At 44.7% G+C, this 71,596-nt stretch overlaps 1 protein-coding gene across 1 annotated transcript; it reads left to right on the top strand.

Moving 5' to 3' along the window:
- The first annotated feature begins 15,930 nt into the window (after positions 1–15,930).
- MED14 (mediator complex subunit 14) lies at positions 15,931–65,669 on the top strand. The gene is made up of 31 exons (XM_068155094.1): positions 15,931–16,340; positions 18,824–18,850; positions 26,269–26,374; positions 27,016–27,189; positions 28,168–28,297; positions 29,889–30,017; positions 30,709–30,816; positions 32,804–32,936; positions 33,474–33,624; positions 37,173–37,284; positions 38,086–38,211; positions 39,569–39,647; positions 41,150–41,309; positions 41,702–41,896; positions 42,488–42,622; positions 43,032–43,108; positions 46,234–46,394; positions 47,434–47,580; positions 47,672–47,763; positions 50,060–50,212; positions 51,043–51,312; positions 53,072–53,227; positions 53,801–53,912; positions 54,538–54,669; positions 55,363–55,545; positions 56,187–56,422; positions 57,077–57,256; positions 57,879–57,986; positions 60,199–60,324; positions 60,938–61,127; positions 65,001–65,669. The coding sequence occupies exons 1-31, from the start codon at positions 16,159–16,161 to the stop codon at positions 65,072–65,074; spliced, it is 4,344 nt and encodes a 1,447-aa protein (XP_068011195.1). The 5' UTR covers positions 15,931–16,158; the 3' UTR covers positions 65,075–65,669.
- Positions 65,670–71,596: the final 5,927 nt, after the last annotated feature.

The following is a 71,596-nucleotide window of genomic DNA, read 5'->3' as shown; positions in this document are numbered from 1 at the left end:
GTAGCACATATTCTGTTCTAGAGGACCACGTGGTCTCTTCACTTTTATGGAATGGAATGGAATGGAATGGAATGGACCAGACCAGGTTGGAAGAGACCTTCAAGATCATTGTGTCCAACCTATCATCCAACACCACCTAATCAACTAAACCATGCAACCAAGCACCCTGTCAAGTCTCCTCCTGAGCACCTCCAGTGATGGTGACCCCACCACCTCCTCAGGCAGCCCATTCCAATGGGCAATCACTCTCTCTGTGCAAAACTTCCTCCTAACCTCCAGTCTAAACCTCCCCTGGCACAGCCTGAGAGTGTGTCCTCTTGTTCTGGTGATGGTTGCCTGGGAGAAGAGACCAACCTCTGCCTGTCTACAACCCCCCTTCAGGCAGTTGTAGAGAGCAATAAGGTCACCCCTGAGCCTCCTGAGTCATTAAGATAACTGCAAAGGGACACTGTATGAAATTAAAGGATCTATGGAGGGGGAGATGCAGAATAATCATGTTTTAAGTATGTGTATTTCATTGCATATATTCACAAGTATCTGTATGAAGCAAATGTATTTTACATTCACTGATTTCCTAGAAGTTTTTCCATCTATACAAACCCATTCCTAGAAAATGTTTTCTTTTTAATCTACCTTCTAGCAAGACGAAGGAAGAGGAATTTGTTTTGATTTGCACTCCTTGTTCTCCTTCAGAAAATGTTCAGTAGGGCATTACTGTTCCATGTTCCAAATTCTTACATCCTGCTGTACTGTATTTTATGTCCTGCACTTCTGACTAGTGCTCTACCAGACACTAAAGAGCTTTTGAGTATGTTTCTGTAAGTAAGGCCATCATAGATTTAGGAATAAAAATAATCAGAAAGACCTCTGTAAGATTTTCCCTGCTGCAGAGCAGCCTTAACATAAACTACCTGATAACTCCAGTTTGTATGCTCGTGAAGAGAGCAGGTTTCCAAAGACCTGTCCCTGACAGCCCTGATTAGCTGATACATAACAGAGAGAAACCATGGTTTAGACGACTTTGTTTTCATTTGCAGCTCATTAGAGGCAGCCCAAAGCTAGCTTTAGCCTCCTGGCTGGGTGATACTGGATCAAGATAAAACCAGTCACAGACGAAATAGGACTGTTTATGCTTGATGCAGCTGTACTCTGAGTTCCCACATGACCACTAAATAATAAGCCACCGGAAGGAAGATGAGCTATCTTCAAAAGCCTCAAAGCCCATCCCTTTCAGTTGCTGCAACCCAGTACTTGCACAGGCACTTGCAATACAAAACTGCTCAAGGGACACTGTCCTTTGGCAAAAAGGCCTAAATCCAGGAAGGTGACCTTAACCTCCCAAAGTGTCAGACTGTGAGAGATTCAACTAGAGCAGGTCCAGAGAGGTGATTCTACCACTCTGCTTTGGTGAGACCTCACCTGGAGTACTGTGTACAGGTCTGGAGCCCTCAGTATAGGAAGGACATGGACCTGATGGTGAGGGTCCAGAGGAGGGCCAAAAAAATGGTCAGGGGGTTGGAGCACCTCTGCCACGAGGACAGGCTGAGGGAGCTTGGGTTGTTCAGCCTGGAGAAGAGAAGGCTCCAGGGAGACCTAATAATGACCTTCCAGTACATGAAGGGGACCTACAAGAAGGATGGAGAGAGACTGTTTACAAGGGCTTGTGATGACAGGACAAAGGTTTCAAATCAGAAAAGGGCAGATTTAGATGGCATATCAAGAAGAAGTTCTTCACTATGAGGGTGGTGGAACACTGGAACAGGTTGCCCAGGGAGGTGGTTGAGGCCCCTTCCCTGGAGATATTCAAGGTGATGCTCAACGAGGCCTTGAGCAGCCTGAGATAGTTGGGGATGTCCCTGCTGACTGTGGGGAGGTCAGACAGGATGACCTTTGGAGGTCCCTTCTGACCTTGACTATTCTATAATTCTAAACTCTCCTCCCACTGCAGAGGGTCAGACCCGTGGGGTGAATGCAGACCTTTACCAGTTTTACCCATACTATAACTCTTCAGCCAAATCAAGGCCTCAGCAGGAGGGGGAGAGGGAAGAGGGTGGATGTTTCAATAATTCCATTTCTAAATTAATTTAGTTATATCAGTATAACATTTGTGTGAGAGCAAGGCTTATTGTTGGAAAGCTAATCTAAATTAAAATGAGAAACAGAGTGGTGTCAACCATTACAAAGGAGACATGGTCTCAAAGTCCTGCTGAATTGCAAGATAGCTTCTAAAAATACCAGAATGCAAGGATTAAGTACAAGTGACTTAATAAGGTGCTACACTGCATTCTGAGGGCTGCTTAAAATTATCTGTCAATGCACTTTTGCTTGCCCTAAATACTGCAGAAAGACACTTTTGGAGGGCTTTTTTTGCATCTTTCAGTCTGTCTCTGTCGTACTGCTGAAAGTCTGGCCCTGTAGGCGCTAGAGGGAGAGAGATAGCTTCACTATTGCTCTTCTTTCCAATCATGCTCTCAAGCCTGAAGGAATCAATTCTAGTAAGTGACGTATGGAGGTGAAACTCACTCATTTCCCCCTATGATTTATTCCCCGTGTGCTACAGGGCCATCCTAGAGTGCAGTTTTCTGGTCAGAAGGCATTTCCACAAGAAATGCCCATCTTCAGGATCAGATCATTTTCTAAACAATAAACATGCAAGAGACAGAAGGGGCTACAGCTGCACCCAGGCTGCACCTCAGTTTAAAGCATTGCTTGGATTTACCGAGTTTCTACTGCATTTTGCAGATTCATTTTGCAGACTCACAGAGCACTGTAGCATGCCACAGGCTGTCAATCGCTTTCACAATCAGTGGGGCAGGGGACCCTTTCTTCCAAGCTAAAATGGAAGTTGCATGAATTGCGAACCACATGCAGACGTCAGGACATGGTCTGGGCCCCACAACAATCTCTAAACAAGTGCTCAGCCAGGGGCTGCCTAACCCCACACAAAGCACTGCAATATGCCTCCAGTACAATAGGCTGTATTTAGTCAGGTGTGAGAAGTTTGTGTTTCCAGAACTAGGATCCTTGCATGGAGGTGATTCTACCATCAACCTACATTGTCTGATCGCTGTCAGCTCGTGGCTTGGACCACTACACTCTATGCTGGGTTAGGAATTGGCTGGAGGGCCAGGCCCAGAGAGTGGTGGTGAACGGTGCCACATCCAGGTGGCAGCCGGTCACCAGTGGCATCCCCCAGGGATTGGTGCTGGGCCCTGTCCTCTTCAACATCTTCACTGATGATCTGGATGAGGGGGTCGAGTCAGTCATCAGCAAGTTTGCAGATGACACCAAGTTAGGAGCAGATGTTAGTCAGTTGGAGGGTAGAAAGGCTCTGCAGAGGGACCTCGAACGACTGGACAGATGGGCAGAGTCCAATGGGATGGCATTCAACAAGTCCAAGTGCTGAGTGCTGCACTTTGGCTACGGCAATCCCATGCAGAGCTACAGGCTGGGGTCAGAGTGGCTGGAGAGCTCCCAAACAGAGAGGGACCTGGGGGTGCTGATCGACAGCCACCTGCACATGAGCCAGCAGTGCGCCCAGGTGACCAAGAGGGCCAATGGCATCCTGGCCTGCATTAGGAATAGTGTGGCCAGCAGGAGCAGGGAAGTCATTGTGCCCCTGTACTCTGCATTGGTTAGGCCACACCTTGAGTCCTGTGTCCTGTTCTGGGCCCCTCAGTTTAAGAAGGACATCGAAACACTTGAAGGTGTCCAGAGAAGGGCAACAAGGCTGGGGAGAGGCCTTGAACACAGCCCTATGAGGAGAGGCTGAGGGAGCTGGGATTGTTTAGCCTGGAGAAGAGGAGGCTCAGGGGTGACCTCATTGCCCTCTACAACTACCTGAAAGGTGGTTGTGGCCGGGAAGGGGTTGGTGTCTTCTTCCAGGCAACCAGCACCAGAACAAGGGGACACAGTCTCAGGCTGCACCAGGGGAGGTTTAGACTCGAGGTGAGGAGGAAGTTCTTCACCGAGTGAGTCGTTCCTCATTGGAATGTGCTGCCCAGGGAGGTGGTGGAGTCACCATCCCTGGAGGCATTCAAGAGGAGATTGGACGTGGCACTTGGTGCCATGGTCTAGTCTTGGGGTCTGTGTTGATAGGTTGGACTCGATGATCCTCGAGGTCCTTTCCAACCTAAGTTACACTGTGATCTGTGATCTTCCAAATCTGGCACTGGCTGAAATTGCTGCCTGCATGCATGACCCTGTGGCATCTGAGAGCAAGCTGCTCCTGTTACCCATAAGTAAAATATCCTATAACTCACCAGAGGACCAGTATTCCTGCACTGCAACAGATGTAACATTCTGCCTTTTCACTGTACTTCCCCCTCACCCCCCCAAGTTTTAATGGACAGTGAGTAGTTGCTGGAGTTCACTTAATTCAACCAAGTTTGCAGTCACAGAGCTAAACAAGCAATGAGCTCTTCAGTCCCCAAACCCATTCTGGCTTCCCCTTTTGTCAAAGCTGACCTCTTGGAGTTTTGTGACAAAGGCAGCTGAGATGAGTTTCTTGTAACTGCCACACAAAGTGCTGGAGAAAAAAAATAATAATAAGTTTCCATTCCAGAAACTGTGTAAGAAGGAAACTTCTTGGAGAACACATTCACCCAGAAACTTCCTTCATATCTGAAGTCTGGGTGGAGAATGGCACCTCAGGCATAATTCTGTGTGTCCTTCTGCAAGTGAGGGTCAGCATTTAAACATTGTGACCACAGCTGCAGATCCACAAAGCATTTGCAGTTAAGCATGTTCTGGTACCCACACTTGGCTGTGGAAGAGCATGAGAGTTTGCACTGTCTGAACATATTAGCCAGCAGGAGTTAAACACAATCGAGCTGTCTACGTCTAAGTTTAGGACAGAACACTTCACAGCTGCAGTTCTTCTCCCACTGGGTATGACTAATCAGATCTACTTCCCTGATATTCTCTCCATCTCTTTAGATGTTTGCAGAGACAAATCCTCTGGGCCAAAAGTACATTCATGTTGAAGTAAGTGTTCACTTTGTCTTTTTCCAGCACATGTGTATCACAGTATCACAAGGTTGGAAGAGACCTCAAAGATCATCGAGTCCAACCTGTCACCACAGACCTCATGACTAGACCATGGCACCAAGTGCCACGTCCAATCTCCTCTTCAACACCTCCAGGGATGGTGACTCCACCACCTCCCTGGGAAGCACATTCCAATGCCGAATGACTCGCTCAGTGACGAACTTTCTCCTCGAGTCCAAACCTCCCCTGGCGCAGCTTGAGACTGTGTCCTCTTGTTCTGGTGCTGGTTGCCTGGGAGAAGAGACCAACCCCTTCCTGGCTACAACCACCTTTCAGGGAGTTGTAGAGGGCAATGAGGTCACCCCTGAGCCTCCTCTTCTCCAGGCTAAACAATCCCAGCTCCCTCAGCCTCTCCTCATAGGGCTTGTGCTCAAGGCCTCTCCCCAGCCTTGTTGCCCTTCTCTGGACATGTTCAAGTGTTTCAATGTCCTTCCTAAACTGAGGGGCCCAGAACTGGACACAGGACTCAAAGTGTGGCCTAACCAGTGCAGAGTATAGAGGCACAATGACTTCCCTGCTCCTGCTGGCCACACTATTCCTAATGCAGGCCAGGATGCCGTTGGCCTTCTTGGCCACCTGGGCACACTGCTGGCTCATGTTTAGGCAGCTGTCGATCAGCACCCCCAGGTCCCTCTCTGTTTGGGAGCTCTCCAGCCACTCTGACCCCAGCCTGTAGCTCTGCATGGGATTGCCGTAGCCAAAGTGCAGCACTCGGCACTTGGACTTGTTGAATGCCATCCCATTGGACTCTGCCCATCTGTCCAGTCGTTCGAGGTCCCTCTGCAGAGCCTTTCTACCCTCTAACTGACCAACATCTGCTCCTAACTTGGTGTCATCTGCAAACTTGCTGATGACTGACTCAATCCCCTCATCCAGATCATCAATGAAGATGTTAAAGAGGACGGGGCCCAGTACTGATCCCTGGGGGACGCCACTTCTAAAAGTCTGTGAGTAACATTTGTCAGGCAGGGAGAAACCACAGGTTATGGATGGCATTGTCAAGTTGTTCAAGTCAATGACTGAACAGTGCCATTCATCACTTCACTGCCATGCAGTAGATCAGGGGTTCTTTCTCCTTTGTTAGCTTTGCAAAGATGTGGGGTTCAGAAAGGATGTTACTGGTTTGCTCCTATTTCGCAATTACTTGTGAACAAAGGTGGGGAGGTCTTTTTTAAACCCATAGAAAAAAAAAATGCAGCTGGTATAGCTGAAATAGCAAATTAAGTTGTAATTAACTTAAATTACAATAATAATGAAAATGCTCTCTTTTGAGGATAAGCAAGGCTTTTAGCTAGCTTTAGTTCCACTCTGACAAGAGACAAGCCAATTTAAAACTTACAGTCGGCATCAACATGTTGGCAGAGAAGGCCAAAAAGAAGCTCAGACTAATAGGACTATGTTCAGCATTTGAAAAAAAATGCTCCATTTCACATCATTTTAAGAAAGGGGACTTCTGTAAATTCAAATATAATCAAAGACTCTATTTGATGACTTGGAGAATGTTTCTTTTCTTAGGTTGTGTTCACGGCGTATAATTAGAGCTGCAGCGTGCTTTACTACAGGCTGCTGCACAAGAGAGTCTCTGCCTCACAGTGGCACACTGTCTCACAAACCACCAGTGACTGACAGAAAACTTCCAGTCTGATGCTGTAAGTTTGATAGTATTAAAAGAAAAAACAGTTGCCAAGCTTAGTTCTATTAAAGGAGTAGATTGGGGGGGTGGGGGTGGGGGTGGAAAGAGAGATGTAAGCGACAAGTCTAAAGCTTAGAGGTTGTCTGGGGGCTGTTTCCCTTTGTAGCCCTTTCCACAGACAGGAAAATCACAGAGCACTTGTGGAGCTACAACCTCCCTTAGAATCAATAAGGTTGGAAAAGACCTCAGAGATCATGAAGTCCAACCTATCACCCAACACCTACTGACTAAATAAATCATGGTTTCAAGTGCCACATCCAATCCCTTTTTGAAGACCTCCAGGGATGGTGACTCCACCACCTCCCTGGGCAGCACATCCCAATGGCCAATCTCTCTTTCTGGGAAGAACTTTCTCCTCACCTCCAGCCTAAACTTCCCTTGGCACAGCTTGAGACTGTGTCCTCTTGCTCTGGTGCTGGTTGTCTGGGAAAGGAGACCAACTCCCACCTAACTACAACCTCCCTTCAGGTAGTTGTAGAGAGCAATAAGGTCACCCCTGAGCCTCCTCCTCTCCAGGCTAAGCAACCCCAGCTCCCTCAGCCTCTCCTCATAGGGCTGTGCTCCAGACCCCTCCCCAGCTTTGTTGCCCTTCTCTGGACACGTTCAAGAGTCTCAATGTCCTTCTTAAATTGAGGGGCCCAGAACTGGACACAGGACTCAAGGTGTGGCCTAACCAGTGCTGACTCTGGGGGCAGAATGATCTCCCAGCTCCTGCCAGCCACACCATGATTATCATTATTATCATCCTGCATCTCAGATCCACAAGTCAAGGACACAACTCTCAGTGATGCATTACAAGCTGCCACAACTCAAAAAGCTACTGGGCTATAAGACTATGGAGATGCAAAAATCACTCACCTCTTCCTGCAGATTGAATGAAATGTCTTTGGCCTTGCAATTTAAACATGTAACTATGTTCTACCTACCCACAGCAGTTAGTACAGCCAGCCAGCTCTGGAAAGGACAACTTAGAATGAAAAAATCCTACTTTCAATACACATACGTACACTGTGGTGGGTTGAAGTTTCCCCCCAACATTAACTTTGCCAGACTACCTCAGCTGGAAGCAAATGGAAGCTGAGCAGAGAATCCTCTACTGTGGGTACTATAGCCCTGCACAATGCGCAAGCCAGCGACTTCTGTCATGAGGTACTGCACTGTGAACAAATAAGGTTATCACTAACAAAAGATACAGCCCATAAAATAGTTTCATAGGCCACAAACCAGTTGGTGATGAAAAGGCCATACATATTTGTTCAACTGGACTTTCACCGTAACATCATAGAAGTGTTATGCTCATAGAAGTGCTACAATGGCAAAGTCTGAGTACCTGTTGGCTGTTGGTGTGTGTTTGATGTGTAGTGATGTATGAGATCTCATTAGAACATGCCTGAACATGAGCCAGCAGTGTGCCCAGGTGGCCAAGAAGGCCAATGGCATCCTGGTCTGCATTAGGAATAGTGTAGCCAGCAGGAGCAGGGAGGTCATTGTGCCCCTGCACTCTGCATTGGTTAGGCCACACCTTGAGTACTGTGTCCAGTTCTGGGGCCCTCAGTTTAAGAAGGACATCGAAACACCTGAACATGTCCAGAGAAGGGCAACAAGGCTGGGGAGAGGCCTTGAACACAAGCCCTATGAGGAGAGGCTGAGGGAGCTGGGATTGTTTAGCCTGGAGAAGAGGAGGCTCAGGGGAGACCGCATTGCCCTCCACAACTACTTGAAAGGTGGTTGTAGCTGGGAAGGGGTTGGTCTCTTCTCCCAGGCAACCAGCACCAGAACAAGGGGACACAGTCTCAAGCTGCGCCAGGGGAGGTTTAGACTCGAGGTGAGGAGAAAGTTCTTCACCAAGCGAGTCGTTCGTCATTGGAATGGGCTGCCCAGGGAGGTGGTGGAGTCACCATCCCTGGAGGTGTTGAAGAGGAGATTGGACATGGCACTTGGTGCCATGGTCTAGTCATGAGGTCTGTGTTGATAGGTTGGACTCGATGATCCTCGAGGTCTCTTCCAACCTTTATGATACTGTGAACTTAAACACATATCTTAACTTTCATTGTCGAGCTTTTTTTGTTCATAACATCAGTTACTGCGATGCTGCACATTACGTGTGGGAGCGCTCCCACACCAGATCTGATTCTCTGATTATCTTCTGAAAAGGATGAAAGAGACCAAGCTGCTATTAGTCACAATTTATCTAGGCATGTGGACAGAACACTGCTGAATGTCTCGACCCTTTGTAACTCAAGTAATTCGACAAGAAATCTTTGCACTACATACAATAACAACAACAACAATAATCTGCTTAAATGTGAAGCTCAGGAGATGCCTAAGTGATTAAACAGTTCTCTGATTAAAAAGCTGATGAAGAAATGGAATGATCAAGCTCTAAAACAGCCAGGAGGCTGTCTCATATGTCTCATGATATGGTCTACCTCCCCTCCCACTTAACATTTGTCCCATGGCCCCAAAGAACAGTAAATGTTCAACTTCTCTGGAAATATAAAGTGATCTGCTGTGTTTCCCATTAGCTCTATAATGTTGTTAGCTCCCCAGCTAAATATCAACAGGTTTAATCAACCAACAAACCCCTATTTGAAGTTAAGCTTCTAGGCCCAACATTATGGTAACAAACAACCATAGAATTGTCAGGGTTGGAAGGGATCTCAAGGATCATCTAGTTCCAACTCCCCCACCATGGGCAGGGACACCTCACACTAGATCAGTTTGCTCAGAGCCACATCCAGCCTGGCCTTAAAAACCTCCACCACCTCCCTGGGCAACCTGTTCCAGTGTCTCACCACCCTCATGGGGAAGAACTTCTTCCTAACATCCAATCTGTATCTACCCGTTTCTAGTTTTGTTCCATTCCCCCTAGTCCTATCACTCCCTGACACTCTAAAAAGTCTCTCCCCAGCTTTCTTAGTGGCTCCCTTCAGATACTGGAAGGCCACAATAAGGTCTCCTTGGAGACTTCTCTTGTCCAGACTCAACAATCCCAATTCTCTCAGTCTGTCCTCATAGGAGAGGTGCTCCAGCCCTCTGATTGTTCTCATGGCCCTTCTCTGGACACGTTCCAGCACCTCCAGATCCTTCATGTTATAGGGGCTCCAGAACTGGATGCAGTACTCCAGGTGGGGTCTCACCAGAGAGGAGTACAGGGGGAGAATCACCTCCCTCGACCTGCTGGCTACACTTCTCTGGATGCAGCCCAGGATACAACTGACTTTCTGGGCTGCAAGTGCACACTGGTGGCTCATGTTGAGTTTACCCACCAGCAGCCCCAAGCCCTTTTCTTTGGGGCTGCTCTCAAGCCAGTCACTGCTCAGCCTACATCAGTGCTTGGGATTTCCCCAACCCAGACGCAGGACCTTCCACTTGGTCTTGTTGAACTTCATGATGTTGGCTTGGGCCCTCTCAGGGCCCCTCTGGATGGCAGCCCTTCCCTCCAGCATTTCTGCTGCACCACACAGCTTGGTATATTCATGTACAGAGGGGTGCAATGACAACTGTAGCTCTTTCACAACTGGGGAAGCTGAAACATGGAGAAGAAATGGCTTCCCTTGGAGTCACAAAGTACATTAACAATGATGTTGGAAGGGGCAGTCAATGTTCTGATCCCTCAGCACAGGGGAGCTCTGGCAGTAGCCTTTGGCTGGGAATGCCCAAGCCTTTCTTGAGTACAAATATGACAGAATCACCCAACATTAGAGGTTGGAAGCGACCTCAAAAGAACATCGAGTCCAACCCCCCTTCCAGAGCAGGATCACCCAGAGTACGTCACACAAGAACACATTCAGGCAGGTTTTGAGTGCCTACAGAGAAAGAGGAAGACTAAGCAGTGCATCATGACAGCAGCACAATCCTGATGTAGTAGACTACCATGCTGCCCACGCAACGTGACAGACATCTATCACACTGCAGAGCATGTGATGCACACAGCAGGAGCTGGCCAGGGTGATGTCCGGAGAAAGGCTGCAAGGCTGGGTAGTTCCTCGGAGGGCCATCGCCCCAATTTCCCAGTGTGCCTACAAGATCCTCCTGCCAGACACTTCCCCAGTTCCTCTGTGGCTCTAGGGCCTTGTTCCATGATGAGATGAGTCAGGTAGAGATGATCACCAAGATAAATCTATGGGATCAGGCACTCCTGGCATATAAGGTGGTTCAGCTGGATAGAGGTCCCCATGCTGTGCTACACGTGTGTGTGATGTGTTACCTGTCTACAAGACAGCCTGAGGAGAGAGCCAACTGTGTGCAAGAGACTCACCAGGCCTGTTACTGGCTTTACATGGCATAAGACTGAAACCTGCTGAATTAAGAGAATGAACACAAATGAAAGCACAGCAGAAACCTGTATGGAAATAGCCCCCACATGAACATAGCTATCCCTCTCTGCCTCACAAACAGGCACTGCCTACCTCTTAGCAATGAGCCAGAAGAAAGCAGAACACAAATCTCAAGGTTGTTAAAATATCACTGCTTTTAAAAAGTGCTCCACAATGGCTTCAGAAGTTTTGATAAAATAGCAGTCCCAGTAATTAGGCAGTACAGAAACAGATCAGCTGTAGCTGATCAACTAGAAGCAGCAAAATAAAACACACCTACCAAACAAAATCAGATTATATGCTATGATGAATTATCCTTTTCCCCTTGCAAGTTGCAAAGATTTGTAGCTCAAAATGAATCTCCCAGGGCATACAATTTAGTGACACACACTACTGTAGGAAAGAAGACAATTTGGCTTAAGCTGCAGCATGATTCATTGCTTCTGTTTGACTACTCTCCTGAAATGCACCTGTATTGTACCTGCAGTCTGTTTTGCTCTTTGGAGAATTGCATCTAGAGAGTGCTATTTATTCTGAAGTATTAATTTCAGACATTTTGGTATCTATCAAGGCATTTAGTTATCTAACAAGTTTTCCTATACAACAACAGGCCTGACCTGGAGTCCACAATCAAATAACACAGAGTCACAGAACATTAGGGGCTGGAAGGGGCCTTGAAAGATCATCTAGTCCAACCCTGCTGCCAGAGCAGGATCACCTAGAGTAGTCACACAGCAATGTGTCCAGGTGGGTTTGGAATGTCCCCTGAGAAGGAGACTCCACAACCTCTCTGGGCAGCCCCTTCCAGTGTTTTGTCACCCTCACAGTGACAAAGTTTTTCTGTATGTTCACGTGGAACCTCCCATGTTCCAGCTTGCACCCACTGCCCCTACCACTGGGCATCACTGAGAATAGCCTGGCTCCATCCTCCAACACTTGCCCTTGACACATTTATGAACATTAAGGAGATCACCTTTCAGTCTCCTCCAAGCTAAAGAGACCCAGCTTCATCAGCCTTTCCTCATAAGGGAGATGCTCCGCTCCCTCAGTCAAATACCTAACTTTTCATCAGTGTACTTAAACAGTAAGAAGTCAAGGATCTGTATGATTGCAGGACTCAACAGCCCCAACTGGAACTGAAGCTTCATCATTCTTTTTAATATCCTGAAAGATCCAACTCTGTTAATCACCCTCAGGTAGAAGGATACATCACACAGGGGTTATCATCTACCTTACAACAGTGCAATTCATCAGGTCCATGTGAAAGCACCATGCAGCAAGCCCTCTCTCCCCTACACGTCCTGTTACTCTTTTCAGTAAACCCACTGCCCCAGCTTTTTCCCTCCCAGACTTTTGCCTTTGCAATCCCTGCCTTCTGGAACCTTACTTCCAGTTCCCACAAGCTGGAGTTTTGAGTTCAGACAACACTCATTCTTCTTAAAAGCAACTGTATCAACACAGAGTGGTACCACTGCCAACCTCAGAAGGGCACCAAGAAGCATTAAACATATCGACACTTGATTTTACACAAGTATTACGTAGGCCAGTCACCTGATTTCTGAACAGCTTATTAACTGATCTTGCCAAGTCTCCCAGCAGCATGACTGTTGTGTGCACACAAGGGTAAGCCTTGAGCTTCTGAAATTCCTCTGCAGCTGCTCCGCCTTTGAAAACAGCATCAAGAGCTTCTTCCCTATGCAGCCTCGTGAGAGAGAAGTTCAGCACGATCCCTGCTGCAGATCTAATAAAGCCCTCCTCTCCAGAGCTGGAAAAAGGCATCCAAGCTGAAGAAATATTACCCCTTTCCAGTAAGGCTGAAAAACTCACCAGGACCAGAGATTCTCCAAGCAAGAAGGGCTCTAACAAGGACAAACTTAAGCTGCATCCCAACAAGTTCCCACCTGCCTTTTTATCAAAAAAGTCTGAGCCTGAGCTGCTGAAATCAATGGGAATTTCATTGTGGACTAAATGAGAAGAGATGGGGAAAAAGGGAAAAGAACAATAAAGAAAGCCTGTATGTCTAAGTCATGGGATGGGATGGAATGGAATGGAAGAGACCTTCAAGATCATCGTGTCCAACCTATCATCCAACACCACCTAATCAACTAACCCATGCAACCAAGCACCCTGTCAAGTCTCCTCCTGAACACCTCCAGTGATGGTGACTCCACCACCTCCTCAGGCAGCCCATTCCAATGGGCAATCACTCTCTCTGTGTACAACTTCCTAACCTCCAGCCTAAAACTCTTCTGGTGCAGCCTGAGACTGTGTCCTCTTGTTCTGGTACTGGTTGCCTGGGAGAAGAGACCAACCCCTGCCTGTCTACAACCCCCATTAAGGTAGTTGTAGAGAGCAATAAGGTCACCCTCAAGTCTCCTCTTTTCCAGGCTAAGCAGCCCCAGCTCCCTCAGCCTCTCCTCATAGGGCTTGTGTTCCAAGCCCCTCACCAACTTCGTTGCCCTTCTCTGGACACACTCCAACAAGTCAACCTCCTTCCTAAACTGAGGGGCCCAGAACTGGACACAGTAGTCAAGGTGTGGCCTAACCAGTGCAGTGTACAGGGGCAGAATGACCTCCCTGCTCCTGCTGGCCACACTGTTCCTGATGCAGGCCAGGAGGCCATTGGCCCTCTTGGCTGCCTGGGCACACTGCAGGCTCATCTTCAGCCTACCATCAACCAGCACCCCCAGGTCCCTCTCTGCCTGGCTGCTCTCCAGCCACTCTGACCCCAGCCTGTAGCTCTGCATGGGGTTGCTGTGGCCAATGTGCAGAACCCGGCACTTGGATGTGTTCAATCTCATGCCGTTGGACACTGCCCATCTCATAGTTCTCATAGATAGTTCTCATAGATAGCCTAATCACATCCCAGTGCACATAAGTCAGTGCTTTCTTCAACTGTGCAACTAGCTGGCCATTAAATAGGCACAATGCATTTATTCAGGCATATAAAGGAGGGAAAAAATTAAATACACTTGGAAAAATGCATCTTTGCAGTAAGGAGGCAAGAATTTAACATACCCTTGGCAAATAACTCTTTTGTAGCAAAATATGCTCCAGATCCTAGTTGTCATTCCAGCCTTTTCAGACTTTTATCAATAGCATAAGGTGGGTATCTCTTTCACCCCTACTGAAAAAAACCCAACCCAACAACAAACAAAACCAACCGAGAAATCCCCAAACACCACACCTCCTTTAACCTAAGCAAGAAAGAAATGCAAACCTTATGTTTAAACACATTTTAGTGTGTTTCAGGACTACAAAACTCCCAACCATCAGCAGTCACCTCCCACCCTAGGACACCCGGGTTCATCTCCCTACCACTGAAGCAGCCCACAAAATTACAGGCCAGCAAAGCTCTCCAGCAGCTCTTCCAACCCAGGTGAATTAGGTACTGCACTCCTCTACAGGTGATATGTCTTTGCTGCTCAGAGATGTGGCCCCAGCTACCAGCTTGCACAGCAACACAGGAGCTGATTTGCCAGCCTGGAGTTAACCTTCTTCAACACACCATTTTATGCTCCACTATGGGACAGTTTGGCTGCCAGTTCTTAGCTGGTATCTGGCACATAACCTGGAGCAAGAACCACACTCCCTGTAGGCATGGAACTGACCATTCTTGTCACAAACGTTTTTAATTATCATTGTCAATTACACACTTCACAGTTTGAGAAATGCTTCCTTCTAGTTCTCACTTTCCCATTCCAAAGAGATGAGAGAGGCTTTTGAAGTCTGGATTTAGCAGCACCCAAGCAGGACCTTTTCTTCTTGCTATTACTTTGAGAAGTTTGGGTAGTTCTAGTCTACGATGTGCCTATTTCAGGCACTTCTTTGTAATCCTAAACCATGAATTTAACACTTGAGTGACTTGTGCTACAGAACACATAGGATTTATGTTGTTCCTTTCCTTACACAGCCTACTTTGGTAACCAGTGCATTAAAAGATGAATCCATTTTCGGCTGTTCACAGGCTTTCCCTCTGCCTTCAGAAGGGTCAGCTAAGCTGGCAGACAGAAACACGCGTTAGTGCCCATAGTTTTGTGTTTATCACCAGATCCCGGCCACCGCTCCGCTGCTCACTGCTCCTTTTCCTAGCTTTCACGGCGACTTTAAAGGGAGAATGTATAGCTCACTACCTCCGGTCCCCATAACCCCGCAACGCTTTGCGCCCTTTACAAATGCTTCACATTTCCCAAGTCATTAGAAAGGGATTAGCCAGCCCTGCGCCTAACACGGACCGTTGTTTCCTTGACAGCCTAAAGAACCGCATCAAAGGCTCTTTGAAGCGCTTAGTCTGTAATCTGGTCCTCCTTCACCCCCTATTTCATTAACACGACCAAATACAATGGCAGAGCCATCCCTAGTTTTGCCCCCATTATCTTTTACAATGTTTCAATCGGGCGCTGCCGGGAAGCACTTCAAGGCAGGCAGCCGGCTCCAGCCTTCGTTCCGAGCGCACCCCTCCCAGGACGGCGCCATTTCCCCACGCTCCCGCGCCGCCACCACGCTGTGCCCCACGACGAGGCAGCCAGGCTCGGCTCCCCAGCTTCCCCGCCCACCACACCGGCGACCGACGCGCACACCCGCCTCCCAGGCACGGGCCACCATCTCACTTCACCCCGCCCGGGCCTCAGGAGAGGTGTGCCGGGAGGGGAGGGGCGACGCGCCAGCCCGCCGCCCGGCCCCGCGTTCTGACCCTCAGGCAGCAGCCACACCGCCCCGCCCCAACGGCTCCGCGGATGGGGAGGGCCCCGGCGCCGCCGCCGCCTGCTGGCGCCTCCCGCCCCCCCCCCCCCGCCAAGTTAGGCTTGCCCGGAAAGGTTCTCTTTCCGGTCCGGCACAGCTGTTCGCTTCCGGTTCCGTGCCCCCAACATGGCGGCGGCCCCTGCACCAAGCGGGCTCTGATCGCTGCGGAGCCCCCTCGGTGGTGCCGCCGCCGCCCGCCCCAGCGCCGGGGCCCACGCCTGTCTACGCCGCTGGCCTCCACGCTTCCTCCGTGCGGGGCGAGTCGGGCTGGGTGCTGGTGCCGCTGTGAGCGCGGCCACCCCGGGCTGCCAAGCGGTTCCTGCCCGGGGTTGAGGCGCTGCTGCCGCCGCCGCCATGGCGCCGGTGCAGCTGGAGAGCAACCAGCTGGTGCCGGCCGGCGGGGGCCTCGCGTCAGCCCCGGCCCCGCCGGCCCCCGGAGCAGTGACAGCTGCCGCCAGCCCCGGCTACCGGCTCAGCACCCTTATCGACTTTCTCCTGCACCGGACCTACGCCGAGCTCACCGTACTGGCTGACCTGTGAGTGCCCCACACTCCCCCCGGCTCGCTCCCGCGCCTCTCCCAGCCCTGCTGCTAGGGCTATCAGTGCCACCTTCTAGCATCCCGAGAGGATGAGGAGGCCTCGCTGGGGATCTGTCCTGAGCCCTCGCCAGGGGTGGAGCCGGGGGGGAACGTGGTTTCTTCTTCCCCTTCTCCCACTCTGGGAACATGCGGGCTTGTCTTAACATCGGGCTCTATTCAGGGGCCGAGCAAAAGCTGCTGAGTGATCTGTCATACACAGAGAAAATGACGTGATGAATGCCGAGCAGCTGGATGCAGATCAGACAATCTTAAATATTAATTTCCCCCCCCAAGTTACTGTGAAAAAAACTTAACTAGCGTTTGTACTGATATCAAAACACACAGAAATAAAACGTGTGAAACTGGTGTGTGCTACTTCAAACGCTGCAACTCCTGGAGTTACTAACGTGTCTCTTAAAATACCATTTTATTATCTGGGGAACATAAAAGTAGTTATTTACATTCACTTCATGAACTGCTGTGTGCTGATGTTGTTGTGTTTGAAGTGGCAGAACAAAGGGATGCTTTGGGGCCAAGAAAAACTTCCCTGAAAGCGTTTGGACTCTGAATAAGCCTGTTCCCCTTTAACTTGAGAGGTTCTTGTGGGGAACCAGGGTGCTGTAAGACATGACATACAGGACAAATGAGGATGGGGGGGCAATGACCTAGTTCTTGTAAAATAGAAGGTAAAAAATAAATAAGCTGGTAAGTATGCAAGCGGTTTTGCTTGAGTTTGGGTCAGGAGCATTCAAGCTCTAGACAGGATGAGGAGTTTGAAAATTTGAGTTTGCTTTGGAAGAGTTTCTAAAATGTCAGTTGAGAAGTTTCTCCTGTATGTCTGTGGTGTGTGTAAACAATAGTTGGTGCTGTATGCATTTTTGTAGCAGCATCTGCCTGTGATGTCTTCTAGTCTTGTTTTAAGGTGTAGAACAGGTCCCTTAGACTTAAATGTGTAATTAAGGTACAAAATAAAATGGGTGGTGTGAATGCTTTGGGAACCTTGACTCACCAAGTAGTTTATAAGCTATGGCTTTTTCCACTGTGATTCTCCATAAAGTATGGTTTTGGCTAGCAGAAAGACCAGCTAGGAAGTATCTTTATCTTTCCCTCAAAGAAAATATATTTTCTCCTTTCACAAGCACCGGTTTAGTCCTAGAAGACCAAAAACCCCACTTTTTTAGTGAGATGCCTATGATTCTTGCAGAACATAACAAAAATACATTCCCCTCTCTGCAGCAGTATCTATCTGGTCTAGTTGAGGATGTCTCTGCTTACTGCAGAGGGGGTTGGACTAGATGACCTTTAGAGGTCCCTTCCAACCTAAACCATGCTGTGATTCTATGACCTGTCACACAAGGCGTTGATGAAATTTGTGTGTATTGTATTTCTCCACTTTTAGATTGATTTTAAAAGGAAGAGAAACTTATTTAAGGCATGTCAGGGAAGAGCCAATTTTAACACCTGCTGCAGATTTTCTAGGATAGCTACTATTAATTCATTACCTCTAGTGATGGATGCTTAGTGAGCATTGCCAATGACAAAGCACAGCAGTGATACTGTGTGGCTCACTAGCAGAAGTCTTGAGATGTCAGCACCCTTGAGATGTCACCACCTTTTAAATTAATTTCACAGTATCACTAAGGTTGGAAGAGACCTCGAGGATCATTGAGTCCAACCTGTCACCACAGACCTCATGACTAGGTGATGGCACCAAGTGCCACGTCCAATCTCCTCTTGAACATCTCCAGGGATGGGGACTCCACCACCTCCCTGGGCAGCCCATTCCAATGACCAATGACTCTCTCAGTGAAGAACTTTCTCCTCACCTTGAGCCTAAACTTCCCCTGGCGCAGCTTGAGACTGTGTCCTCTTGTTCTGGTGCTGGTTGCCTGGGAGAAGAGACCAACCCCTTCCTGGCTACAACCACCTTTCAGGTAGTTGTAGAGGGCAATGAGGTCTCCCCTGAGCCTCCTCTTCTCCAGGCTAAACAACCCCAGCTCCCTCAGCCTCTCCTCATAGGGCTGTGCTCAAGGCCTCTCCCCAGCCTTGTTGCCCTTCTCTGGACACGTTCAGGTGTCTCCATGTCCTTCTTAAATTGAGGGGCCCAGAACTGGACACAGAATTTGACCAGTTCCATCTTACCTGGCAGAGAGTAGTGCTATTATACACCTGGTTTTATTCCCCCCCATCCCCCCTTTAAGTCTGCTTTACAGACCTGTCAAACCACTTCCTTTAGCAAGCATATAATTTCATTGTATTGAAGAAACATTTATAACTGTAGATACCTCAAAGTGCTTTTTATAGGTATGTAGAAGTTGTTCTTGCAGTTAGTAACCTTTAACTAAATACATTTCTAGCTATCTGAAATGTAATAGAACATTAAGTAATATGCATTTGTTTTTCTCCCCCCCCCCCCCCCCCTTCTTTTTTTTTTGATACAGATTACCAAGAAAGACTGATATGGAAAGGTGAGTTACAGTAAGACAAACTATAATGCATGTTAAAATCGAAGACTTTATTTAAGATGTTAAGATTCATATAGCACTGTTTCAACAAATATTTTTCTCCTGATTTTCGATGTGCTTTGGTTGTTGCAAGAAAATTAGCAGTTTCTGTCTTGCTGTCACTCCACAGTTTCAAGATTTTTCTCAGCATCATTGGTGTTATTAGTTTCTGGTGTTTGGGGTTGGGGGTTTTTGTTTGTTTGCTTTGTATATATGTGTGTAGTTTCTTTGGGTTGTGTTGTTGTTTGTGCAAGGGAGCCAGAAAGCCCTGTTCAGTGGTAGAGTGTTGCTGTTGTAGTAGGTAAACTCTTAAGGGCATTTTTTCTCTTCATGAATCTTGAAGCAATGAAGTGACAGTAAAGCTGCTGTGAGAGGAAGCTGGAAAACCTAAATAGATACTAGTTAGTGTGATAAAGAAACTTTTTGTTCAGAAGCAGCAGCTCAGCAGTGAAAACGAGGTGAAAACCCCTGTTTCCCATGTTACTTGATCTTTCTTATCATGAGCATTGTTATCTGCTGCTGTTCTGTGTGGTTTGAAGTGTTCTTTTCTTGCTGCTACCACACCCCTCAAGATGAGAGAAGCTGATTTACTTTTTTTGCTTCTTTGAAGAAATGTTACGGAACTTGTCAGAAACTAATTTCCTGTATTTGTGCTAACATGCTACTCAACCTGATTTTCTTTAGAGATTTACAGCAGCTATGGTACTCCTAAGAATGTTAATGAACAATTCTGTGTGCTGAATGATCATTAATTCAGTTATCTCAAATATTTCAAAGCTGTCAGAAGATGTGGTGAAACTAATCCCATTTCCAGGGACTCGTAACCTGGGATCATTCCTTGTTCCCCTTTTCCTTATACGTATTTTATGAAGAGAAATGCTCTTGGGTAGTGATAAGACTAGGGGGAATGGAACAAAACTACATGTGGGTAGATTCAAATTGGATGTTAGGAAGAAGGTCTTCCCTGTGAGGATGGTGAGACTCTGGAAGAGGTTGCTCAGGGAGGTGGTGGAAGCCTCATCCCTGGAGGTTTTTAAGGCCAGGCTGGATGTGGCTCTGAGCAGCCTGATCTAGTGTGAAGGGTACCTGCCCGTGGCAGGGGGCTTGAAGCTGGATGATCTCTGAAGTGTCCTCCAACCCTAACAATTCTGTAATATGGGGGGTTTGTTTGGTTGGTTTGGTGGGCACTTTTTTGTGTTTGCTCATGTATGTGTTGTTGGGGTTTTGTTGCTGCTGTTGCTTTTTGGTTTGGTTGGGGGGGTGTGGTGGTTTTTTTTTCCTTCGTTGTTGGTTTTAAATTATCCCTCTCTTTGCCAAGGAAACTGCATTCATCTTAGGTTGAGAGCTCACTCACACTGGTTCAGGGGCACTCTTTCATTTAGCTGGATAGCATTTCTTGGTAAAGCTGGAATCTACTTTGTGGGGCACACAAGTCTGGAGTAACAACTTAAATCTTAATGGATTACAGATAAAAGAAAAGAAAATAGCCATCAGTGGTTACAAAGAATGTCCTGCAGTTGAAGTTGCCTTGAAATTAAATGTTCCCATTGTTGTTACTTTTGACTTGAAACTCTTCCTGGTGAAGGGACTTTCCAGCTCTTGGCTGATCATAGCTTGGATGCTTGTCTGGATAAAAAGGTTACTGGATGACCAGGCCTGAAGTGTGGTGGTGAATGGAGTTAAACCATTTGGTATCTGGTCACAAGTGGAGTTCCCCCAAGGCTCAGTACTGGGGCTTGTTCTCTTTAATATCTGTATCAGTGGTTTGGACAAAGGGATTGTGTGCACCTTCAGATTGCATATGGCACCAAATTGGGCAGTAATGTTGATCTGTTTGTGGGTAGCAAGACTTTACAAAGGGACCTGGGCAGGCCAGATCAATGGGCCGAGGCCAACTGTATAAGGTTCAATAAAGCCAAGTGCCTGGAACTGCACTTCAGTCACAACAACCCCATACAACATTAGAGACCTGGGGAAAAGTGGCTGGAAAGCTGCCTGGCAGAAAAGCACTTGGGAGTATTGGTTGACAGTTGGCTAGGAGCCAGCAGTGTGCTCAGGTGACGAGAAGGCCAACAGCATCCTGGCTTCTGTCAGGAATAGCGTGGCCTGCAGGAGTGATTGTCTGCCTGTATTCAGCACTGACAAGGCATCTTGAATACTGTGTTCAGTTTCAAACGCATCACTACAAGGAGGACATTGAGGTGCTGCAACATGTCCAAAGAAGGGCAACAAAGGTGGCTGAGGAGTCTGGAACACAAGTCTTCTGGGAAGCAGCTGAGAGAACCAGGGTTGTTGAGCTTGAAGAAAACAAGGCTGAGGGGAGACCTTATGCTCTCTGTAACTACCTGAAAGGAGGTTGTGGTGAGATGGGGATCAGTCTCTTCTCCCCAAGTTACAAGCAGTAGGACAAAAGGGAGCAGCCTCAAATTGTGCCAGAGGAGGTTTAGGTTAGACATCAGGGAAAAGTTTTTCACCAAAAGCATTGTCAAGCACTGGAACAGGCTGCCTGGGGAAATGGTGAAGTCATCATCCCTGGAGGTTTTTAAGAGACATGTAGATGTGGTGCACAACGACATGGTTTAGTGGTGACTTGGAAATGCTAGGTTAACAGTTTGACTCTTTTGCAATCAAACAATCCTATAATCCTATGAATTCTCTAAGGAATGTAGTTTTAATTATCCAGATTATTCTAATCTTCCTGACTTTGAGAGCTGTAAAGGCAGCAGTAGGTAGGCTTCAAGCTGCGTTTCTTGAAGTTAGCCTGGTGACACTGCATGCGTACGTTGGTGAAAACATGGTCCTCTAATAAAGTTCACATCAAATCTACATTCATTACTACAGTGCCTAGCTAAAAGATGCTGTCATAAGAAAAACCAATAGGAAATTCCTTATTGTAGCATAATATGGCTTTTCTTTGTAAAGGGTCTTTTATTTAGTTATCAATGATGGGAAGGAATAGGTTTTGCTACAAGAAAGAAGTGATTGGATTGAAAAAAGCCTTTAGTATTGTGGTGTAAAATTAGCAGTGTTGAGTTCTGGGGGAAATCCAGGGGTTTGCTGCTTGATAATGGAGACCCTTTTTTGCTCTGTATTCTTAATCTTCTCCTTTTTATCCCTCCAGTAAAGTGCAGTATGTGGGAAACTTTTATCTAAATGCAGTAATGGATGTATAAGATCTAACTGGAACTTGGATTATAGTAATTTTGCCAGGCCCTGTCTTCTGTTGTGGGGAAATGGAAGGTAAAATCTTACACCTGTATTCCTGCCTGAGCAGTTCCTGCTGAGAAGTTATTTTTAAAAGAATTATTGTTAAATTGCTATGTAAGTACTATATAAAAACTACCCATGCTGTTTGCCTAAAAACAGGCAGTTCTCCCACTAGTTTTGCAATAGTGAACAGACTTAAAGCAGACTCTGCATCTCTATAAAATGGGGAAAAAACCCAACAACGTCAAAAACCCCACAAACAACAAACCCAAAACATTCATAACTCTTACAAAAACATGTTATTTGTGGCTTCAACAGCAGTGCAATTACACACCTAATTTTTGTCAAATGCTGTGTTCCATTATCTTCAAATGACAAAATTACTCACTTCACTCTTTTCTTAGAGAGGGATAGTAATTTTGTTTCAAGTGGTGCTTTGGAGATACTTAGTCCAATCCTCTGCTTGAAGTAAAAGACAAAGTTAGCTCAGGTTGCTGAGGGTCATACCCAGTTGTGTTCTAAATAACTTCAAGGATAGAAATACGGCAACCTGCTACAGCGTATGACTGTCTCACTCTGTGTCTCTGTTTTCCTAATGTTTAACTTTTCACTGTTTGTGGCTATTGTCCCTCAGCCTTTTGCCTTTTTGAGAGTAGTCTGGTTGCTGCTTCTTGTTAACACCCCTTTAGATGTTTGAAGATGGCAGTAGGATCTCACCATAGCCTTCTCATGCAGGAGCAAACATAGCTTCCGCAGCCTCTCGTTGTATGTTGTGTGTCCCTGCACCTAACCCACCTCTGTACAGCAGTCTCTTTCTTGGCTAAGGAGTGTAAAATTGGATGTAGTGCTTCAGATGTAGCCTCACAAATGCTGACTCAAGGTGAAGAATTGTCTGCCTTGACCTGGCTTGCACTGGTGCTAATGCAGCCTGTCGTTGTTGCAACGGTGTGTTGCTGATGCCTGTCCACCAAGACCCCCCTGAGGGTACATTTCTGCAGAGCTGCTTTCCAGCAGCTGCTTAGTACCCAGCCTGTGTTATGTAAAACTGGTTCCAGGTGCATATGGCTTTCCTGAACTTCATGAGGTTCCTGACAGCCAGTTCCTCTTGCCCATTGAAGTCACTCTGCTCACACCAGTTTGGCATCACCTACAAACTTCTAAAGAGTGCATTCTTGCATACCATGCAGGTTGTTAAATTGTATTTGGCCCAGTACTGACCCTTAAGGAACAGTATTAGTAACCATCATTAAAGAAACCCAGCTGGTAGCCAGTCACAGCCTTTTGTTCCTGGCAGTTCAACCAATTTTTCACCCACCTTGAGTTCCACTTACCCATGCTATGTCTCACCAGTTTGGCTACAAGGGTACCATGAGAGCTCTTGTGAAAAGCTGTTCAGAAGTCAATATAAGTGCCTCTTCTGTTGTCCTCCTGATCACAGAGCTGTTCATCCTTTAGGAGGCAATTGTGCTAATCAAGGATGGCCCACATCTTGGCAAATCTTTGCTGCCCATTCCCAGGCTACTTTAATGGTTTTTATCTGTACTTAGCTTCTGCAGATAACTTGTTTTGTGAATTTTCATCTTAACTGAGCTTAGGTCAACTGACCTATAGATCCATAGATCCTTCCTGGCCTTCTTGAAGAGCGTGATGTTTGCCACTTCCCAGTCAGCAAGAACTTTGATTGCTGTGGCCTTTTGAAAATGCTTGAGAGCAGCTTTACAGTGGTACATATCAGCTCCCCCAGTACCCTTGGATGCATCCTTTCCACTCCAATGGACTTTGTATCCCAGGCTTGCTTTAGTGGCTCTTAACTTGATATTCTTCTTCTGTAGCTAACACATCACTCCTTCAGACTCGGGTACTGATCTGAAACCTCTCAACTAGAACTTGCCAGTAAAGGACACACTGAGAGCCATGCCCATTAGAAAGATTTTTAATGTGTTTTGCTTTGCTTTTGTAGGCCTTGTAAATGTCCTCTTTCCTTAAGTTTCATCTTCCTTGAATAAATTGTTTTGTGCAACCAAGCATAAGGTATCTATAATGAGGGGCAAAAGAATGCCACAAAATTGGATGACTTTGGCTTCTCAGTAGAGAACTAGGTAGATGTGAGTTCCCAATGCAGTTGTCATTCAGGGTTGATTACGGTGGTTCTGCAAGCAGACTTCATACTTGTGTTACTAATGGACAAGGGGCAATGGCTTCCAACTAGAGAAGGGCAAATTCAGTTTGGATGTAGGAACAGATTCTTTACTATGAGGGTGATGGAACCCTGGAACAGGTTGCCCAAGGGAGGTGATTGGGGCCTCATCCCTGGGGATACTCAGTGGGGCTCGACAAGGCTCTGGGCCAACCTGATTGAGTTGAGGAAGCCCCTGCTGACTGCAGAGGGGCTTGGACTAGATAACCTTGGGAGATGCCTTCCAACCCAGACCGTTGTATGATTCTATGTCTTATCTACTGCATCTAGAGTGCAGATCTGTAATGAATGGGCAAAATCTGGGTGTGCCCCTATTATGTTTTCTTTTAGGAAAAATTACTCTTAAGACAGGCAAAAATACACTGTCTCATTTTGACTATCTCACAAAATGTGTAGAAGGAGAAATACTGACTATTAGTAATTTCTCCTTACCCCAATTTCTTTACAAGACAGAAAGGAATGGAGAGGAAAGTCAGAGTATGGGAATTTTTTGGTGGTCTTCTCCACCACTACCCTTTTTCTTGGCAAAATTGTAGGATATTGTAACACACTGTGTAAATACACCTTAAAATTACTAGAGTGATATTTTAGTTTATTTTCTTTTAATTACTTTTTTTTTTTTTGGTGACTGTCATTGTAATGTTACTGCCAGCCTGTGTAACCCTTAGGTGAATTGTCTAGCTATAAACCCTGGGGAAATCTTGTGAAAACATCAAAATAATTCAGCTGAGTTCTCCATGCAATTGGTTCTTTTAAAATTAATTCTCCTGAGTATTGTTTCTGTTTGCCCAGATAATCTTGGCTGGTTAGAATCCATTTAGGTACTTATATCTGCATAAAGGATGACTGATGCTGTTATAGAATAATAATAGAATAATAGACCAGGTTGGAAGAGACCTTCAAGATCATCGCGTCCAACCTATCAACCAATCCAACACCATCTAAACAACTAAACCATGGCACCAAGCACCCCAGCAAGTCTCCTCCTGAACACCTCCAATGATGGTGATTCAACCACCTCCCCAGGCAGCCCATTCCAATGGGCAATCACTCTCTCTGTATAGAACTTCTTCCTAACATCCAGCCTAAACCTCCCCTGGCACAGCTTGAGACTGTGTCCTCTTGTTCTGGTGCTGGCTGCCTGGGAGAAGAGACCAACCTCTGCCTGTCTACAACCTCCCTTCAGGTAGTTGTAGAGAGCAATAAGGTCACCCCTGAGTCTCCTCTTCTCCAGGCTAAGCAACCCCAGCTCCCTCAGCCTCTCCTCCTAGGGCTTGTGTTCCAAACCCCTCACCAACTTTGTTGCCCTTCTCTGGACTTGTTCCAGCAAGTCAACCTCCTTCCTAACAGTGAGCTTTTTATTTATTTTTTCTCCCCCCTGTATTCTAATCAAATAAATGGCAACAAAGCTAGTGTGGGGTCTGGAGCACAAACCCTGTGAGGAGAGGCTGAGGGAGCTGGGGTTGCTTAGCCTGGAGAAGAGGAGACTCAGGGGAGACCTTATTGCTCTCTACAACTACCTGAAGGGGGGTTGTAGACAGGCGGGGGCTGGTGTCTTCTCCCAGCACCAGAACAAGAGGACACAGTCTCCAGCTCTGACAGGGGAGGTTTAGGCTGGATGTTAAGAAGAAATTCTTCATAGAGAGAGTGATTTGCCATTGGAATGGGCTGCCTGGGAAGGTGGTGGAGTCGCCATCGTTGGAGGTGTTTAGGAGGAGACTTGATGGGGTGCTTGGTTGCATGGGTTAGTTGATTAGGTGGTGTTGGATGATGGGTTGAACGCGATGATCTTGAAGGTCTCTTTCAGTCTGGTCTGGTTATTCTATTCTATTCTATTCTATTCTATTCTTGCCTGCATTAACAGAATGAGATGTTATCGTTACAGCTTTTATTATTTGCAGAAATTTCAACTGGAGCTTTTTGTTATACATCTGAGCCTTGGCTTAATGTACTTCTGTGGGTTTGTTTTTTTTTCCAGAAAAATAGAAATCGTGCAGTTTGCAAGTCGCACTCGGCAGCTGTTTGTTCGTTTGTTAGCCTTGGTCAAGTGGGCCAATAATGCTGGAAAGGTGGAGAAATGTGCGGTAAGTTAGCAGCACTTTGGTCTGAAATAATCTCTTAAGCGATGCAGGATTTGGTACACCTTCTTACAGCAGAGGTTTTGGGGGTTTTTAAGCCTATTTCGTAGGCAAATCAATATTCAGTTTGTTCCCATTTGGAAATTATCTAATCTTTTAACAATTCATGTTCCCAAAAGCTCAGCAGTGGCAAAAAAATGCAAGGATTAGTCTGCACATGGCTTCAGAAGTGCTTTGGGGGGAAGGGAGAATGGTGAGCTTGGTGTGTCAGTTCTTATTATCACTTTCATCCTGCACTAGGTTAAATAAGAATAAAGTCCAGAGTGTTGCAGAAAACAAGCCCTGAGTGATTACAAACAAGCACAGTTTCATTCCATTAGTAGCTATCACATAAAGAGCTGTGAGGCTTCACAGATCCTCCACAGCATCAGAAGTAGCATGCAGATTTATAGATGTCCTTGCACACAGATGTAACAAATAGGCAGAATATTTGTGCTTTCCTTGTTCTATAGATGTGATTACTTGAATTGGAAGTGGCAGATTAAGTCCATCTCAGTCATATGCACTGGATGAACTGAATGCAAAGGGGTATTGATTCGTGCATTTCATGTTGCTTTCTTCCCCTCCTCTCTTCTTGCCCTTTGCAGATGATATCGAGTTTTTTAGACCAGCAAGCCATTCTCTTTGTGGACACTGCTGACCGTCTCGCGTCGCTAGCTAGAGATGCTTTGGTTCACGCTCGCCTACCTAGTTTTGCTATCCCATATGCCATTGATGTCCTGACAACTGGATCATATCCACGTCTGCCCACCTGCATTAGGGTAAGTAACGCTGCCATATATCGAGGTAGGGGGGAAATCCCCTGGGCAATGTCAAATGCACATTCATAGGACTAAGTATCTGTGTGCAAGTGGAACTGTAGTTTAATACAGGTGCAGTCTCTGTAGTGTCAGTTCCTCATGCAGAGGACTTCCTGCTTGAACAAGCTATGCTTTCCCAGTAAAACATTCTCTCCATTTAAACCAGTTTTGCTCTAGGATGCACATAGTAGCAACTCCTCTTCCTTATTTCTTTAAGTCTTTGCACAGGCTAAGCCACCGTCATAGAAGGATGAAGGAGATACTGACATCTATTCCTAGAGGTCTTGCATGTCTGTGGAAATATACTGAAATATTCAACAACTTCTGCCTTTTCTTACTGTTAAAATGCAGAGTAACAGAGTTTTGTGAATTAACTTAAAAGTAGTACCTGTGACTTTGACTTGAACAGAATAGAATAGAATAGACCAGGTTGGAAGAGACCTTCAAGATCATCGTGTCCAACCTATTATCCAACCCACCTAATCAACTAAACCATGACACCAAGCACCCCATCAAGTCTCCTCCTGAACACCTCCAATGATGGTGACTCCACCACCTCCCCGGGCAGCCCATTCTAATAGGCAATCACTCTCTCTGTATAGAACTTCTTCGTAACCTCCAGCTTAAACCTCCCCTGGTGCAGCTTGAGACTGTGTCTGCTACGGATAAGGATTGGCTTTTGAATCTTAGTATTTAAAACCAAGTTTAGAATGATGTAAGGCCCTGAATTTATTTAACTGATCCAAGCTGAGTAGTTTTATTCAGTGGTCAGTCTTAGGTAAAATGTAACCAACTAGAAAACAAATTGTAGAGTAAGTTGTAAAACTTAACTGATGTAGGAGCCCATAGTATTTAGATTTTCTAGTCTGGTGAGTTTTCACCACTGCTACTGACTTAGAGCTTTGAGATAGGTAGATTTGTTTGTGTTGATTTTAACAGGATAAAATAATCCCTCCTGACCCAATAACAAAGAGCGAGAAGCAAACTACACTTCATCAGCTCAACCAGATTCTTCGACATCGACTAGTGACTACAGATCTCCCTCCACAGCTGGCAAATCTTACAGTTGGTAAGTACTGGAATTATGCTTTGAAGAATACATTATTGTTGCTTTAGGTGTGATTTCATCTATTAAGACTGTGATCCTGTCTCTGTATATACATCAAAATCACAGTATCACAGTATAACTAAGGTTGGAAGAGACCTCGAGGATCATCGAGTCCAACCTATAAACACAGACCCCATGACTAGACCATGGCACCAAGTGCCACGTCCAGTCTCCTCTTGAACGCCTCCAGGGACGATGACTCCACCACCTCCCTGGGCAGCCCATTCCAATGACCAATGACTCGCTCGGTGAAGAACTTCCTCCTCACCTCGAGTCTAAACCTCCCCTGGCGCAGCTTGAGACTGTGTCCCCTTGTTCTGGTGCTGGTTGCCTGGGAGAAGAGGCCAACCCCTTCCCGGCTACAACCACCCTTCAGTAGTTGTAGAGGGCAATGAGGTCTCCCCTGAGCCTCCTCTTCTCCAGGCTAAACAATCCCAGCTCCCTCAGGCTCTCCTCATAGGGCTTGTGCTCAAGGCCTCTCCCCAGCCTTGTTGCCCTTCTCTGGACACGTTCAAGTGTTTCAATGTCCTTCTTAGGGTATGTATTTTCTCATTCCTGACAAATGAGGGCACTGGTAATACTAATGAAATATTACTTGCCTTCAAGAAGAAATCCCATGCAGGTAAGATGAAAAAGTTGTAGACATGGTGGTGCTCTTTCAGCAGAGGTGTTATGAAGGAGTCTTAGGCCTTAGTTATATTAGCAATGTAATGGCTTTGCAAGTGCCATTTGATTAAACTGTTATGTCTTTCTGTCAAAACTCTTTGAACTTTAGCTTAAATAAGTCACTCTAATGTTGCCTTTTTAATCTGTTTTGATAGTCATCTTCATGCACAGAATATCTTTATACTTATCCCTGTTTTTTGTTCCCTGGCTCTACAGCTGTGACAGATCTGTTAATCTTTTTTCAGTTCTCTGTTTTCATCTAGCCTAAGTAGTGGTGGAAATTAAGGTGATGGTTTCTTGCAGGAAGGGTGGCTCTGTACCACAAGGTTATTGCAGGATCACAGAGAATAGGGCTGGACTGGACCTAGTCAATGTTTTTAATGAAGACAAGGTTAGCCATGTGTAAACCATACTCCACAGATCTAAGAGATTCTCTTTCTCCCATGAGAATGGAGTTAAAATATGTTAAATTAAATCAATAGTCTGTAGTGAGATGTGTTTCCATGGCTAGATTTCTGGCTAGATTTCAGTCTGGGGCTGAAATCATGCTCTGAACCTCTTTTGAATATGACTTAAAGTAGACATTGTTGATGTAGCACAGAATAGGAGAAGTTACCTTTTGTCAGTGTAACCTGTCAGCCTGATAGTCAGCTCAGTGTGAATCTATAGCACAGAACAAATTATTGTGGCCCAAGTACTGCTCTTCAGGACAGCTTGGTATGGATGTTGTGAAGTCTTACGAGTTGCACAGAAACGTGCAGCAGAGCAGAAACCATAGTGAAGTAATCCATTGTGAATGCCAGGAGCTACCACACTAATATTTTGAGGCATCTTATAAATAAATAAACTTCATTTATTTCTTTGTTTGTTTTCTGTAATTCCTTAGCCAATGGCCGTGTGAAGTTCCGAGTTGAGGGTGAGTTTGAGGCCACATTGACAGTGATGGGCGATGACCCTGACATCCCCTGGCGCCTTCTCAAGCTGGAAATCTTGGTTGAAGACAAGGAAACTGGTGGTAAGAAAAATCATAAAATCAAACCTTTACACTTCCTTTTTAACATGTTGTTCATGGCCTTCCAGTATCTGAAGGGGGCCTACAGGAAGGCTGGGGAGGGACTGCTCAGGATCTCAGGTAGTGATAGGACCAGGGGGAATGGAATGAAGCTGGAGGTGGGGAGATTCAGGCTGGAGGTGAGGAGGAAGTTCTTCACCATGGGAGTGGTGAAGCCCTGGAATGGGTTGTCCAGGGAGGTGGTTGGAGCCCTGTCCCTGGAGGTGTTTAAGCCCAGGCTGGATGAGGCTCTGTCCAGGCTGATCTAGTGTGGGGTGTCCCTGCCTATGGCAGGGGGGTTGGAACTAGATGATCCTTGTGGTCCCTTCCAACCCTGACTGATGCTACTATGATACCAGTGCTACATAAGTCCTGTTTATACTGGGTCTTTTGCAGATCACATGTTAAGATAATGAAGCTGTAGATACTTTTTGTCACCTTGCTCTGTATGCTTTTAACACCTTAACAATGGCAGACTGAGCAGTGTTGTAGACTGAAATTTCCAGAATGAACCAAAGGTTTTGTTATTTTATTACAAAATTATTGTAGGGAAATTGTTCAGTGCAGTTGTATTTGGTTTTATTTTAAGTTATTAACCATTTAAAAAAAAAATAATCCAGTTTCCTGATGTCTAATTATTTTTAATTCCTGAAAGATGGTCGAGCCCTGGTTCACAGCATGCAGATCAACTTCATCCATCAGCTGGTCCAGTCACGGCTGTTTGCTGATGAAAAGCCACTTCAGGATATGTACAGCTGTCTGCGTATCCTTCTGAAAGTTGCTTCCAAATAAGCTGTGTAATGTAGCCTTGCTCATCCTGGTAGCTGGAGGTCAAGAAAGATGGATCCACTGTTAAACTAGAGGGATGTGTCTGCACATGGAGTAAAACTGATTGCCTTGGGAAAGATTATTCTCGGGTGCTAGCATGTACATTTTGATTTTACACTTAATCAGCAGAAGTAAAGGTGGGGTACTCAGGACAGCAAGTTGTGTTTTAAGCCAGTGCAACAGCAGCTGACTACCCGTGCTAATTTCAGAGACAGATGCAGTGCTGACTTGGGATGTAAGGGAGCTGATAGCCGTTGCTACCAAGAACTGCACTAAGGTGATGATGGTGTGTTAACTGTATTGCACCTGTGTGAATAATAGAATGAGATACAGCACATGCAGGAAGTAGTGCAGTGATCTTTCCTGTGTGCAAAGGGGGAAATGCCTGACAATGTGAAACAGTTTTGAGTGAAACAGTTTCCACAGAAACAAAGAAAGTTATTTTAGGGTGATCATGGGAGATAGGCTTAGTGGTCACTGTAGGATGAATATAGTTTTAATCAATGGACTGAGGTCAGTGGAATAAAGATTAACAAGACCAAGTGCTGGATCCTTGCACTTTGGTCACAACAACCCTAAGCAATACTACAGGCTTGGGGAGGAGTGGCTGGAAAGAAGCCCAGTGGAAAAGGATCTGAGGTTGCTGGTGGACAGCTGGCTGAACATGAGCCAGCAGAGTGCCCAGGTGGCAAAGAAGGCCAACAGCATCCTGGCCAGGATCAAGAACAGTATGTCCAGTAGGAGTAGGAAAGTGATAGTGCCCCTGTACTTGGTCCTGGTGAGGCTAAAGCTTGAGTGAAGTGCTCAGTTCTGGGTACCACAGTATAGGAAAGACACTGAGCTCCTGGACCATGTCCAAAGAGCAACAAAGCTGGTGAGGGTTTTGGAGGTCATGTCATATGAGGAATGACTGAGGGACCTGGGATTGTTTAGTCTGGAGAAGAGAAGGCTAAGGGAAGATCTTGCTGCTGTCTACAACTATTTGAAAGGAGGTTGTAGTGAGGCTGGTATTGATTTCCTCACAGAATCAAAAAACATTAGGGGTTGGAAGTGACCTTGAAAGATACCTAGCCCAACCATGCTGCCAGGGCAGAGTCATCTAGAGTAGGTCACACAGGAATGTGTCCAGGCAGGTGTTGAATGTCTCCAGAGGAGAAGACTGCACAACCTCTCTGGGCAGCCTGTTCCAGTGTTTCCTCACGGTGTAAAAGTTTTTCCTTATATTCACATTGAACCCATTGTCCCTTGTCTTATCACTGTCCTGTCAAAACCCAACAGTCAAAATAATTACACTCCCCATTCATTCAATCTCTTCCTGGAGCTACTGCAACTATTAATGTGCTTTCACTCTTGAATCAGGATTGCCTTATTTGTCAGCTAGGCTTGTCTTTGCCCAAGTAACTAGCAATAGGATGAGAGGAAATGGGTTTAAGTTGTTGCCAGGGGAGGTTTAGACTGGACACAGGAAAAACTTCTTTACTGTGAGAGTGGTGAGGCATTGAAACAGCCTGCCAGGGAGGTGGTGAAGTTGCCATCCCTGGAGGTGTTCAAGAACTGTGTAGATGTGGTGCTGCAGAATATACTTTAGTGGTCATGGTAGTTGGGTTACAGTTGGACTTGATGATCTTAAAGGTCTTTTCCAGCCTTAGTGATTCTATGAATTTCTTTGTTGGTAATGGTATTGTGACATTCTTGTCTAACACCATGACCTAGATAAGACTGGAAAAAAACAAAGGTGCAAAAACACTTTGAGAAATCTTTGGTGCTGTTTATAGGTCTTTATGTCTGGATTAGAGCATCGGTGTGCTTTCAGATGGCATTTTGTTCCGACTTTTGTGAGAAATGGATTTATACAGTGGTCAGAAACACCTATTGTACAGACTTTTTGAAGGCCTTGTGTTTTCTTAACTCTGTTCATTAAGACTCCTTCTGCCTAGCACTTCAGTTGGAAGTCCTGCATTCACAAACACTAATGCTGATTCGAGAGCGCTGGGGTGATCTCGTGCAAGTGGAGCGGTATCATGCAGGGAAATGTCTCTCGCTCTCTGTTTGGAAGTAAGTTAATTTTTAAAGGACTGTTAACAAATAATGAATGAAATAATAGGAGGGTTCTCATTTACCAAGCCAGAGTTTCCAGAATTGTGCTTTCTTTTTGGTGTGAGACTCCTGAATTCTTGTCATTAAGTACTGAAACATGATGCTTGACTTGCAAAGAAATGAGGGATGTACATTAAGGGACAGGAGAAAATGGATGCAGTTATCAATCAGCTCATATTTATGCAGACATCTACATTAATTAGTTCATTGTCAGTCTTCTACTGTATTTATTGCATGACTTGTACTAGATAAAATTTTAAAAGCAGTGCATTTCTGATTGTATTGAATTTGCAGCCATCTAAAACTTCTTTACATAGTTATAGTTCACCAGCAGTTCTGAATTAAAATGGAAGCTAAAACAAATAATTTTTTCCAAATTGTTTTTAACCATCACTCTCCAGACTAATCTTTCAGTAGCCAACCAAGAATTAGTTACTGAAAAGCATATTTTCAGCTATTCCAGTTACAGGGCTTAATTATTCTCTTTATTTTAAGTCAACAGGTGCTTGGCAGGAAAACGGGGACTGCATCTGTTCATAAGGTCACTATTAAGATTGATGAGGCTGACGTCTCAAAACCCTTACAAATATCTCATGAGCCACCACTGCCAGCCTGTGATTCCAAACTGATGGAAAGAGCCATGAAGGTAAAGGTTTGCCTTGCAGTAGGCACCTAGTTTTATAAATCAAAAACATAAAAATTATTTGCACTGTCAGCTTGTCTCACTTTGCTTCTGTTTAAGAGCTATTTGTAGGGTTTTTACTCAGTGGTTACTGTAGATTATGTTGTGTTTATGTTGCAACCTAAAATTGTCATTACAAATTGCTGGCCTTGACTGTATCTTAGAAATTGCACCTACTACTTCACAGTGCACTATGTACCACTTATGAGACAGAAGGCTGAGCCTGGGGGTGGAAACAACAGCAAAGTTTCAGTCATGCTTTGTGTTTGGTTTGAAACGCTTCACAGAGAGGCATTTTTTTCCCTTTCCTGTCTTGGAGATACTGTGTGAACTTCCTCTGAAAATCAGGTTCCCCATGTCACTTAAGTTGTCTACCCAACAGTTTGATTTGCTTCAGAAAATCTTACATTGTGATCTGGAAATCCTGTATGAAAGATCTAAGATGGCTTGCTTGTTACAAGTGTTAAGTGCATCTTGAGTTTACATTTTCAGTAAACAGGTTGTCATGTGGCCTGTACACTGCACTGGTTAGGCCACACCTCGAGTACTGTGTCCAGTTCTGGGCCCCTCAGTTTAGGAAGGAGGTTGACTTGCTGGAATGAGTCCAGAGAAGGGCAACAAAGTTGGTGAGGGGTTTGGAACACAAGCCCTATGAGGAGAGGCTGAGGGAGATGGGGTTGCTTAGCCTGGAGAGGAGGAGCCTCAGGGGTGACCTTATTGCTCTCTACAACTACCTGAAGGGAAGTTGTAGACAGGTGGATGTTGGTTTCTTCTCCCAGGCAGCCAGTACCAGAACAAGAGGACACAGTCTCAGGCTGCACCAGAAGAGTTTTAGGCTGGATGTTAGGAAGAAGTTCTATACAGAGAGAGTGATTGCCCATTGGAATGGGCTGCCTGGGGAGGTGGTGGAGTCGCCATCATTGGAGGTGTTCAGGAGGAGACTTGCTGGGGTGCTTGGTGCCATGGGTTAGTTGTTTAGGTGGGTTGGATTGGTTGATGGGTTGGACACGATGATCTTGAAGGTCTCTTCCAACCTGGTCTGTCCTGTTCTATTCTGCTATTCTGTTCTATTCTATTCTAATGTGCCTTTGTGTTATTAAAGGTGAGATTGTTGATCCAAAATTAATAACTGCAGTTAGCTTCCTACTTGGATAAGGCTTCACTGGTGATAATTGTAGATTATGGTTAATGATAGTAAAGAACAGAGAAACTGCCATCTATGTTTTTTAATAAGTCTTCTGTAAGCTCCCCAGCAAGTTTGGCTGTGATAGATCAGGATTTAAGTGTTAATAAACTAGAGTGAATGGTCTAGTTTTCAAACTGTCACTACATTTTTTTTTTCTACAAGGTAAAACTCCCCAGCTCCGATTATTCACCTGTTTTACATAACTTTCTGCTGGTGATAGCCTTCACATACTTTATTTAGCAAGTCTGACAGACAAGTCTCTGTATGGTAAATGTCAAGATTTTCATATAGTATCACAGAAGGGTTTGGGTTGGAAGGGACCTCCAAAGGTCATCTAGTCCAAACCCATGCAGTAAGCAGGGACATCCTCAATTAGATCAGGTTGCTCACAGCCTTTTTCAACCTGACCTCGAATATCTCCAGGGATAGAGCCTCAACTTCCTCACTGGGCAACCTGTTCTTGTGTTCCACCACCCTCATGGTAAAGAACTTGTTCCTAACATCCAATCTAAATCTGTTCTTCCCTGATTTAAAATGATTTGTCCTATCATCCTGTCACTACAGGCCTTTGTAAACAGTCCTACTCCAGCCTTCTTGTAGGCCCCCTTCAGGTACTGGAAGGCTGCTATTAGGTGTCACTGGAGCCTTCTCTTGTCCAGGCTGACCAGCTACCAATGAATGTGGGAAACTTGGTGGAGCATAGTAGTCATCTACTCCTAGAGTAGGAATACTAGAATTATTATACCAATGCTAGAATTATTACATACCAAATATACTCATTTAACAGCCTAAATTCTCATGTTGAGGCTACTAAATATATAGTTAATTTAGTGAAGATAGTGTATTTATGCTTAAATCCAGGAACATGTGCTTTATCTAGAACATCTGCTGAAGTTCCTCTGGAGCTGATGCAACTAAGCTCACTGAATCAGGTCTACAGACTGCAGATTAAGACAGGAGGCCACTGTAAAATTGAGAATTATCAAAGTTAATATGGACTCCCTTTATAACTGCATGCTCTCAGCTTAAAATATCAGTGGTGGTATATGCACTGCTGTTGTTGTTTGATAATAGTCTCAGCTGCAATGACGTAGGTAGCACACTCTGTTTCTGTTTATTCAAGATACTATATAAAACAGTGGTGTGAACAAATATGTTTGAGCAGGTTATTATACATTAACCTACTGAAAACTGGATGCAACTATGGAATCTGTAGTTACTTATTTGTGAGGAAGATTTAATTGGCAGCAGCTGCTAGTTGAAAAGCTTTTGTGGATGGATAAACACTTGATTTGTAAGGCCTCCTCTTGGAAAGCTAGTCTTTAGGGGAAAGACATTTTGGTGTCTATATGAAGGCATGAACTGAAATGCTCTGTAATTTTATTCTGTTATGAGCCTCCTCTTTGTTTATCTCTTATGCTAAAATATAATTTGAGTTTAATTCACCTTGAAGGTTTTCAAAGCAATGTGAGGTTAGTAGTTTGCAGCTTTGCTTATGCAAAATGTGTAAAGAATGTGACTGTAATGTTCATAGATATAAAAGCAAATGCTTCAGTTCAGGTTGCACAAGCAGGTTACACTGAATATAAGTAGTGGCATAAGCTTCAGCACTGGCAGTGCAACAGCCTCCAGCTCTCTAGATCAAGCCTCTAGATGCTCCTAGATTCAGTAGGGTTGCTCCTATTCAGTGTCTGCTACTGCATCTTCACTACATTGTTAACCCATTAGCAAGACTAAAACTGATGTGTTGCATTTCCTGCTACAGCTGCATGTGTGTTTATGTAGAGGCAACCATATTCTAATTGTGTCTTTGGGGGGGATTTTGTGGTTGTGTTTTAGTTTGTTTGTTTTTAAACTATCTTAAGTTAGTTATAAACAGAGACATGCTAAGCTGGAAAATATTCCAGACTTTATCCACATGTAGAGCATGCTTTTCTCAGGAAAGATTGGACCAGATGATCCTCAAGGTACCTTCAAACCTTATATTCTATGATTCCATGATTCACAACAAGTAGGTTTGCACAAGGAGTGGATGCAGCATAGTTTAGAAAATGTCTTTCCTCTATGTTTTCTCCTTGTCTTCTCTCAAAAAACTCTTCCACTGCCTGCTCCACAGACAGAATCTTACATTAGTTTGTTGTATTTATAGTGATCCAGATTAATAGTTTATTATTATTAATAGTTTCTTTGGTTCATCATAGTTCTAAGCGAATTCTTTCTGAAGTGATTGTTAAGTGGCTTTGTTCCAGTGGGCTGTTGCAGAAAGTCTGCACATTAAATTTGAACTTACTCAAGTACATTCATGTTCTTTTTTTTGTCCCCACAGATTGACCACCTGTCAATAGAAAAACTCCTAATAGACAGTGTGCATGCAAGATCTCATCAAAAACTCCAGGAGCTGAAAGCCATTCTTAAGAGCTACAATGTTAATGATAATTGTACGTGTTCTCTACTGACATTTGTTTCAAGTTAATTGCCATTTGTGCCTAGGAATGATTTCCTATTTCCTTGGCCTTTCTTGCTTTCATTAATTCTTCATAGAGAGAGTGATTGCCCATTGGAATGGGCTGCCCGGGGAGGTGGTGGAGTCACCATCACTGGAGGTGTTTAGGAGGAGACTTGATGGGGTGCTTGGTGCCATGGATTAGTTGATTAGATGGTGTTGGATGATGGGTTGGAGGCGATGATCTTGCAGGTCTCTTCCAACCTGGTTTATTCTATTCTATTCTAATTTAAATTTAAAAATATGAAAAAAATAAAGGGAGGTGTGTTCTGCATTAACCAGACTTAGCTTACTCCATGCTGTTAGTTGTAAAATACTGATACCTCTGAAGGCAGTACAATAGATGAAGCTGTTGGTACATTATAGTTAAGAGTTGTCTCCGGTAAAACTTGTGTGCGTTCAGAATTGAAAGTAAATTCTTCTCTGTCTTGAGGTAGTGTGAGGTGAGACTTGGCTTAAACTGTCGTAGAAACTATTGGGATTTGAATTGAGTTTGTAATTGTGAAGCAGTGAGTTAAAAGGTATTCAAGGATTGATAATCTCCACATTTGGTCTGTCTTTTCATGTTGTTACTATCGCTATTTTCACGATTCTCAATTTTTGTTAACGGTCTAATAATGTGCTAGTGAAGATTGCTGCTAGAAAAACAGACAGATTTTGTGGTTGTAATGGGATAAGGTTTTAATATGATGCACTTGAGTTTTGTGTGAAATTATTGACACTAATTTTTGTTCAGCGTTCATCGAGACGGCTCTTCCAACTCTCGTCATTCCAATTTTGGAACCATGTGGTCGATCAGAGTGCCTGCATGTATTTGTTGATCTCCATTCTGGAATGTTTCAACTGATGCTGTATGGTGTTGGTAAGTATCACAGTATCACTAAGGTTGGAAGAGACCTCGAGGATCATCGAGTCCAACCTATCAACACAGACCCCATGACTAGACCATGGCACCAAGTGCCACATCCAATCTCCTCTTGAACACCTCCAGGGATGGTGACTCCACCACCTCCTGGGGCAGCACATTCCAATGACTAATGACTCTGTCAGTGAAGAACTTTCTCCTCACCTTGAGCCTAAACTTCCCTGGCGCAGCCTGAGACTGTGTCCCCTTGTTCTGGTGCTGGTTGCCTGGGAGAAGAGACCAACCGCTTCCCGGCTACAACCACCCTTCAGGTAGCTGTAGAGGGCAATGACGTCACCCCTGAGCCTCCTCTTCTCCAGGCTAAACAATCCCAGCCCCCTCAGCCTCTCCTCATAGGGCTTGTGCTCAAGACCTCTCCCCAGCCTTGTTGCCCTTCTCTGGACACGTTCAAGTGTCTCAATGTCCTTCTTAAACTGAGGGGCCCAGAAGTGGACACAGTACTCAAGGTGTGGCCTAAGCAGTAGGTGCAAAACAAGGCTGTCTTTAATACTTTGCAATAATCCTATATTATGAGGTAATTTTGTGTGAACAGTTCTCTGTCAAATCTGCAAATTTCTGTGAGCAAATAAGGCTAATGCAAATGAACACTGCATTTGTGTCATCATCTAGGTATCTGAGTTTAGGGAATGGAGAAGTGGCTCTCTGTGCCTAAGAATCACAGTTCAGTTAGGTAGATTTTAAGGGGACAATAAATATTGTTAGGCATCATTACAATGCATGGTCTTTATAACTTGTGATTGCTGGCTTGTGGTGTTAATGGATGAGGCCATTTTGTATGGACCTGATTGAGAGCTGTGTTGTATGACCCTATACACTTTGAGTTACTGCTCAAGTCTTCAGGTTTCAGACCTCTTAAGAAAAGAAGGAAAGTGAGTTCTTTCAGGGTATTTTTTTCCTAATTATATACTGCTGTGGCTTTACAAGTGTTACAGATCATTTGTTATGTATCATAATCTCTTCACAATGAGCCATGTGGAGAAGAAAAGGGGCAACAATTACAAGTTGCACCAGGAGAGGTTTCATCTTAATATAAGAAAGAGGTATTTTACAGTGAAAACAATGTCACTGGACAAGCCAAGGGATGCAGTGAAGGTTTTCAAGATGCCATTGGACAGGGTGTTAGATCCCTTTCCCATGAAAGGTTGGGCCAGATGATTGTTTTTTTAAGGTCTCTTCCACCTGGACTGCTCTGATTCACTGTTTGTTAAATAAGATAATACATTTTCATTAGAAGGTCAACATTTTGTTTGAAGGGCATGTCTTGAGAGCATTCACTCACCTAATGTTCTTGCAGATCAACTGACGCTTGATGATGTAGAGAAGTCTGTTAATGACGATATGAAGCGTATCATTCCTTGGCTCCAGCAGCTTAAGTAAGTGACTTGGATGATTCATTTAATTTGCATAGAATAAATCACCCTGTCTGTTTGGATGATCACACTTAGGTGGCTATGTGTTTTACCCCAGTAGGGGATAGACTTTCTCATGATTCTAAGCAATCTTGAATATTTGCTATACCCTCTAAATGGGTGGAGGAAGTTCTGCTTTTGCTTGGAGCTGATTCCATAATCCTCCTTGAGTCTTCCCTTGTGCACATAGCCTCATGCATTTCTGTGCATGCACTCTGCATGAAGTCTTTTTCACTTTAAGTCAGTAGCAGTTCACTTGAGGGTATCATATTGTGATCATCCCTCATTTTCTATCTCCTTTACTCCACTCTGTTTCTACAGCTGAACTCTGCTTGTTTCTCAGCAAGAGCAATCTTCCCCTCTTACAGTACAGAGGAAAAGCAAGGAAGTGGCCTAGGGTGATTTAAATAATAGCTATTTATCTTCTTACACTTCAGACCTCTAATCTTCCTTCCATAAAGCCCTGAGATTTAAGCACAAGATACACTTGGCTCCCATAAGAGGTTGTAGCAAATAATACAAATACCCTTTGCATCTGCATGAAAAAAGTTCCACCTGCTCTGTCATTTTGGAATTTCCCAGTACTCCGAGCTAATTGCAGGGTGAAACCTCTATTTGAGGAATCTTGCTTCTAAAAGGAGCATTATGACGCATGAAGCACTGGCACCCCAGAGAAATAAATCAACCTCCCTTTGTTATTAATAATGCACTCGAGATAATGGCTTGGGTAGTGCTGTGGCTGTTTAGGAAGCCAGGCAGTCCCATGAAAAGTCCTTCAGGACAGCTAGATCTAGCATTTATCTACAAGGATGAACCTGGTGTGTTGTGATGGAGGGATGCTGAGCACCCACACCTGCTACTGCTGAGTTTTGGGGGAATTCTGACTGAGAAACCAAGCCACACATTTCTGACCTCTTTTCAAGCCTAGCTAGTCTCTCTGGCCTTGCCACTACAGCCAAAATCAGTTAGAGGAGGAGAACAAAACTGAATTCCAAACATTAGAATGAATGTGGTGTCTTGTATGTGCTTGAGTTTGTTTATCACATAATCCAGAGTGACAGCCAGCTTTGCCTGCCAGCTCATGGAAGCAAACATTTTCTTTTCTACACCAAAAAAATAATCAAAGATTCCAAATTGTAAAATAACTCTGATGTGGGGAGGGGTTAATTTGTTGCTTCTGGGTGTTTTTATTGTCATTTCACGTGGTGTATAAAAATTCATTTATGTATTCCTTCAGTGAATAATTTCAGGGCTTTTCTTTAACATTTCTTTGTTACTCAAACTGAAGACTATGTAAAGACAGTAATATAAACTCCTGTGATTTTCTGTATGTAACTTGTGCAGCAATGACAGATGTTGACTTAGAATATGACTGACTCTCAATTTGACACTAGTGTTCTAAACAGCAGTAAACTAGAATCATGTCAAACAGTCTCGTGATACTAACACTGCTATTTCAATGCAAGGTTCTGGCTTGGACAGCAGCGTTGCAAACAGTCTATAAAACATCTGCCTACAGTGAGCAGTGAAACTCTTCAACTAGCTAATTATGCCAGCCATCCAGTGGGAGGCCTTTCCAAACACAAACTGTTTATCAAACTCACACGCCTTCCACAGTACTACATCGTAAGTAACTGAAAAATGCTTCAGTCTTTTGCTCCCAGTCATGGATCTACCAGACAGTTTGTCTTTTGGACTGTTAACTCTAAGGTTAAGAACCAAGTGATTGATGTAATCCTCAACTCTCCCTTCTTCCTCCCATCTCTCATTAAGTGGGTTTGTTAAGCAGTCAGGCTTATAGAGGAAGGGGCATAAAGATATATTATTTAGCAACCTTCCCATTCTCTCTGTTTTCTGAAAGTTTAAGTCTCCTTTCTCTTCTTGGGGTTCCTTTCCTAGCCACAGTATTAATGTCTTGAAATATTCTCCCCACTTCTTTGAAGGGGAGAAGGTAAGGAACTGATGCAGACATTCTTAGCTTGAGGGTCTTCTCAATTTATTGTTTTGTTTAAATATAGGTTGTAGAGATGTTTGATGTTCCTGGCAACCCCACTGAGCTAGAGTACAAGTACCATTTTCTTTCTGTGAGCTATGCTGAAGGAGATGACAGCCCTGCTACTGCACTTTTACTACAGCAGTTCAAACCAAACATTGAAGAGTTGGTACTAGACACAAAAAGTGGGAAACATGTGAAAAGCGGTGTCAAGCGCAAGGTATGTGCTTCAAAAGCCGTTGGGTTAGTTACAGAGCCTGAAAGCTGAACACAGGTTTCTGAGCATCAGTACCAGCTTTACCAGTGTTCTTTCAAAAGTTTGTATGGCTGGCATCTTACTTGTGTTGCAGCTTGGTTCTCTGGACTGATTCCCTAGGGAAATGTTGGGAAAGTATTTTGCAACAATTATCTTCTAATTCATGCCAGGCCTTTAAGCTATTCCAGAGAGCCAAGGCAGAACACAGTGCTGAGAAAGCTAGAGCTCTGTATATGCAGAGCACTGGTATCTTAGTGATATGCTTTGTTCCATGTAGGTGTAGTCTTTGAAAGACTTGCAGGGGCTGATAAGAGTTACTTCTTGGGGTCAGGATAACATGGCTTGGCAATATAGTAAATACTGTTTTAAGGAGGCAGGTGATTATAACATTACTTTCACTGAATTGCTTTAGTCCTGAAGTGGACCAGATCCTTTTAGGAGCTTGTGCTCAGGGTGTCATTCATTTAAAACTTGGATGAATGAGATTGTTCTCTGACATCTTTTCAAATAGGTACTCCACATGTGCAAGTACCTTTGTCTTTATTTTTATTCCAGTTGTCTGGAGATCCATGTTCCATAGAGCCTAAGAAACCAAAACGGTCGGGAGAAATGTGTGCCTTCAATAAAGTGCTAGCTCATATTGTAGCCATGTGTGACACAAATATGCCATTTATAGGGCTTCGTGTGGAGGTATGTATTTAAAAACAGGTTGTTTTCTTCTTCCCCTCTGCTACTCTTGATTCTCCTGTCTAGATGCAGCTATTCAGTAAACTTGTGGTCGTGTGTTCGCTTTGGAGTTCCCCCACCGGCTGGTCCTGAGCGACTGATACTCTGCACTGGGTTGCTCCAGTCTTGTTAGAGCTGGTTCTCTAATACCAAGCACTGCAAAAAGCTAAAGTAAAAGGGGGAAATGAGAGGGTGAAAGACATACTTGTGGGAGACAACTTTACACCAGTTTTGCACAGACTGCTCTTTTGGCTTTCCAGTGCTTGAGGATGTGAAGCAGCTGTCACACTTATGGGGGAAAAAATCCTGGAAACATTTGCAAGTATTTTGCTTGACTTTTGCTTGGGATAACATCTTTCTTGTTTATTCCTAGTTATCTAATATGGACATTCCTCACCAAGGAGTACAAGTAGAAGGAGATGGCTTCAGCCATGCGATACGTCTATTAAAGTAAGAGGATATGCTCCTTTGTTTCATTTTATTAATGTGTATGTAAACTTGAGAGAGAAAGAAAGTATTGTTTGGCAAGTAACACTAAAAATGTCAGGACGGGGAGGACTTTTGGTTTTGAGGGGTTTTGTTTGGTTATTTTAATCTGCAACAAGTCCAGAGAAGGGCAACAAAATTGGTAAGGGGTTTGGAACACAAGCCCTGGGAGGAGAGACTGAGGGAGCTGGGGTTGCTCAGCCTGGAGAAGAGGAGACTCAGGGGTGACCTTTTTGCTCTCTACAACTACCTGAAGGGAGGTTGTAGACAGGCAGAGGTTGGTCTCTTCTCCCAGGCAGCCAGCACCAGAACAAGAGGACACAGTCTCAGGCTGCACCAGGGGAGGTTCAGGCTGGAGGTTAGGAGGAAGTTTTACACAGAGAGAGTGATTGCCCATTGGAATGTGCTGCCTGGGGAGGTGGTGGAGTCACCATCATTGGAGGTGTTCAGGAGGAGACTTGCTGGGGTGCTTGGTGCCATGGGTTAGTTGTTTAGGTGGGTTGGATTGGTTGATGGGTTGGACACGATGATCTTGAAGGTCTCTTCCAACCTGGTTTATTATTATTAATTATTGTCTTGCACTGTCAGTGCTGAAGAGAGAGGAAAATAAAAGTAGACACATTTCTTTTGTTAGCCTAGATGGGGGAGCTCTGAAAACAGTCTGACAGTCTGCAATCCTAAAATCCAGACAATACTGAAGAAGATACAATGATTCATCAACATGTAATTGCAATTTTAGATCAGGTCAGAGGCCTACATATTCCATATGTTACTTGACAATTACCAGTGTGTGACACTGCAGGGGGAAATGCAGGGAATCCCAGAAAAGACATTGCATGGCAAAAAATCTAGAGGAAACGTCTGAGAATTTTAATTGAAGAGTGGGAGAGACCTGTGGATGTTGTCTGGTCCATCCTCATGCTCTAAGCAGGGCTGGCCAGCTGCATTTTTCAATCTCCCTAGGCTTTGCCTACATCAATCTCAAATGCTGAGTAGAGGGGAGTAGTCATTTGATTGCCAGGCTAGTACAGCCCAGGATGCAGCTGTCTGTCATTGCTGCAAGGGCATGCTGCTGACTACTGTTCCAACTGTCTCCCAGGCCCTCAAGATCTCTTTCTGCAGAGCCACTACCCAGCCACTCAGTCCCCACTCTGTGCTGTTGCTTGAGGTTATTTAGGCCTGTGTGCAGTATTTGGCATTTGCTTTTGTTGAACTGTGTGAGGTTCCTGTAACTTATTCCTCCAGCCATCTGAGGTCTCTTTGAAGGGCAGTGCCAAGTGCTCCCTTCAGTTTGGTGTCATCTGCAAACTTGCTATTCCCTTGCATTACATAGATTCTTGAAAAATTGTTAAATGTATTGGCCTCTGTGTTAATCCTAAGGACTGCCAGCCACTAACTGGACCTGCAACTATTGACCACAGTGCAGTCCAGCCAGTTCTTCACACTTCCTGGAGCCCACTTCAAGCCACACCTATTAAACTTTGCATTTTTAGGAAGTAAACCAGATTTCTTTTATGCTGCAGAAATCTACAGTGACACAAAGACATCAGTCTCTAAATGCATCAGACCTTTCCTTTTTAACTCTTCTCAGGAGCAGACAAGTACTGATGAAACTGTGAGCTAAAGTTAAGGCTTGTATGTGAAATTTCTGTATAGACTTTTAAGGGATTTGGAGAAGTGTCCGGCATGTTTTTACTTCAGCTTTATTTAGTCTTTCCCCAGAGTTCAATTCTCATGTTGGGATATGAATAAATGAGTGTGTTCTAAGATAATTGCCAGGTTGCACATTGCTTTTAGAATGAGGTTGTTCTAGAAGACTGATTCATGAATTCAGGTTGCCACAAAACTTATTTCTTCCTTTTTTTCTTTTTCTTCCCCTTGTTTCTCTGTATTAAAGTTTTGTCTCAGTGTACCATTGCTTCACCAGGAAATGGGGGCAATTCAGTATATCACAGTATCACAGTATCGCTAAGGTTGGAAGAGACCTCGAGGATCATCGAGTCCAACCTATCAACACAGACCCCATGACTAGACCATGGCACCAAGTGCCACGTCCAATCCCCTCTTGAACGCCTCCAGGGATGGTGACTCCACCACCTCCCTGGGCAGCACATTCCAATGACGAATGACTCTCTTGGTGAAAAACTTTCTCCTCACCTCGAGCCTAAACCTCCCCTGGTGCAGCTTGAGACTGTGTCCCCTTGTTCTGGTGCTGGTTGCCTGGAAGAAGACACCAACCCCTTCCCGGCTACAACCACCCCTGAGGTAGTTGTAGAGAGCAATGAGGTCACCCCTGAGCCTCCTCTTCTCCAGGCTAAACAATCCCAGCTCCCTCAGCCTCTCCTCATAGGGCTTGTGCTCAAGGCCTCTCCTGAGCCTTGTTGCCCTTCTCTGGACACGTTCAAGTGTTTCAATGTCCTTCTTAAACTGAGGGGCCCAGAAGTGGACACAGTACTCAAGGTGTGGCCTAACCAATGCAGAGTACAGGGGCACAATGACTTCCCTGCTCCTGCTGGCCGCACTATTCCTTATGCAGGCCAGGATGCCATTGGCCTTCTTGGCCACCTGGGCACACTGCTGGCTCATGTTTAGGCAGCTGTCAATCAGCACCCCCAGGTCCCTCTCTGTTTGGGAGCTCTCCAGCCACTCTGACCCCAGCCTGTAGCTCTGCATGGGGTTGCCGTGGCCAAAGTGCAGCACCCAGCACTTGGACTTGTTGAATGCCATCCCATTGGACTCTGCCCATCTGTCCAGTCGTTCGAGGTCCCTCTGCAGAGCCTTTCTACCCTCTAACTGACCAACATCTGCTCCTAACAGTCCCTTAACAGTCTCTAATTTCTAGGCATTGAATCCATACCAAATTGGTTTTAACTCTGACTACTTCTGGAACACTTAACTTATTACAGGCCTCAAAGAGGAACAGGGTATCTCACTGTGCAGTCCAGCTGTCTTGGCTGTCGATTTGTCAGTCCTTTCATGGTCAGACTTGAAAGACCTTTAGGAAATGTTACAAAGTAATATTTTTACTTTTGGAACTCCACTGTGTATAATTGAGTTGGGGGTTTTTTGTTTGTTTTTATCATGAATAGAATTCCTCCCTGTAAAGGTGTAAATGAGGAAACTCAGAAGGCTCTGGACCGATCTCTTCTTGATTGCACTTTCCGATTACAAGGTAGAAATAATCGCACGTGGGTTGCTGAGCTAGTGTTTGCAAACTGTCCACTTAACAGCACTTCATCCAGGGAGCAAGGTAAGTTTTATTTAGGAATACTGGTACCTTTTGTTTCTTTGTGGTATACCTTGCCTGCTCCAGTAGCTCTAATGTTTTGTTATTACTGGACAACTGTTTGATCTTAAGATTTCTAATAAATGGCAACGTAGAATCATAGAATGGTCCAGGCTGGAAGGGACATCCAAAGGTCATCTAGTCTGACCTCACCACAGTCAGCAGGGACATCCCCTACTAGATCAAGTTGTCCAGGGCCTTGTCAAGCCTCACCTTGAATATCTCCAGGGATGGGACCTCAAACAACTCCCTGGGCAACCTGTTCCAGTGTTGCACCATGCTCACAGTGAAGAACCTTTTCCTGATATCTGAATCTAAATCTGCCCTTCTCTAGTTTGAAGCCATTGCCCCTCACCCTGTCCCTGTAGGCCCCTGTGTTTCTCTCTATCCTTCCTGTAGGCCCCCTTCAAGTACTGGAAGGCTGCTATTATGTCTCCCTGGAGCCTTCTCTTGTCTGGGCTGAACAACTCCAGTTCCCTCAGCCTGTCCTCATAGCAGAGGTGCTCCAACCCCCTGCTCATTTTCTTGTCCCTCCTCTGGACTCTCTCCCTCAGGTCCATGTCCTTCCTCTACTGAGGGCTCTGGACCTGTACACCGTACTCCAGATGAGGTCTCACCAGAGCAGAGTAAGGTAGCAGAATTGCCTATCTTGATCTGCTGGCCATGCATCTTTTGATGCAGTCCAGGATGTGATTTGTCTTCTGGGCTGCAAGCTCACACTGCCTGTTCAGGTCCAGCTTCTTGTCCATCATTACCCCCAAATCCTTTTCAACAGGGCTGCTTTCTAACACCTCATCCCCAGTCTGTATTGATAGTGAGGATTGTTCCGGCCCAGGTGCAGAACCTTGCACTTGCTCATGAATTGGAATGTTGATTGCTGAGTCAACGTACTTCTATTATTTACCTGTGCTTCCTAATCACTTGCTACAGTTCATTCATAGTCTGTAAAGCACAGTTCAGGAGCCACTAGTTAATCAGGCGTTACCATCTCCTAACACTGCAGGACCAACCCGTCATGTTTACCTGACGTATGAAAACCAATTGTCCGAACCAGTCGGAGGTCGCAAAGTTGTTGAGATGTTCCTTAATGACTGGAACAGTATTGCTCGGCTGTATGAATGTGTCCTGGAGTTCGCACGCTACTTACCAGGTACCACAATCCCCTCATTTTCATTACAGTGCTGTGTTTACAGGCTGCTATCATCTTCTCACCCTGAGTCTTTTCCCTCCTCTCTCCAAAGACATACCCAACCACTTGAACATTTTTTCCGAAGTTCGTATCTACAATTACCGAAAGCTTATCCTCTGTTACGGGACTACCAAGGGGAGCTCAGTAAGTAACTCCTAAGTGCACTTGGTGTTTGAAAACAGAACAAGTAGACTTAGAGTTCTCAGAACTGTGCTACAAAACGTGCCCGTGTAGTACGTTATTGTGGGATTGGTTTTGATCCAGGTAGGCAAGACAGAAATAGAGTGTGCCACGTTGCAAATGTGCTAGGTTACTAGATGCTGACAAATGCTGAGGACTTCTGTAAGGTGCTTTAAAATGTGGGAAGGGCAGTTGTGTGTTCCTGACTGGTGAAAGCTGGTGTGGCAACCTTTCTCTGACAAACTTACAGTGAGCATATCTACTGGTCCCTGCTGTAATGGGATATACAGATATAGAACTCATTTTAGTTGGAAAAGGCCTGTAAGATCATCGAGTTCCACCATTACCTGTCTCTACCAAGTCTGGTGATAATGCATGTGTAATGGGTTGGGGCAGACCCCCTCCCCACCACGCGCAGAAATGACGACTCAGACAAACGGATTGCAAAAGTGATGGAAAGTTTAAATAGAGAACAGTGAGTGTGTGCAGAGAGCTAGAAACACAGTGACAAGAAGAAACCCCAAAACAGACCCAGAGAGATCCCATCCCCACCTGAGGGTGCACCCAAACCCCCCAGGGCTCCTCCTTCCCGTCCCACTGCTAGGCTAGTCTCAGCTGCCCAGATCTGAGACTGCCTATCCCCCCGTGGCCTTGGGCCTGACCAGGCCCATGGCCGGGACATCTCTCCCCCAGTTACCAGGTGGCAGAGAGGAAGGAAAGAGGAAGTGCCAGACCCCGCCATGAGACTTATAGTGGTGCAAGGGATCGTGGTAGGAAATAACCTAATTTCCTGTGTCCACCCACTGGGCTGGACTTCTGGACACAGGAAACACCCCTGTAGCAGAGGGCACCCAGCCAAACTATGACAGCATGTCCCATAGCACCACATCTATATGTCTTTTAAATACCTTCAGGGACAGTGATGTACATTTTTATATAATGGATAAAGGATTTCCCGATGTGGTGGGTTTGAGAGAGAAGGCCTAGCCTCCCCTCCCCCACAAAGAGGAAGAAAACCCACAGCTAGCCAGGTGGAGAAGCAAAGGAAAAATGCTATATTCTACAAGCAGTTTTGGAAAATGCAGGATATGTACACAGTTCACAGTGTTTACAACATATACACAGAAATATGCAGCAAAGTAAAAAAAACCCAATAATACAGGAACGAAATTCACTCCTCCGGAGGAGGGTTCCCCCCCCGTACCCCCTTCTCTCCCCTTTTTCCTCAAAGAGGGTTAGAAAGAGAGAAAAAGAGCAGTTATTAATTAAAGCAGAGTGTTAGTAGGCCACATGCTTATCTGTCCAAGGTCACTCTGGCAGGGAGCCCAAAAGCAGACGAGCTGGAAAGGGAGAAGGAAAGGAGCGAACTGAGAGAAAATCCCAGCTGCACCTAAACTTAAAACTGCATTCTACCAATCCACCCATGAAATTAGTTTAGAATATCTGATTGTTTTCATTAATATTCCAAAACATTCAGCCAGAGTGTCCCAGCACTGTCTCTTTCTTAAAGGCACAGCCTCAAATGGTCACACACTAATTATTGTGTTTACAAGCAAAGTCTGCTTCATGAAATGGAAGGCCTGGTAACTGAATGGAAAGCATAGGTGCATATGCAAGCTGAATGCCTAATTCTGCCTTAGGAGCAGTGCTGTTCCCTTGTCCAGACCTCTAACTTACTCTGTAGTATTCAAATTTACAGCTTATTACTTGCTTTGACTGTTTGCTAACATCTTTGCCTTAACTGCAAGGTAGAGGAGGAAGTAAGTGCACATTTATTATAGACTAAGAATATATTTTTGTGTGCAACTGATGCAAAGCAGCTTGAATTTGCTTCATGGGAGGTTTTTGTATTCATAATCTAAGCTGAAATGTTTAGAGTATCTCTATGTGCATCTTACTGGGACAGTTAATAAGTAGCAGCAGTGTGGATTTTGCATGTCACTTCCTTACAAATTAGCATGCCCAGAAGAGCATGAGTCTCTTGAGTTTTAATTTTCTCTCTCTCACCTGTGGCAGAAGAAGCTTTTTTCAGGTTAAAAGAACTCCCCAGTTTTGTGACTGCCAACAATCCAGCTAGTTAAATGGCTGTTAAAGCTAACAGCACTTTCTTTTTTCCTCTCTTGCAACCTTTGGGGAAGGCGAGTTAGGAATCAGATGTTTGATGAAAAGTGGAGGGGGGGGAAATTAAAGCAGACCAGCTTTCTTGTAACTTCATTGTTGTTCTAGCTTCCAAGATAATGTTATGGTTTTGACATTGCAGATCAGCATTCAGTGGAACTCCGTACTCCAGAAGTTCCACATTTCACTGGGAACTGTTGGCCCAAACTCAGGTTGCAGTAACTGTCACAACACAATTCTGCACCAGCTCCAGGAGATGTTTAATAAAACACCAAATGTGGTGCAGTTGTTACAGGTAATGTTTTTAAAACTTCACTCAAGGAAAGTGCAAGAAAATTAAGAGCTCAATTCTGGTTAAACTACTCTCTCCAAAATCACATATATCACAGAATCAGAGAGCAGTACATCAGGGGCTGGAAGGGACCTCAAAAGATCATGTGGTCCAGCCCACCTACCGGGGCAGGATCACCTAGAGTAGGTCACACAGGTATGCATCCAGGTGAATGTCTCCGGAGAAGGAGACTCCACAGCCTCTCTGGGCAGCCTGTTCCAGTTCTCTGTCACCCTTGCAGTGAAAAAGCTTTTCCTTGTGTTCACATGGAACCTCCTGTGCTCCAGCTTGCACCCTTGCTCCTTCTGCTATCATTGGACGTCACTGAGAAGAGCCTGGCTATGTCCACCTGACACTGCCCTTCACATATTTATAAACATTAATGAGGTCACCCTTCAGTCTTCTCCAAGTTAAAGAGCCCCAGCTCCCTCAGTCTGTCTTCTAAGGAAGATGTTCCACTCCCTTAACCATTTTGTGGCTCTGCACTGGACTCTTTCAAGCAGTTCCCTAAGGTCCTTCTTGAACTGAGGGACCCAGAACTAGACTCAGTATTTCTGATGTGGCCTCACAAGAGCAGAGTGGGGGGGAGAACCTCTCTTGGACCCTTCTATATACACCCTGGGATGCCATTGGCCACCTTGGCCATAAGGGCACATTGCTGCCTCATATATGTCATGATTGTTTATGCGTCTCATTGGCAGAAGGTGGCTTGGGGAAGGAAGATTGTATCCCCTACTGTGACCTTTACTTAAAGGTATGCTTCCCGATCTCTCAATATCTGTTCTCTCTCTCAGGTTTTGTTTGACACTCAGGCTCCCTTAAATGCCATCAACAAACTTCCAACTGTGCCCATGCTGGGTCTGACTCAGCGCACCAACACTGCCTATCAGTGCTTCTCCATTCTGCCACAGTCTCCCACGCACATCAGACTGGCTTTCAGGAACATGTACTGCATTGACATCTACTGCCGGAGCCGCGGCGTCGTGGCGATACGCGACGGGGCCTACAGCCTCTTTGACAACAGCAAAATAGTGGAAGGCTTTTACCCTGCACCTGGATTAAAGGTGACTCTTTCTGTGGGGTTTGGCACATTGTGAATAAAGCAGCTTTGAACTTGGAAGTGCATGAATCTGTCGTTAAGAGTTTGTGAAGGGCTTTTTGTGCAGGCCTGCAGTCTTGGGAAAATTCTGTTTCGTCAGTAGATTTGTTAACTAACATGAATGAAAACACTGCCCTTAAGAAAACTAGCATTGTGGAGGGTTGGGATTTCCCCCCAACATTAACTTTGACTGACTAACTCAGTTGGAAGCAAATGAAAGCTGCATTTACAATCTCCAATGGAATGGAATAAATATATACAAAATATACAGGGTTTACAGATACTTACAATTAATGAACAACATGAGAAACCCCCTGGTCAAGAAGACCAGGGAAGCTGTCCCTCTGCCCTGCCCCCCCACTGTCCAAAAGGGTGAAAGGAGCAGAGAAAAAGTATCTGTTAGACTTTACCAAAACAATGCAGCCAAGGTCAAGCAGAAGCAGATTAGTATCCCTTCAGAATATGAAACAAGCAGAGAAGAGAAGCCCCCAGGATGTTTTGGTACAAGCAGTCTTATGGTAGATATCTCTCCAATGGAATCGTTTGGAATTACCTTTATTTTTCCTTCTCACATCCAGTAGTGATTTATTTATATTTTTTTCTGCTTGAAATCTGTAGCAAAACTTTAAAGGCATAGCCTAAAACTACCACAAGCATCATGCGTCAGGTTTTGAGGTGATCTTTTTAGCTATCTAATAAAATAACATAGAGGCTGCTTTCAGGTATCTTTTTGTTTAAAAATTGGTGAAGCATTGTGACTATCCTAGAAGTGTTGTCCAGGATTAAAACTGACTGATCCTCACAAACTGTGTGGCAGAACAGTGTTTGCACATTGCAGATGAGGAAATGCTCCATGTCAGATGACTCTCGACAGAGACCTCTTTTGAAATAGTTTCCATCAGTGTGCGACAGGAACCTGTGACTTTGCTTCTGAATACAGTGCTGGTTTGCTCTTTCTGAGAAGTGAATCTGTGCATACTGACAGAGTGCTGTCACTTAGGGCAGCTTTTACCAGTGCTAGTACTGGAAAGTGCCACCCATTGTGTAACAGGAGAGTTTGCTATTTTTTTTCCTTCTGACAGCTGCAACTGAGCACTAATTTTCTGATACTACATTTAGCTGATTCTAAATATCTACCTCTTTCATGATTTTCAAATGGAAAGCTAATGGGAAGAGGAAGGGATTTTTAGTTACCAGTGGAAAGTACAAGAGAAGGAAAGTGGGAAGGTAAAAGAGGAAGTGGCAAATTCCCCTGGGTACAAGAAGATGTCATGGAGAAGGTGACCTGGGCATTCTTACCAAACAGCCATTGTGGGTTTGATACAACAGCCCAGTAGGTTCTGGATACCGATGAGCTATTCTCAAACAGCTGTTTCCAGCTGCAGGCTTTTCCTTATTTTTAAGGAAAAAAGAACAACATCAATATTTCAATTAACTAGAGATATTTAATGTTAATGAGCAAGGTTTCTTGTTTGGTGGCAATCCATAACCCCTTGATATAAAAGCAAAAGAAAATTAAGCTTAACTATCTACTGAGAAGCTCTGCTACGGACTGATGTATTTTGCAAACCATTCATGCCTACTGACAGTAAGTTCTAGAGACCTGCCTGGTTTGCATGTCCTGTAGCTGATCGAGTTTGTGTTCAAGCTCAGCAAATACTGTTGCTCAGTTATGTAATAGAATTCAAACAGAAAAATTGCTAACAGGATTGATTTTTCCACAGACATTCCTGAACATGTTTGTTGACAGCAATCAGGATGCACGAAGAAGATCTGTAAATGAAGATGATAACCCACCTTCTCCTATTGGAGGAGACATGATGGATTCTTTGATATCACAGCTTCAACCCCAGCAGCCACCACAGCAACCACAACAGCAGGTACCCTGCAGGCAAAATAAAGACATTTCTATTGTCTTCCACAGCTCTGTGTTTCTAAGAACTTGCATTCTAAAAGGATCAGCAGGAAAAAAAATGGAAAGGGAGACTATAAAACTGCTCTGCTGCAGAACTCCCCTTGGGGCAAAACGTATTCATTTATTTTGCCATTTCACCTGCCAGTGTAAACAGCTCACAGCATATGAAGAGCAGCTTTGGAAGGTCACATGAGACTTGCTGCCTTAGAAGAGAAGGACTGAGGGAGGGAAAAAACTGTTTAAGATAAAAGATGGGGAAGGCAGTGGAGGAGTTTACTTGGCTGTTACAGGGGGCACATAGAAAGGAATGAGGTGCAAAGGTTAATAGCTCTGTCTTGAGGAGAAACAGCCCAAAGTCTCTGAAAGGAATAGTGAGCGCTGATAAGGTGATATAGATAAGCAAGCAACTATTGTGATGGACCTGTGAGATTCATGGGTGGGGACCAAACTTTCATTTGTGTTCTCCTGCTCATACTTAACTTTAGTTTTAGTACAAAATTGTCTAAAACATTCATTGTCTTTTTGTTGACAATTTCAGCCATTTGCAAAACAGGCAGGAGCATCAGGAGCATATCCTCTTACTTCACCACCCACCTCCTATCACAACACAGTGACCCCATCTCCCTCTATGATGCACACACAGTCACCAGGTAAGGAGGTGCTAATGGTGTGCTGGAAATTGTAGCTCTTTATTCATGCATGATTTTCTATTGTTTGGGCTGCCTTTAGCTGCAGGTTTGCCAAGAGATTGCACCTTATATTGTGGAAAAAACAGCACAGCAAAGTCCTGCCATGCATGGTTTGGAAAGTACACTTTGAAGCTAAAAAATCCCCATGCAGTGAAACTCTTATGTTTAGCTGTGTAATGCTTGGGACTGTCTCATTCTTGGGGCTTATAACTGGCTCATATCAAAATCTGTTAATTTTAAATACCTGCTTCTTCAGAAAAGCTTTTCATCACCAAAGCTCTGCCTTCTGCTTCCAGCTGTTATAGTGCAACAGCTAAAAGTATTTAAATTTGGGGAATGGCTGGGCAGAGGGGAAATGCCATTCTTCAAGCCAAATATCTTGGAAAGCTTCCTTTGGGTGAATCAGTCTGGAAAATATAACATTGGTGAATGTACAAAATGAAGCCTTTAAGTGCAAAAATAAATTCTCATGAGTCTTGTTTGCTCTCTCCCTAAAAAGGAGATAGATGTTGCAGTTGATAGAACAAACTTGTAACAGAAACCCAGGAAATGTGTATGTTGAGTGATGTGTGATGTCTTTGATTAGGGAATTTGCATGCTGCAAGTTCACCTAGTGGAGCTTTAAGAGCGCCATCACCAGCATCCTTTGGTCCAACTCCTTCACCTTCCTCTCTTGGAATCACAATGGGACAAACAGCTAACTTTGCCAGCCCACATGGTGAGTTCTTTACTGGCAGGTGTACACATAGTGACAGGGAAGGCTTATTTGCTTCTTGAAGTTAAGTCTGTCAGAGCAGGCCTAAGTTAATTGAGGAAGATTTGTGGTTTGTAATTGGCTTAAGTAGCTGTTTTCATACATGTGAGTGTAACCTTTAACAGTAGTCAAAAGTAGCTGCATGGGATGTTGAGGTGTTCCTCATCTTTTTAAAATGCACCATCAGTTACTCTTTTCAGATTACTAACATGGGGAAACCACACCTGGTCTTGTAACAGAACAACGGCTGCAGCTTTTCATGAGCATTGTCTATAGTTACATTAATGTATTTTCACTGCTTATGTTTCCTGCAACTAGAACAGGTTAGAAATTGAGGTACTTGGCAATTTCAAGACATTGTCCAAGTCTTTCTGGCTTGACATACCTGTATGAAAACAACATGGCCTTTTGGTCCTTTATTAAGATTCTTGGAAAGCTGCTAAACAATGGTTTGTTGTAATCACAGTGCATAGGAAACCGTTTCATCGATCACATAAAATGAACAGTTTAGATTTGTAACTTTAGCACACCAATTTAACTGTCAACATGAACAAGGTGAGGCAGATGTTTGCAGATTTTACTAAGCCTTGTTTACATTTCTAGATTGGAAAAGGTCATGCTTTAAAAATAATAACAACAATCTTGTAACATCTGCAGGTACCATAGACCCAAGCTCACCATACACTATGATGTCACCCAGTCAGCGTGCAGGGAACTGGCCAGGATCACCCCAGGTCTCTGGTCCATCACCAGCAGCACGGATGCCTGGAATGTCACCAGCCAACCCTTCCCTTCATTCACCCGTCCCAGATGCCTCCCATTCCCCACGAGCTGGAACAAGTAGGCTTCTTTATCAGTGTTATGACTGTAAAACATCCATGTTTAACTTCTCTAATTCTGTGCTGTTTTGTGGTTTTGTGTGTCAGCCTAACAGTCCTGTCTGCTCTTCTTCAGGGAAATATCTAAGGAAATAAATCTTTATTCTGTCCTAGTTCAGATCTGTCACAACTTGGAAAACCTATTAAATCATGCAGCATAAACTTCAGCAGGATTGATACCTCTTGTTGCACTACAGAAATGAGGCTTAAACTATTGACTGAGAAAAATTCCTCAGAGTGAAGTCAATCATAGGCATATTTACCTACTCAAATACCAACTTTTCATATGGTAGAGTTGTAATGCTGCTCTTGCACGACTGATTTAGCCATCTTTCCATCTCATTGAGTTTGTTGTACAGACCTGCTGCCTGCTGGCATGCTGCAGAAAGAGGAAAAGGGAGCAGGATTTTATTGTTACTGAGACTCTTCTTTGACTTTGTTTTGCCTGTTGCCTATCCCCAGGCAGATAAATTCTTAAATAAGAAGGATTAAGGTTTAACCCAGAGAACTCATTGCTGCATAGTTACAACAAATACAGTGAACACGTACCTTAAGTTCCAGCTTAAAGGCTTCCTCCTGCAAGTACTTTTTCTGTATCAACAGGTTCCCAAGCAATGCCGACTAGCATGCCTCCACCTCGTAAACTACCTCAGCGCTCTTGGGCTGCGTCCATACCTACAATCCTTACCCACAGTGCCTTGAATATTCTGCTGTTGCCCTCTCCTACCCCTGGGCTTGTGCCAGGACTAGCTGGCAGCTACCTTTGCTCCCCTCTGGAGCGATTCCTTGGATCGGTTATTATGAGAAGGCATCTTCAGAGGATTATACAACAGGAAACGGTATGGTTTAGGTTAAAGCTGACCAAGTATGACTTCACAGCTGTGCTTTTTCATGCTCTCAAATCAGGCACAAACCAAAATGCTTCACATCTAGTCAAAATTTGTGTTGGACTTGTGCTGTACTTCTGACTCTTGTTGTTTAAAGTGTCAAAATGTAGAAAAAAACATTTAGTTCTGCTTCTTTTCCACACAAATTAGAAGTGGAAAGCCCGTTTGGTCAAGTGAGGTTTGATAACCAACACAATAGCAAGACTATGACCAGGCTTTCATCTGTGGTGGCTTCTGTGAGTTTAGCAACGGCTGTTGAAAGCTAAGTAGAACAGCCACAGGGTTACTAAGGATGCCACACTTGGCAGAAGTGCCCAAGAAATTAATTACCAGTTGACACTAACTGAAGTAATCAGTCATGAATGCTGCTTTAGGATTTGGGACAGACAATGTGTGCCTCTTCTTCTTTGGCACTGAATCATTGACAGAGAAAGAATCAAAATCTTGTATAAGCTTCATTCTCAAGGCAACTTTACCCATACACAAATATACATTTCTTTCTAGATCAAGGGCAGACTGATCATCAGCATCTTAGAACTGAATCTGTATGTCTGTGTTCAGAGTTTAATGAATGATTATCTGAATGTGATACTTGTTTTTATGCAGCTACAGCTAATAAACTCCAATGAACCAGGTGTGATTATGTTTAAGACGGAGGCATTGAAATGCAGGGTTGCTCTCAATCCCAAGACAAACCAGACTTTGCAACTGAAAGTAACACCTGAAAATACAGGACAATGGAAATCTGAGGAGTTACAAGTTCTGGAGAAGTTCTTTGAAACAAGGGTATGTATTCAAATCCTTAATGTTTAGGGCTTTGTGCGTTCTTTTTAATCTCTAGTGGTGTTTTGAGTGGTACTGATGGCTTTACCGGCATATATAAGGACTGCAAAGTCACAGAACAATTGTCAGGAATGGTCATCCAGTTCCAAACCCCTGCCATGGGCAGGGACACCTCACACTACATCAGGTTGCTCAGAGCCACATCCAGCCTGGCCTTTAAAACCCTCAGGGATGGGGCTTCCATCACCTCCCTGGGCAACCTGTTCCAGGGTCTCACCACCCTCATTGTTAAGAACTTTTTCCTAACATCCAATCTGAATCTACCCATTTCTAGTTTTGTTCCATTCCTGCTAGTCCTGTCACTACCCAACATCCTAAAAAGTCCCTCCTTCAGATACCTGAAGGCCACAATAAGGTCTCTTTAGAGCCTCCTCTTCTCCAGACTGAATAACCCCAACTCTCTCAGTCTGTGTCCATAGGAGAGGAGCTCCAGCCCTCTGATCATCCTCCTGGCCCTTCTCTGAAATGTAAAACGTAAAATTAAGAGCTGTGCATGCTGGTTACCTATTAAATTGCATACCTTATTATCTCAATGGTCAGTACTAAATTATGTCTTTTTTTTTAGGTTGCAGGACCACCTTTTAAAGCAAACACACTAATAGCCTTCACAAAATTACTAGGGGCTCCAACACATATCCTCAGGGACTGCGTACACATCATGAAACTTGAGCTGGTGAGTTAACTGTTCTGTTTAGTTCACCCAACATCAGTTGTTGTGTTAAAAAAGAAAAAAAAAGGTGCTGTATCATTATCTTTACCTATAGACACATAAATTGCTCTATATTTATCACAGAATTATAGAATCACTGAGGTTGGAAAGGATCTTTAAAGATCATCTAGTCCAACCCCCCTGCAGTGAACAGGGTCATGCTCAACTAGATCAGGTGGCCTAGAGCCCTGTCAAGCCTCACTCACCTTCAGTACCTCCAGGGATAGGGCCTGGGCAGGTCCTGCCTGACCAACCTGATCTCCTTCTATGATCAGGTGACCCACCTGGTGGATGTGGGGAGGCCTGTGGATATAGTCTACCTGGACTTCAGCAAGGCCTTTGACACTGTCCCCCACAGCAAACTCCTGGCCAAGCTGTCAGCCCATGGCTTGGACGGGAGCACACTGCGATGGGTTAGGAACTGGCTGGAGGGCCGAGCCCAGAGAGTGGTGGTGAATGGTGCCACAGCCAGCTGGTGGCCAGTCAGTAGTGGTATGCCCCAATGATCAGTGCTGGGCCCCATGCTCTTTAACATCTTTATTGATGATCTGGATGAGGGCATTGAGTCCATCATCAGTAAATTTGTGGACACCACCAAGCTTGGGGCAGGAGTTGATCTGCTGGAGGGTAGAGAGGCTTGGCCTTCCAGTAGGTGAGGGGGCCTACGGATCAGGTTTCCCAGGGAGGTGGTTGAGGCCCCATCCCTGGAGATAAACTTCCAGGGGAAGTTTAGGCTGGAGGTGAGGAGAAAGTGTTTCACAGAGAGAGTTGTTAGCCATTGGAATGTGCTGCCCAGGGAGGTGGTGGAGTCATTGTCCCTGGAGGGATTGGATGTGGCACTTGGTGCCATGGTTTAGTAGTCAGGAGGTGTTGGGTGACAGGTTGGACTTGATGATATCTGAGGTATTTTCCAATCTTATTGATTCTATGATTCTCAACCTCCTAGATATATAGGTGTAGATATATAAATGTCATTTAGTGTTAATAAACAAGTTTTCATTTTACTGCTAGCTGTCCTAGAAACTTCCAGCATTTCTCTTTTAAACTGATGATTCTGAGAAACTGCAGACGTATTCCTGCACAATAGAGCTATGTATAGGCTGGCTGGAATCTTTCTGATGGTGTTCTCCTTTACCCTGTGCTTAATTCTTGCAGAGTCATTCTGACTTGTGCTAAACCTGGCAACAGCACCAAGCTGGGGGCAGGAGTTGATCTGCTGGAGGGTAGAGAGGCTCTGCAGAGATCCTCAACAGGCTGGACAGATGGGCAGAGTCCAGCGGCATGAGATTGAACACATCCAAGTGCCGGGTTCTGCACATTGGCCACAATAACCCCATGCAGAGCTACAGGCTGGGGTCAGAGTGGCTGGAGAGCAGCCAGGCAGAGAGGGACCTGGGGGTACTGGTTGATGGTAGGCTGAACATGAGCCTGCAGTGTGCCCAGGCAGCCAAGAGGGTCAGTGGCATCCTGGCCTGCATCAGGAACAGTGTGGCCAGCAGGAGCAGGGAGGTCATTCTGCCCCTGTACACTGCACTGGTTAGGCCACACCTCGAGTACTGTGTCCAGTTCTGGGCCCCTCAGTTTAGGAAGGAGGTTGACTTGCTGGAACGAGTCCAGAGAAGGGCAACAAAGTTGGTGAGGGGCTTGGAACACAAGCCCTATGAGGAAAGACTGAGGGAGCTGAGGTTGCTTAGCCTGGAGAAGAGGAGACTCAGGGGTGACCTTATTGCTCTCTACAACTACCTGAAGGGAGGTTGTAGACAGGCAGAGATTGGTCTCTTCTCCCAGACAGCCAGTACCAGAACAAGAGGCCACAGTCTCAGGCTGCACCAGGGTAGGTTTAGGCTGGATGTTAGGAAGAAGTTCTATACAGAGAGAGTGATTGCCCATTGGAATGGGCTGCCTGGGGAGGTGGTTGAGTCGCCATCATTGGAGGTGTTCAGGAGGAGACTTGCTGGGGTGCTTGGTGCCATGGGTTAGTTGTTTAGGTTGATTGGATTGATTGATGGGTTGGACGCGATGATCTTGAAGGTCTCTTCCAACCTGGTTTGGTTTATTCTGCAAATTTAGCTAGAGAGACACATTCTACTTTCTACTGCATCCCTGGTTGACAGCTGTGCATGTCACTGACATGGGACCTTTGCTGTTCTTTCTCTGTGCTGCTCTTTCCAAACAGTTCCCTGATCAGGCGAGTCAGCTGAAATGGAATGTGCAGTTTTGTTTGACGATTCCTCCCAGCGCACCGCCAATTGCGCCCCCAGGGACACCTGCTGTTGTGCTGAAATCCAAAATGTTGTTTTTCGTAAGTAGAGAGATCTGTTTTGAAATTTGGTGTATGGCTTTGAAACCATCACGGGTTAGTAGCAAATCACAACTACGCTGTATCTGTCAACTGTAAGAGCAAAAAATGTTCTGCCATTTGGAAGCTGAGATTTGCATGCAGCTCTCTTGTAATTAGTTCGGTTAGTGTTCATACTCTCCTTCCTATAATAGCACAGCAACTTCTTGTGTTTTGTCTTCTTGGAGAATTCTTGATTATATAAAGTTCAGTTCCCTCAGGGCTGCAGGTATCTTAGAATGCTCAACTTCAGGATGTGTTGCTCTTCTCTGAGGTGCTAACCACCTAGATTAAAAAGGTGTGCTCAGTGGTGCTGGAAAAGGATAGCAGGAGTGAGATGTTTAGAACAAATCTATATTAGTGTTGTCTCTGAGGCAATGCTCCCTGTAGGGTGCTTTTGAGAAGAAAAGAGTCTATACCTGATTGATAAATACTCTGTTGCAGAATTGAAAAGCAAGGAGGTGGAAGTGCATGCTGGCTGTAGACCTAGAGTGTTCAACTGTATCAGAAATTATGCTGTGAAGTATGTGGTCATTCAATTTAACACACTTTGTGGTTTGGTTTTTTTCCCCCACAGCTCCAGCTAACACAGAAAACAACAGTTCCACAGGAAGCTGTTAGTATTATTGTCCCAATTATTTATGATATGGCTTCAGGTACAACGCAACAGGCTGACATTCCCAGGCAGCAGAACTCCTCTGTTGCTGCTCCAATGATGGTTAGCAATATTCTAAAGAGGTTTGCTGAACTGAATTCACCACGACCAGGTACTGTACATGTCCAGTAGATATATTCTCTTCACCCAGACCTCAGTGACAAATCTCCAGTGTAAAATTACATGTCTCTTAAGTCTGAATTCTCCTTGGTTTCTCACCATACTTACTTTAGTGATTTAGTAGTAATCGGCAATACATAACTTAGCAAGTACTGGCAACACAGTGGAAGGTTACATGGATTTTGCTGTTGTGCCCAAGTGACAGAATGAACCTCTTGTTGGCCCAACAATAGATGACTTTTAACAAATGGGCCCAGAATGAGTCACAAGCTGTCAGGGCTTTTTTGGGTAGTTATGGACTTGTTGAGCTTAGCAGTAGCATATAAAGGGATGTTTAAATAGTTATCAGAACTTATGCACATGCTGTGAATGATTGAAAAGTCATTGGAGTGATGGTATACACATGGACAAAGGAGTATATAAATTGAGGAGCATATTGTTCTGTCCACCAGACATGCTGTGAAGTGCTTGAGGTAAATAGGTTGTTGCGAATGTTCATTGGCGCGTACGTAGTCTGGTACGTAGGCTGGGCAGAGGCCTTGAGCACAAGCCCTATGAGGAGAGGCTGAGGGAGCTGGGATTGTTTAGCCTGGAGAAGAGGAGGCTCAGGAGTGACCTCATTGCTCTCTACAGCTACCTGAAAGGTGGTTGTAGCCAGGATGGGGTTGGCCTCTTCTCCCAGGCAACCAGCACCAGAACAAGGGGACACAGTCTCAAGCTGCACCAGGGGAGGTTTAGACTTGAGGTGAGGAGGAAATTCTTCACCGAGCGAGTCATTTGTCATTGGAACGGGTTGCCCAGGGAGGTGGTTGAGTCATCGACCCTGGAGGCGTTCAAGAGGGGATTGGACGTGGCACTTGGTGCCATGGTCTAGTCATGGGGTCTGTGTTGATAGGTTGGACTCGATGATCCTTGAGGTCCTTTCCAACCTAAGTTATACTGTAGCGCACTGAGAGTAGCCTTGTGCTTTACTTTCCCTCTTGTTTATCATGCTTTTTATTGTTTAATTTTTTAATCCAAAATACTGAACAGCATTAGCAGGCTCTTTGAGCAGCATGTTGTCTGGAAGCGGTGGTTTTGAAGTCCTAATATACAGCTGGCTCGTAAGAACAGTAATTGTTTTGGTTCTGCTGTAGTTGCACACTGAAGAGCAAAGCCTTTTTTTTTTTCCATTAACTGAACAGTTTGAAGTTGTGAATCCAGAGGCTGAATTCTGCTTCTGTTCTGTGTAGTTACTCATCTCGTTGGTATGAGGTAATTTTAACGGTGCTTGGTGGTTTGATTGCTGGAACATGAGCAATGTTTATCTTAAATCAGTGTGGATATGCATATCCTTCTGAAAATTGTGATGAGGTCGAAATTAATAGGCATCTTCAGTTTAACATATGGTGTAATGGTGTTGGTTAATAGGAGAGATAATAGCCTTGAGGGCATGTGGGCTTACATGTAAGAGTTCTTGAGTATGTGGTACAGAACCATGGTTTGTGTAGCATATTTTGTGTAGCAGTTTATTTCAAGAGAAGGTTAACTGAACTTCAGGTGTTTCTTTTGGAATGTGCTTCCCCACTGAGCTCCCCTAGTGTGGGGAAGGGTAGGTACTTGTTGTGCTGTTTGTTATTGCACTAAACTATGTTTTAAGGCAAGCCCTCCACAAAGCACCACAGCATAGGGAGTAACTGTCAAAGCTGTTCTTCAGTGTCCCAGGTGGGATATCTTAGATCAGGATAGACCATTTTTGCTTGTCACACAAGGTTTGAAGTAGTTTGTGAATGTGGTACAGGGAGCAGAGTATAGACAAGCCAGAAAAATGCATATAAAAAGAGTTTGTGGCCCCAGGTAGCACCTTCTCCAGGCAAAGAAGGAGGTAGCTAGCTGAGCAGATGACATTTCTAGTAGTATTTCTTCTGACTTCTAAGAGAAAGAATGAGTCTGGATGGATGGATTGATTTATTTGTTTACTTCCACCGCCCAGCTAAAGTAGGATCTTCCCTGAGGACACTTGAAATGCAATTTCCTGTGTGCCTACTGTCAAAACTTACACTATTATATCTGACAAAAGAGAAGCTTCTTTCCTTTGCCATCGAAAGGTGAAGGAGGGCCAACAGATCAAAGTAGATAGTTGGGAAACTTCTTTTACAGCAGCAGTACATGGTGAGGGTACCTCAGGTGCATACTCTTTCTTTTCTGATGCTATTGTGCTGTACCCAGGATTTTCCAACCTGTGTTAGCTTTTCTGCTGCACTAATTGCAATTTGCATGGTTAAGTGAATTTTTCACTGTTTTAGTCAGAAAGGACCAGGGCTTCCCACCGTGCACATAGGATATTGCTGGCACTTTCATTGTAACCCATAATCGGTGTTGCCTCATTTTGGCTGTATCATTTTTACCTTTCTCTCTGTGAGAAAAGTATTTTGTATTCAGCTTAATTTTCCTCTTAATAAAATGGTAGTGCCTGAAAAGTAAGTTCTTTTGGAAGAGTTTTCTTTTCAGATCTGTGGGCAAACACAGTCTGCTGTGTTTAACAGTAAAATGTTGACTCATTGTGAGTATGCTGTCTTTCTGAGGTCACTTTACCTATTCCTCCATGGGGAAGAAAAGATTTTATTTGGGGCAATAATTATACAAGCCAAGTCCCTTGGAATATTAGGGTTAAATGTGAGCTGTAAGTCCACAGCCTGCATCATGTAGCAGACATCAAACTGGTAAGAAAGTCCCTACAGATGCTGGAGGTGACCCTTAGAGGAACTCGAGGGTCTTCTGATATGTCTTAAAGCTCTTCACAACCAAGCATTTTTAGTGATGTGGTGGATGGTGTTTAGCCCCTGATTTTGAAGCTCTGGTGTGATAATGCCTTTCCCAAAATAATAACCAGGAATCCCTAGTTTGGCAGTCAGGACTAATGCATCTCAGTAGGCTCTGCTTTTGCCTCTTTGCTTTTGCACTGTTGCTCCTTCAGCAACAAAATTCAACATCTTCCAACTGATAGCTCTTGAAATATACAGGAAAAATTCAGCCCAGAGTGACCAGGGAAGGTTAGTGGGTGTTAATTATATTCTCTTACCAGGACATTTGAGATGACATCTGCCTAATGCTCTTTGTTGTTGTTGTAATACCTCTTTTGTTACTGTAACAAAACCCTTTTGATTCTAATGGTTTTAACTTATCAAAGCTATTTCAGAATTACTGTGTAGGTTGATTTCTTTGGTCAAAAAATGGTGATATTCAAAACTTGAGACAGCTGGGGCTGTGGTTTTTCCACTCTCTATTAGATCTCAGCTGTTTGAAACAAAAGTCCATTTGCTCTTTAGTTTAGTGGTTTAGATGTCATGGGTAAGGCCAGAGCCAAATGGCTTCATATAAGCAAATTTCTGACTTTTGCCTGGCCGTGGAGCTGGAAATGTTTCCAAAATGAGGCTTAGAACAGAAAGCATCATCCAGCTCTTTCAGACTTCAGTCTTCTGGAATGTTTAATTTCTGAATTTCTGCTCTTAAGCAATACAAATAGAACGTTGAAAAAGTTGGGGGGGAGGGGGAGGAGTGTGTATGTGTGTTTTTCTTTATAAGACATAGTGCCTTTAATTAATAGCATGCAGAAAAAAACCCACATACATTCTAGTGCGGGTTCAATCCAGCACGGGGAAAACAATCGCAAGTTAAGAGCTGCCTGCCATTTAACGCCCAACAAGAGCAGGGCCTGCCGGGCAGGCCAGAGCTACATCGCTGAAACCAGCTGCCAAGGCCTTGGAGGCCTGCTGGGTCAGGCGGAGGCGGAGGCGGGGGCGCTGCGCGGGGTGAGGGGGCGCTGCGCGTCGAGAGGGGGCGCTGCGCGGCGTGTGCGCTAACCTGTCTCTTTTCCCCGTTCCAGGTGAATGCACAATATTCGCGGCCGTTCGTGATTTGATGGTTAATCTTACGCTGCCCCCTGGTGGGCGTCCCTAAGACACTTTTAAAAGAAGGCTGAGAGTGAAACAAAACCACCCTAAAAAAAAATCAAATATATATATATATATGTGCTATATATATATATATACACACACACATCAAGGCCTTCGGTTAAAAGAGGACATTTTCACTTCTTTTTAATACCCCTTGCAAGAACTAACTATAATAAACTGGCAAACTTTTCAGGGATGCACTTTCATCAAATTGAGTATCACCAGGACTTTTGTATAGTGCTGTTGTATAGTGTGTTTTAATGAGAGACACTTCGGACAAGGTCATAGATTGGAGTATCAGCTTGCTGGTAATAGATTTAATATTCTGTTTTATACTATAAAGATTATGAAAATGCCAAACTTGTTTGTTTGTTGTTTGGGGTTTTTTCCTGGTTTTTGGTTTGTTTGGAGTTTTTTTTCCTTACGTTTTTGGTGTAACAGTCCTTTTTTTAAGGCAGGTCTGTCATTTTTGAATACTGTAAAACTGTGACAAACTTTATATTGAAGCTGTATTTTAATATGACTGCTTTGAATCCTTAAACAATTTATTTGGGCTTGTTGTAAACATGTCCCCAAAAAGCAATATTTAATAAACTGGATTTAAAAAGCTGTGTAATCTTTAAACTTCGTTCCTCTCTACTCTAACCACTGGCCAGGCCTCTTGTATTCACACTTACCTGGCTGTCTCTGTATGTGGTCTTGTTTCCATACACACACACTAACTGAACAACAAAACCAAAGCTTACTTGTTTATTCTGTGGGTTTGATTTCTTTCCAGGCCATAGGAAAACAGGGTTTGTTAATTGTCCCTGTTGTAAAAACAACCAGTAATTAGCTAAAACAATGCTTCACTTCTTACAGTCATAAGAACCTACATCTCTTCTGTTCCAACAGCAAAGTTCTGTGGAAGGAAGCACTTTCTTTTCATCTGCCATGGAGTCCATAATTATAGACACCTTGATAACTGTAGACTCTTCTTGTTTTACAGTAAGGGCAGGAAAGGTAGATGCTTGAACTGTGTACCATGACACAGGAGAGGCTGATCTGAGAAAGAAACAACCTCACATTCAATTCTTTGAGTTGGATGTTTCTAGATGATTTTGTCAGTGATGACTGAAGACTCCTGTAATTGAATACCATTTCCATCTTTAGGAATCACTCTATATCATTTAACCATTTGTCCTCATGGATCAGGTGTTATTTTTATTGAGTTCAGGTTGGTTTCCTGACTTCCTGCAAGAGAATCTTTCTCCTCTACAGCCTCGCTCCCTTCACAGAGCTCTGTCAGCTCCCTGCTCAGCAGATAGACAATTTAGAATAGAATAGAATAGACCAGACCAGGTTGGAAGAGACCTTCAAGATCATCATGTCCAACCTATCATCCAACACCACCTAATCAACCTCTGGTGGATGTATTCCAGCCTGCCTTGCTGGCTCTAAGGCTGTCCAGTGCCCCTACAACTGTTGCAACACTTCTTTCCCTATGAATGAATTCATCTCTTACAAATTAATCTCTTTCAGAGCTCTTGCCATTAGAAATAATCTTTTGGTTGGTGTCCAACTCAGAGTTCAGCCTTCAACCTGTGTTTTTAGGCATTGGTACAGTACCAGTGTTTCTCTTACCTGTGTGTATTTAACAGATGCAGCATCTGAAATGTAAAACTCATCCACTGGAGGGGAAAACCCTGTCAATCTTTAAATGTTGCTGCTGCTACTCAGTGGGGGAGAGCTAAATATTATGGCATCTTTTAAATTGAGGGGTGATACAAGTATACCTGGAGAAAAAATAGCTATTATGCTGACTACTACTCTAGATTTAAGGTCTGAGCATTGCCACACCTAAAAGCAGCTTTCTGATACACAGAGAAGTATCTCGGTCGGGGGTTGGACTGGATGATCTTTGAGGTCTCTTCCAACCGGCTGTATTCTGTAATCTATAGTATAGTATTAGTCAGGGTTGGAAGGGACCACAAGGATCATCTAGTTCCAACCCCCCTGCCATGGGCAGGGACACCCTGCACTAGATCAGGCTGCCCAGAGCCTCATCCAGCCTGGTCTTAAACACCTCCAGGGACGGGGCCTCGACCACCTCCCTGGACAACACATTCCAGGGTTTCACCACTCTCATGGTGAAGAACCTCCTCCTCGCATCCGGCCTGAATCTCCCCACCTCCAGATCTGCTGCCCTCTGTGGTAAGGGGCAGAGGAGTGTTCTGGCACACAAAGGCCCTCACTCTTGAAAGCTTCAGCACTGCTTGAAAAAGTGAGGGGAAGAGATCTCCTTACAGGGCAGAGAAAACAAAACGTGAACTAGTGGCAGATGGTTATGAATTGACATTCCCCACCTGAGATTATGGGAAGATCAAATTTTATTTTATGCTATACTCACCACCCCTCTTTAACACAACACCAGTTTTAAGCTTTCTTCCTAAATACTTCATCAGGAAAATGCTACTGGTAAAAGGAAGCACTTCCTGCTGTCCAGTGGCACTTGTTCCTTTCAAAGAAACAACTGTGAGTAAAGTTTCTTTCTACGTGTGTTCAGCCTAGGTTTCAGGTAGCCAGATGCTATACCCACCTGCTGCATTGGGACTGTTTGTAGGTTTTCATCATTGCAGGAGATTTTGTGGTCACTTGGTTTCACTAGAAGTGCTGCAATGACTCCAGATCCTGTGGTAGCCATAGATTGTTTCTCATAAACCTGCCTGCAGAGCAAGCATGAGAGAAACTGAATTACACAGATCCACAGATCTAGCCTAGCAATGTTAGCCAGTGTCACACAGGAGGACAACTTTTTAACTGTCTAAAAAGTCATTCCAGGTGACAGCAATAGACTTTGTGGTTTTCCAGGTAAGAAATATTGATCATTTTCAAAGTTTTCTTAATACAGAAAAGATGAGAGAGACTTTTTTTGAGCCCTGCAAACAGAGAAGTTGCTGAATCGGGGTGAGGTTTTGAGGGGGTTTTTGTTGTTGTTCTTCAAAATTAAGCTTAAATTACTTGCTGTTGCGCTTCTGAGTGTCCCTCAGGCTGCCTTTCAGACTGCAGATGTTGTAAGTGAGCTTACAAAGATTGCAGGAAACAAGTTCTGATAATAAGTAGCTGAAACAAACAGCTCCATAGAACTAAAAGTTGCCTTTTTCCTCCCCAAGAGCTATAGTTCATCTCTAAGTATGTGCTCAGTTTCATTAGTTGAGAGCTGCTCCGGTCAGCTGGCATTTTAAAGGCAAGTCTTATGTGTGAAAAATAACAGACTACTAGGAGAATATTTGAGTCATTCCAATCAGGTTTATGATTAAACTGTCAAAGTTGTCACTTCATCAGTTGTGCTATACTTGTGGGTTTAGATCAAGTGTTTGTAATTGTTCCCCTGACCCAAATTTTCCATGTACCATGGAATTTCAGATGCTTTGAAGGTATAATGGGGTGGGTTGAAAATTTCCCCCAACATTAAAGTGCCAGAGCAGCTCAGTTGAAAGCAAATGAAGCTGTATTTACGAGCAAAACTACAATCTAAACTATGGAGTGCAATGAATATGTACAAAATATACTATATTTTCATAGATGTGCAATCTATAAACAGCACAAGAACCCCCCCTGGACAAACCAGGGGGCTACTACTAGCTTCCGCACTCCCTTCCCTCCCCCCTGTACACAGGGGACAAGAGAGAGAGCAGAGAGTTGTTTGTTAATATTCAGCCACAACAAAGAACACAGCCAAGGTCAGCAAAGGCAGCAGAAGCCAGAGCTAGTACCTGCTAGAGCAAGGAAGCTGAAAAGATAGAAAGTTAGTGTACACATCTAACTTTCATGTCTGTTATCTGACCAACAGGATTATTTGGAGCTTATCACTATTTTCCTTTTTATACCCAATAGTGATTTATTTACGTTCTATCACCTTCTGCTCAAGATCTGTGGAAAATTTTCCAGGCACAGCCTGAAACTACCACATAAGGCAAGAATATGCTTCAGTAAATTAAAGTGCAATTGAAATGTGTTAGCTGTTAACACAGCATCGAGGCTGCAGTTCCAAAGCTGTGGCTGCTGTGTAACCCTATCATAGCAATACAACGGAGAGTTTCATTGTCAGATTAAATCCCACTGACTTCAAAAATGTGAGGCTGTTCCTGAGACACTCCAACAGCTGCTGCTGGTTTGGATCATGATGATTTGAGCAATGCTTTTGAGACTCAGCTTTGGCTCCAGAAGCATCGCAGGCCCAGGAGGCGCTGCTGCACTACCGCTCTGCTGCGTGACCCTCTTCATGTGTGCTCCTAGCCCCTCTCATTAATTAAGTCATTTGGGAAATGACCCCATGGAATAGGTTTTACAGGAAATGTCTGGCTGCTGCTCTGAAAGATAAGAAATGCTGAGCGAGGATGGGCTGCATTTGTGTTGGGTGGAGTCTGTGCAGAGTAGCATGCATATAGAAAGCTAGGGCAGCTTAAGCCTGGACAGCCTAAAACGATCTTCAGAGGAGCCTCCCCAGGCAGTGGAGGCAAAATTCCCCCCGAAACAGGGCTGTCCACTTGCACTTTGCAAGAGAGTCACTGCATGAACCCAGTAGCAACTAGCATAAGCAAGTGCTGCAGGGAAAAAGATCTCAGCTGTGTGAAAGAGGGCAGTCACAGAGGTGAAAAGCCAAGCTACTCAGGCTTGTCATTGACTGGTTTTGCTCTTCCTGTGATTCACCACCACAGTTTCAGCTGTACCTGGGGCTTTCTTTTGGAGAGCAGAAGCTAAAGGAGGAATTTGCCAGAAACTGGGGAGAAAAAAGAAGGGGGAGGTGTATGTGTTTCTGATTGGCCAGTCTGAGGTAGGAAATGTTTTGCTTGCATTCTTGCCACGTGTTGGGGCAGGCAGCTCCTAGGGCAGAGCAGATCCTGGTGAGAAGGGATCTCCTCCCTCTCTGCCACGCCAATGGATGTGTCTGCCTCCCTGATGTCTAATTCCTCTCGGGGTCACTACAGCTAACCAAAAATTCATTAAATGAAGAATCCTCCTCTACCCTGAGGAAACTTGCACTGAGCTTGAAGCACCGATGTCTCTGCATTGCCGCAGCCTGTGTGTGAGCAGGGCAGCCTAGCACCAAGCCACCAGGTCTTCCCTACAGCACCCCCATTTATCTGGTGCTCTGCTGGCAAGGACCCTATAAGCTGGGATTAGCCTTTGAGTAGCCTAGCCTGGGCTACTCCATGAACAAGCAGCATGCTTCTTTCTTTACCTTTATTTTTTTGTAGATTCCTTCATAATTAATATAGCTTGCAAAGCAGCAAGCAGACCACAAGCACTGCATTTAAAAGAAGCAGAGAAAAACAATTCCATTACTTGAAGCTGGTTTTGCAGCACAAGGAGGGAAGGTGCAGCTGAGGGGCTCCAGGCCAGCCTGGGCCTTGCTGTGCTTTTGGCACACAGCTGTGCAATGTCAAATCCAGAAAATGCAGATGGAGCCAGCCTGGTGCAGGGCAGGGAGCTGCTGATGGTGTCTCTGGTACTGCTGTGTGCAGGAGCTCCTGCCTTACTCTTCAAGGAGAATAGGGGTAGGGATTAGGATAGGATAGGATAGGATAGGATAGGATAGGATAGGATAGGATAGGATAGGATAGGATAGGATAGGATAGGATAGGATAGGATAGGATAGGATAGGATAGGTATTTCGATTGAAAGGGACCAACAACCACCACATAGTCCGGCTGCCTGACCACTTTAAAGCATGTTGTGAAGGACTCTTACCTCTGGTGAGAGGCCTTGAACACAAGCCCTAAAAGGAGAGGCTGAGGGGGCTGGGGTTGTTTAGCCTGGAGAAGAGGAGGCTCAGGGGAGACCTTATTGCTCTGTACAACTACCTAAAGGGTGGTTGTACCAGGAGGTGGTTGGTCTCTTCTCCCAGGCAACCTGTGACCAAACAAGAGGACACAGTCTCAAGCTGCGCCAGGGGAGGTTTAGGCTGGATGTTAGGAAGAAATTCTTCACAGAAAGAGAGATTGGCCATTGGAATGGGCTGCCCAGGGAGGTGGTGGAGTCACTGTCACTGGAGGTGTTTAAGAAGAGACTGGATGAGGCACTTAGTGCCATGGTTTAGTTGATCAGATGGTGTTGGGTGATAGGTTGGACTTGATGATCTTGAAGGTCTTTTCCAACCTGGTTAATTCTGTATTCTATTCTATATCCTTCTTAAATTGTGGGCCCCAGAACTGCACACAGTACTTTAGGCAAGGCTGCACCAACCCTTGCAGGATGATCACCTCTTTTGACCAGCTGGTTATTCCAGGTTTAATGCACCCCATGTTGTGGTTTGCCCTCTTGGACTGCTGCAGCAGGCTGCTGACTCACACTGAGCCAGCAGCCAACCAGGTCCCTTTCTGCAGGGCTGCTCTCCAACCACTCCTCTCCCCATTTATGCTTGTTACCAGGACTCTGCTTGTGAAGTGTGAGTAAGTGTAAGTGCTTGTGAAGTAAGAATGCATCATGATTTTCATGCACAGCAGAGAAGCTATGTTGTTCATTGTGTGCCTCCACAGAAGCA

This window comes from Melanerpes formicivorus, unplaced genomic scaffold (assembly GCF_026170545.1).
Source record: "Melanerpes formicivorus ecotype bairdi unplaced genomic scaffold, bMelFor1.0.p_v2 SCAF_30, whole genome shotgun sequence".
NCBI classification, from domain to species: Eukaryota; Metazoa; Chordata; class Aves; order Piciformes; family Picidae; genus Melanerpes; species Melanerpes formicivorus.
This window is presented reverse-complemented; position numbering and strand designations above follow the sequence as displayed.

Excerpts from the sequence above, each read along its gene's own strand:
- MED14 (XM_068155094.1), top strand. The coding sequence starts at position 16,159 with ATGGCGCCGGTGCAGCTGGAGAGCAACCAGCTGGTGCCGGCCGGCGGG. Across the intron at positions 46,395-47,433 it reads CACTTCATCCAGGGAGCAAG|GACCAACCCGTCATGTTTAC; the intron begins GTAAGTTTTATT and ends CTAACACTGCAG. Across the intron at positions 57,257-57,878 it reads AGAAGTTCTTTGAAACAAGG|GTTGCAGGACCACCTTTTAA; the intron begins GTATGTATTCAA and ends CTTTTTTTTTAG.